At 48.6% G+C, this 61,361-nt stretch overlaps 3 protein-coding genes across 4 annotated transcripts; all 3 read right to left on the reverse strand.

Annotated features, from left to right (window-relative positions):
• Positions 1-7,083: 7,083 nt before the first annotated feature.
• Positions 7,084-14,157, reverse strand: GPR174 (G protein-coupled receptor 174). Of its 2 annotated transcripts, XM_050974364.1 has the most exons (3): positions 13,803-14,157; positions 12,402-12,470; positions 7,084-9,771 (listed from the first exon to the last, which is right to left on the reverse strand). In XM_050974364.1, the coding sequence occupies exon 3, from the start codon at positions 9,407-9,409 to the stop codon at positions 8,429-8,431; it is 981 nt and encodes a 326-aa protein (XP_050830321.1). In that variant the 5' UTR covers positions 9,410-9,771; positions 12,402-12,470; positions 13,803-14,157; the 3' UTR covers positions 7,084-8,428. The 2 variants fall into 2 exon arrangements, with proteins under 2 accessions (XP_050830321.1, XP_009088810.1); XM_009090562.4 differs by lacking the exon at positions 13,803-14,157 and having other exon boundaries at positions 12,402-13,773.
• Positions 14,158-18,608: 4,451 nt separating this feature from the next.
• Positions 18,609-24,133, reverse strand: LOC103816569 (putative P2Y purinoceptor 10). The gene is made up of 2 exons (XM_009090561.4): positions 23,826-24,133; positions 18,609-20,725 (listed from the first exon to the last, which is right to left on the reverse strand). The coding sequence occupies exon 2, from the start codon at positions 20,673-20,675 to the stop codon at positions 19,560-19,562; it is 1,116 nt and encodes a 371-aa protein (XP_009088809.2). The 5' UTR covers positions 20,676-20,725; positions 23,826-24,133; the 3' UTR covers positions 18,609-19,559.
• Positions 24,134-27,769: 3,636 nt separating this feature from the next.
• LOC103816567 (P2Y receptor family member 10) lies at positions 27,770-36,812 on the reverse strand. Its single transcript, XM_018914422.3, has 2 exons — positions 36,313-36,812; positions 27,770-30,771 (listed from the first exon to the last, which is right to left on the reverse strand). Exon 2 carries the CDS (start codon positions 30,767-30,769, stop codon positions 29,747-29,749), a length of 1,023 nt encoding a protein of 340 aa, XP_018769967.1. The 5' UTR covers positions 30,770-30,771; positions 36,313-36,812; the 3' UTR covers positions 27,770-29,746.
• Positions 36,813-61,361: the final 24,549 nt, after the last annotated feature.

The following is a 61,361-nucleotide window of genomic DNA, read 5'->3' on the forward strand; positions in this document are numbered from 1 at the left end:
TGTTAATATCTGAGTAGAACTGTACTACAGACATGGGTGTGGGGACTGAGGGGGTGACGCTGCTGGGATGCAAATGCAAACTCAATTACTGTAAGAGCTTCATTTACATCTGTGTTTACTGCAAAAGCATCCTGTGGGCACGGGACAATCAGCAAGATCTCAGCTTCCTTGGCAGGTTCATTTGCTGACTAAATAAATTAAAAATTAGATGTAAATTTAAAATACCTTTTTTCAACATGAAGATGGCAATGCAGCACTTTGGATATTTCCTCTTCCACCATTACATGTGAGTTCATTTGGAGGTTTTTAATCAGAAAAACACGTGAGAAACAATTATTAGGAACACAGTTGATTTTGGTTCTCAGAGGAGATGCTGCTGCCCTTTGCAGAACCTGCTGCTCTGTGTGACTGCTGAGGTGTGGGTGGTTGTGGTGACAGACTCTTCCATTAGAGTATGTAATGGTCTAAATTAGAACTTCATTCTCCTCCAGGCTTACTGTTCATAAAAATCTATAAAAATTGAACTTCTTTGCATGTATAAATATCTTTGAGATGAAGATCTGGAGAAAAAAAAAATAGGGATAGCGTTGAGACCTTTGAAAGACACCCTGAGGCCTCAGGCTGGTATGAAAAGGAGCTTTAGCACCTCAGACTTGATAAACTGCCTGTCTAAACCAGGCTTTTCTGGCAGTAAGCTCAGCTCTTTGCAGGGCCCACTGCAGAGCAGCTGTGCTCGATGTGGCAGTGAGAAACTGTCACCTCCCACCCCCAGCAGCACTCCACGGTCTGTGCAGGGCTGGGGGACGCAGCCTGCTGGGACTCCAGCAATTCTGGGCTGGCTCCTGTGGCCTTTGTTAGTTCTTGGAAAAGTCTCCAAAATCCAGCTGTGCTCAGCAGAGTCTGGGCTGAGCCATGGCTGAAATCTGAGCCCTGAGCACCCTGGATCTGAAGAGAGCCTGTGTCCCACAATCCCAGGATGTTTGGTTGGAAAGGACCTTAAAACTTATCCCATTCCATCCCCTCCCATGGGCAGGGACTCCTTCCACGATCCCAGGATGCTCCAAGCCCCATCCAGCCTGGCCTTGGACACTTCCAGGGATCCTGGAGCAGCCACAGCTTTTCTGGGCACCCTGTGCCAGGGGAGAATTTCTTCTGTATATCCAAATTTCCGGTCTTTCAGTGTGAACCCAATCCCCCTTGTCCTGTCACTGTACTTCCTGATGAACATTCCCTCTCCAGCTTCCTTGTAGTCCCTTCAAACGCTGGAAGGTCTCTTCTTCCAGAACCTTCTCCAGGCAGATCAGGCCCATCTCTCCCAGCCTGTCTGCACAGGGAGGTGCTGCAGCTTGGCCTCCTCTGGGCTCATTCCAACAGCTCCGTGTCCTTCTGAGGTTGGGGACACAGCACTGGACAGCACCGCAGGCGGGGTCACAGCAGAGCTGTGTAGGACCAGATAAAGGGGGTGCAGCCCCCAAAACCTCCAGTGTGTGGCTGAATCACCCCCCTGGCAGGGCTGAGCTCGAGGTCAGGCTTGGAAGGATTAAAGCTGCTTTGCCTGTCCTAATTCCAGGCCGGGTGGGGGATGGCTCTGCTGCCAGCTGTGGCACAGAGCCCAAATGCCAGCACTGATTGAAGCTTCCAGGCTGCCACCAAAATAATTACAATATGGATAATTACAGTAACATTATTGCATTAACATTATTTCTTCATTATGAGTATATATTTGTGATATTACCTAGGCAATAGGATGGGTGTATTTCCTGTCTTGAGAGTAATTAGAGGCTCTCCACCTCCCACTCCACCTCCCAAGGAAATTATTTCTTAAAGTCTAACTATTCTGTTTACTTGAATGTATTTTCTATCTTTTTGTGCTGTGACAGCCCTGAATTCCACCTTAACAGATGTGAGTGAATTTCCTGTCTGCAGATTCATTCTCACAGTAGATGGTGGTTTGTGTTTTGCAGAAATGTTTGGGCTCTCCTGAGCTGTTCCTTTTTAGGGCTTGATGTTTGGAGCTGTTGTGGGCTAAATCCATGGGTGGACACCTGATTCTGGAACAAGGAACTTCCTTCCCACAAACCTAATCCCTTGTTGGTGTGGAACCCAGTGCTTTTATTCTGGAATGAGAGTGTCAGCATATGGGATTCATCAGGAATGGTTCCATGGATGGAGAAGGTTTAGATGGGATATTGGGAAGAAATCCTTCCCTGTGAGGGTGGGGAGGCCCTGGCACAGAGTTCCCAGAGAAGCTGTGGCTGACCCTGGGAGTGTCCAAAGCCAGGTTGGATGGAGCTTCAAGCATTCTGGGATAGTGGAAGGAGTCCCTGCCCAGGCAGGGGGTGGAATGAGATCACCTTAAAGGTCCCTTCACACCCAAGCCATTCCATGGTCCATGAATAACCCCACGCCTTCCACCTTATGTCCCAAAATCCCTTGGGAAGGAAGGGCTGTGGAGGCTGTTTGGTTCTGTGGGGTGATGATCTCAGTGCTCACTTGGTGATAAGTAATTCACTCCTTTGGATTCTCTGCCCTTGGTGGTTGTAGCTTCTGTCATCTCATGTTCTCAGTCCTTTGCACTAATTAATCCTTAATTTTTTCAAAAATAAGAGTGAGGTAGAAGCCCCACTTCAGACAACACTTCCCTTACCAGTGTGTGTTGTCACCCAGCCTGAAGCTGGAAGCAGTTACAGCTTTGCCTCATGACCAAAAAAAACCCAAGCAGGTGGGAGGATCAGACTTTCACACAGCCGGGGCACTTCCGTGGTGAGCGGGGCTGCTGCTGCTCCTGCCCGTGAGCAGCCCGGGGGCACAGGAAGGGCTCTGTGCTTATCAGATCCTTCTGTGAGCTGCCTTCCCTCCTGCTCCCTCTGCTCTTGTGCTGCTCTGGGGTCACAGGGCACTGCTGCATCCCTGGAGGATGCTCCAAAGCCACGGCTCCTCCTCTTCTCCCATCTCCAAGGGTTTGCCGTGGTGAGGTTGTGCTGGTGGAGGTGGCTGAGCACAGCCTGCCCAGGATTGCTGCCTGCTGGGGCATTTCTCAGGCCCTGTTTTCTCCCTTGACTGAGGGAAAACCAAATTTGTGGCTGTCTGAGGAAAAAGTGAGCTGCAGATTTTCACAGCCTTTAAAATCCCAGAATGGTTTGGGTTGGAAGGAACCTTAAAGCCCATTGAGTTCCAGCCCCCTGCCAGCTCACCTCCCCTAGACCAAAACCACATTGTGTTTCTCCAGTAAAAATCCCATTTGCAGATACATTGGATAACACGTGCATTTATCCTTTTGCAGACCCATATATCCCAATATGTGTTGTTTCTCAGTGGAGCTGATGGTTTCCTTCCACAAAACCCTTTATTCTGCTTTCTCCATATATTTTGATTTTCTAGGGTTTTTTGTGTTTTCATTTATATTTTCTTTGAAAAAGCCAACCAGAACCCTCTTGTGCTTGAAGGCAAGATGTGTTCTCTGCAGAGCTGGGATCTCTGCAGAGCATGGTGATGATTTGAAGCAGATCTCACCAGGGATTTGAGTCCCATTAGAGACTCTGGGCTGGGGCAGACAAGCCCGAAGGAAAAAATTTGGGGTGAAGGAACTCAAGGAGCAGTATGACACCAAAGTGGGCAGTGCTGCTGTTCTTTTTGGGTTTGGGATGGTGCTGCTTTAGGATTTTTAGGCTGTTAAGCAGCAGGAGCAGGTTGGGCTGTGGGCTTTGATGGTTTGTGTTGATTCACTTAATTAAGAAACGTCTCATTCAAACAGAACCTCACAGCTCTCTGAGTTTCAGCTTCTGTTTCACTCAGGTCTCCTGAGAACTTTCTCTGGAGCTGTGCAGAGGTTTGTGTGACTACAGGGAGTTACTCTGCCCTTGAATATCCGGTGTCCAGTGGCTGAGGATTTATCCCAGATAATGGCACTGGTCACAGGACTGGTGATCTGACAGCACATGAGGGAAAGGAGTCAGCCAAAACAAGAGCTTGGGTGGGTTAAATCCTTTAAAATATTTTTCCCCCTTGGGACTTGTGGGAGTGCAAGTGGGGAGGCAAAGCTGGACATAGTGGGTGGTAAAAGCCATGACCTTCCATGAGCTGGGGCCTCACCAAGATATTCCCTTTTCACAGCTCTGTTGGGCCCCTGGGAAAATGGGAGATAAATTGGGTGGTTCAACCTCACAATTCCTTATGACACTCAGTCACGTTGTTGTGTTCATCCTGCCTTTGCTGGTTGCTTGGACTTTTCATTTTTTTCCCTGAATTCAAGGGGAAAAAATGGGAGTGGCAGGAAACTTGAGCAAAATTGTGTAGAAAATTATTATCTTGATGATTGGAGCTCAGTCTCGTGGTGACCGTGGAGGTACCTGACCTCCAAGGAGCTTCATTCTCCCCCTCCCTTTAACCTCCTGGTGGCACCTCTGGGTAGCCCAGGACAAACACTGGCCCTGACAGGGCTGGTGTGACCTAAAGGACAGGAGCAGAGCTGGAAGCAGGAACCAGAACCAGGTCTTCCCTTCAGAGGCAATGCCATTACTACATTTTTTCTCTCTTGTTTTGTTCTCATAGTTCTACCAAACCAAATCATTTTTCTAAATCAGATATTTGGCAACAGCTGTAGATGGTGTGGATCAAATTCTCAGAGTTTATCACCCCAAAGGCTGCAGCTCCTCTGCCCTGACTTAACTGGCAGCATGAACCAGGCACTGCCCTGATGGATCCAGCTTATTTTTTGTCATGATGTTTACCAAAACATCTCTGGCAATATTTTAGCTTCTTATTTTTGTGTTGGATGGGATGAGCTCATATTTGGGCCACTTTCTGGAGGTTGTTTTTAATTATTGAGGTCTGAGGAACAGAGTCCAGCAGTGCCAGGGTGCTCTCTGTGTGTACATTTACACCCTGTTAGCTGGGGCAGAGGCTCATTTTTAACAGCAAAGTGAAAAAGGAAGTAAAAAGTGCAGTAAAATGTGTCAAAGCTGCCTTAACCCCAGCAGGAAAATCTAATGAGTTACAGAGAAATGGGGACTCTGCTCAGGATGTTGAGCAACCATGTGACAAAACAGCAAATAGAACAGTGCTGGTAAAAGGAAAGATGTGTGAGAGGACAAAAATTCTGCTTTGGTAGGAGAAGCTGTAAATCAGCTCTTTCCATGGCAAAAGGGATCTCTGGGGTTCCATGGATGGCTCATGGTGGTGGCAGAGGATGAGGAGGGTGCTGGAAATGTTGGAGGACACAGGACGGGAGCTGTCTGGGGGCTCTGAGCTCTGTGAGATGTCACCTGCCCCGAGGCTGGGGCAGAAATCCTGCAGAAGAGGAGGAGGAGGGGGCAGGAGGGAGGGACACCCAAAGGTGCCATCATGGGATGGCACAAAGCAGCAATGACATGGAGCTAAACCAGGGAATTCACCAGCACCAGAACTCGGGGGTTGTTGGGGGTTCAGGCTGGTGGCCAGGGAGGGGAGGGGGCTCTGATCCCATCAGGGAAGGGAAGGGAAGGGAAGGGAAGGGAAGGGAAGGGAAGGGAAGGGAAGGGAAGGGAAGGGAAGGGAAGGGAAGGGAAGGGAAGGGAAGGGAAGGGCAGGGAAGGGAAGGGAGGGAAGGGCAGGGAAGGGAAGGGAAGGGAAGGGAAGGGAAGGGAAGGGAAGGGAAGGGCAAGGGAAGGGAAGGGAAGGGAAGGGAAGGGAAGGGAAGGGAAGGGAAGGGAAGGGAAGGGAAGGGAAGGGAAGGGAAGGGAAGGGAAGGGAAGGGAAGGGGGCTGTGTTGCTGCTGCTGTGCCAGCTGTCGCATGTGAGGACAGTTCTGAGTATCAGCATACACAGGAAAAGCCCCAAGGCAGCCGCTGGGTCTCTTCTCACGGTGCCGGCGGCAGGGGAGAGGCGGTGCCCGGGGGGATGAGAGGTTGTGCAGCTGCTGCTGGGCAGGGAGCCCGGGGGAGGCGATGGAAACGGGGCAGGGTTGGAGCAGACCCAGAACTCTGCTTCCCCCTGACCCTGCACCCTCAGCCACCTTGTGCCAGGTGTGAGTAAGGCTCCCAAAAATGCTCACTGCTCATCCTGAACAACTCAAGCTCCCCAGGCATCCCTCAAAGCACCCCTGAGGCTGCACTCTTGCACAATGGCTTTCCTTTGGCCCAGCAGGAATTAAAGCTGATTCTGTGCCCAAAAGCCACCTGGCACTTCAGCCCAGAGCCAGCCTGGTGAAGGCATGGGCAGAGCTCAGTGATAACAACCAGAGGAAACCCTTCCTCCAGAATAAAGGGGATATTTTGGGGTTTGGGCATTTTTGTTCTCAGTTACATTCTCGTTCAGATTCCCATTCCAGTGCTGCAGACCAGATTATTCGGATTATTTTAGAGTATTCTGAGTTGGATGGGACTCCTAAGGATCACTGAGTCCAGCTCGTGGATCCTGAGACACTAAAACTACAGGGGCATGGCAAAAATACCCATGGCATGAAAACCCACCCCCTGCTAAGCTAAGGAACACCTTGATTCTGCAGTTGTTGGTGGCAGCATCCCCAGGGGTTGTGAGACCTCAGTGTGGCTCCAGCAGATGCCACCTGGAGCAGAGGTGCCCTGGGGGAGGGCAGGAAGGTGTCCCCTGATTTCATCTCCTGTCACCAACCCTGACCATTGCACAGACTTCCTGTAAAAAGAGATCATTAACACTCATTTGAATAAGTGGCAGGGGGAAGGTGCTGCTGCACCCACAGGATTTTCTGGGTGGAAAACTTCAGCTGCTTGAGGTTTCTGTCACTGAACAATTTCTGAACTTCTGACAGCACTTTATGTAACAACCTTTTCCCCTCAGGGGCTAAAAGTGACTCTGGAGGGGTTGGACAGGGCCACCCTGGTCCCCTCCCATGGTGGCCAGAAGGGATAGGGATGGGCTGGATTCCTGCAGCTGGAGGAATTCCCATTATCCTGGGAAACCTGGCCCTTGACTTTCCTCCCCAGTGCAACAAGAAGAGTAAAATAATTTCAGAGAAGCATCTAAAATGTTCTGCAGGTGCTCAAGAGGCATCAAATCCAGGTGCTGCCACATCTTCATGTGTATTGGTGATGCAGGGGAGAGAAGAGACAGGAATTACATTTAAAAAACATTTTTAGAAATGATTATTTTATTATATACAACAGGAAATATAAAAATAAATATTTTCTTTTGTCACTGTGAATGTGGTTTCCATGAATTATCAGTGCTTGCTCAGCTATCAGGCACTGGCTCAGATTCCTGTAGGGAAGAGTGGTGGAGTTTTCTTTCATTATATGAAAAAGCTTTAGAAAAGAAAACAAACTTATTGTGTTCTGGCAGTCTCTGGGCTTCACATCATTTTCCTACAATGTCTATTTCCCTTGTATAAATTATAAAACAACATTTGCATAAATAAAAAATGATACTGTCACAGAAAAATAACATTTTACAAGAAGGTGCAAATGAAATACCAAAGTCAATCCTGAACTCTTTGGTTTGAATTTAAAGCAAATATTAAAACAACATCCACTTTTGAGCCTTTATTAAAAATCTCTCGTGGCACGTTTGACTTTGATTCCAGGGAGTTCCCATTACAGCAAACTTTGGAAAGGTTTGGATCCTCTGTTTGAATCCTGCTGCTGTTAATGGGGAGTGGATGTGATGGCTGTGGGTCAGTTATCAGTGAAAGGGAAATAATTTGCCCCATTTTTGGTGAAAAGAGGACCTGAAAGGCTTGATGGACACCAGCCTTGAATAAATACCCTCCAAGCACAACCCCTTAGTTCAAAACCCAAGGCATGGCTCTAGCCCTTGTTTTTGCACCCAAAAATGGGAACTGATGGCAGAAAATAGTGTGTGGAAGCTTTCCTGGGTGTGTGATTTGGGGAGATGGCATTTGCTACTCCCCCAAATGAGGCTTCATTAATTATTTAAATGGGAAGTCCTTTGGGGCCACCTTCTGCTGCTTCACTCCATGCTCAGCGTGGCTGGAGAAGGCTCTGGGCACTCTCTGGAGAATCAGTCTCTGCTGAATTGTCTTGTGCTTGAGAAACAGAGGATACTGTGGCATCCAGTGATTTCTAGGATCAAATTCTTTCTGCACAGCAAGACCCCAGAATCTTTGCTGTTTCTTGCTGACCAGGCTGTGGCTGGGTGATGCCATGGGTGACAGAGGGGCATGGGTCACCTCTCCCATGGGTCCATGACCTCCTGCTGCCCAGCTGAGGAATGGAAATGCTCCTCTTTCTATTCAGTGAAAATTTGCACCTGAAGTATTAAATCAAAACATTTTTGGTCAGGTTTGGGTATTTTTAAGTAGGGGGTTGTTTGTTTATTCCAACCCTCACTGAAAGCAGAAGTTTGAGTTGTCGTTCTCAGTGTCCTGAGGGAAAAAATTATGGCAAAGGCCAAAATGTAATGAATATTGGGAGTGCTATTCAATGTAATGAATATTGGGAATACTATTTGTGAATCAGTATTCCGTGGTGTCCTCCCCAAGCACATCCCTGGAGTGCTTCCTGCCGTAGCTGAGGTGCTGGAGCTGGATGCTGTAGTGCAGATCCTGCCTGGACAGGCGTCTCCTGAACTCGTCCGTGGTGAAGTAGTAGATGATGGGATCCACGCAGGAGTTGAGGCTGGCGAGGCACAAAGCCACGGCGTGGAACACCGAGATCTGCACGCAGCCCTCCTGGATCTGCCCCGTTTTCACAAAGAAATCCAGTGGGAAGCTGATGTGGTAAGGTGCAAAGCAAATCAGGAACACCAGGGCACAGGTGAGGATCATCTTTAAAGCCTTCTTCTTCTCACCCAGGTCCCGGGAAGCAGAGTGCCTCTCTTTTAGTGACAAGATTGTCTTCCAGGAGCAGTACAGGATGATGAGCAGGGGGGTCACGAACCCCACCAACTCCCCTATGGTCATCAGCGTGATGGAGGTGGGGAGGTCGAGTTTCTTGATGGGAAGATCCACAAAACAGGTGTTTTTATCTTCCTGGTGCTGCATCCTGAGGAGTGGGAAAGGCAGGCAGCCCACGCAGACCACAACCCAGCCCACGATGCTGATGTAGACATCACAGACACGCCTGCAGTCACTGAATTTGAAGGGGTGCATGAGGAACAGGTACCTCCTCACGCTGATGCACACCAAGAAGTAGATGCTGGCATACATATTGACGTACTTCAGGTAGAAGCAGAGCATGCAGAGACCTCCTCCGAACTCCCACGTGCCCGTCAGGTAGTAAAAAATCCTCAGGGGCAAGGACAGCACTTGTGATAAGTCAGCAATGGCTAAATTGATCATAAATATCACGGCCCTTTTAGTCTCTTTCATGTAGCCATAGAAGACCCACAAGGCCAGGGTGTTCCCGATGAGCCCGGGGATCAGGATCACCGTGTAGGTGACGGCGTAGTAGGGCTTGAGGTCTGTCTCACTGCAGTTGGAGCTGGAGTTGCTCATGGTTGTGCTCCGGCTCCGTGCTCAGCCCCGGCATCATAACGCGTCCATCCCGCCTGTCCTGCAGCCAGGGGGGGCTCAGTATCCGAAGGGAGCAGTCCAGCCCTGGAACCTGCGGGGGAGGCTGCGGTCACCGGCTCATCACGGGGAGTTCTGGCACGGGGGGAGTTAAGTCCAGTGCCCTGCTTATCGGTCAGAGCTCGATGGGGTCACCTGCAGGGCGGGCAGGGGGGATCCATACCAGGAAAAGCATCGTTGTGCCCAGCGGACAATTCCTCACCAGAGCTGTGTGTCTGTCACCTTTTGGGAGGCATTTCAGCCTCTTCTCTCAGCACAAGAGCTCAACAGCTGATATGGCCCCACGGCTGGAAGAAAGAAAGGTGCAGTTGGAGCATTGTTGGGGGACGGGAGGAACAGAGCAAGAGTTATGGAAAAAGCTGGAGCATCTCTCCAGCAGAAACCTGTGTGGCTTTGGTGGTGATCAGCTCTTCTGCTGCCCAGCAAGCACCGTGCCCTGTCCAGTGGAAGTGCAGAAGCACCAAGGAGTAAATAGAAATTGTGTTCATTTACTGCTACAACCTGGAGGTGTTGCTCTTCCTGTGTCCCAGCACGTGGTCAGTGCTGGACCTGCCTCCCTCCCTGGAGATATCCTCACCTCCCAAAAACTCCTGAGGGGAACACTCCCCTGGCTTCCCAGGAAAGCCCTCAGAACATTCCCACCCTCCCCACCTGCAGGTGACAGAAGGAAATCTGCTCCTCGTGTAACCCATGTGCACACAAACCTTTCCCCTAGTGCAGCTGCCACTGCTGTGTCATGGGGTGGAAGTCCCAGGTCAGTGGCTTTCACCAAACCAGGGTCAACATTTAAAAATAGGGTCAAAACCAGGTTTATCTTTTAAAAATAGGACAGAAGCCATCCTTTGCAGAACTACCTGCATTTGAGCCAATCTGACTTCCTCACAGCTGCTTTTTCTAAGTCTGCCCTTACCCATTGTCCACATCTGAGGCTGTTGGTATCACCAGAGCTGGTACTAAGGAGGCTGGAGGTGGATTTTAGTTAAAATTGCAAACCAAACGGGTGATGTTATCTGAATGTGTCAGACACAAAAAACCTCAGCCAGATCTGATAAATCTAGAGGAAATTCGGATCTCTGCCCAAATCATCTCAGATTTGCCCTTGGCTTCCGCGTGAAGAATTATCCTGCAGGTCTAAGTGGGAGAAGTTTGTAGGTACCAACCCAGATGCCAAAAGCACATTTACTTAATTTAAAATGCTTTAATGTCTTTAATTTAATTTTTCAAAATTTTAATTTTAAAGGTAAAATGATGTCTGCTGCAGTCCCTGCTGGTTTTTTTCCAGTGCTTAGGTAAAAAATGTGAACACTTATTTATTGATGGTCAACACTTGCTGGTGTGATGGTACCGAAACTTTGAAGTAGTTTTGGGTGGAAGCAGAAAATCTGCCATAAAAGGAAACATGTCTATTTTTGTATTTTCTCTCACCAAGGAGACTGAGATGTCTTCCTTCCTTCCTTTTAAAGAGGGGCATCTAACTCAAGCAGCGGGGTAAAATGGCTTGTGAAATGATCCTGTTATGGTTCAGAAGTGACAATTCATATTATTTTTATTTTGACATTTTTTCTTATCAATTTAAACTAGCTTGCCTCTCCTCTCCTGTTGGCAGAGGCTCCTGTCACCCACCGAGGAAGACTCAATCCAGCTTCTTTTCTCCTGGCTGCATTCCCAGGTGTGAAAATCCACCTTAACTCCATCTCTGGGCCTTGGGACACACAGAGGGAAGGACAAAGTGCACCCCCAGCCCTTCCACACGTGCACATCTTATTTTTCCTGCTGCCCCTCAGCTCCTGCCCTTCCCCATTCCCATCACACAGCAACTTTCCTGCAACTCCATTCCCTGCCCCCTCCAGCCTGGCCCTGGGGCAGGGAGGCACTTGCAGGACTTTCTGCCTCTCCCTGTGGCACAAGGGGTCCCCAGGGCTCAGCTGAAGGTGGGGAGCAGCGAGGAGGCTCAGCCAGGGCACCCAGAGGCACCCTAAGGGCTGGGGAGGGGGTGTAAAAACTCAGCAATGTGAGAAATGGTGCTTTGGAAATCCCAAGCAGCAACATCACAGAGTTCAGCCCCATGTGTCGTGTAAAAAAACAGCAGGATGCTAAAAAAATCTCCAGAAAGAGGAAATTTGGGGTTGCATGCTCTGTGCTTGCTTCCCCCTCACTGCGAGGGGGTGGGTGAGAGACTCTCCACAGGCACAGCCTCGTTCTCCCCCTGAACAGCTTTTCCCCCTGATTTTTCAATGAGTACACCCCCAAATCAGCCACACTGGGTCACTGGGTGAAGATTTGTGCCTAATGAGTCAGAGCAGCAGGTAAGAGTTGCAGGCAGCCTAAAATCAGCTTGTTAGAGCTGGGTACATCCTGGGTAAAGCATTTTCCATGTGCTGGAGGACAGCTGGATATCCATCTGCTCCGTGAGAACCCCTGCAGGAGTTGTGGGAGCAGCCCCTTACCCTGCTCCCAGCTGGGCTCTGCCCACAGCTGAGCCTCAGCAGAGCTCATCAACCCTCAGCAGTGCTCAGGTTCCTCACCTGAGCCTGCTTAGGAGTGTCCAATCCTCGTTAGCAAATCCTGGGCGTTTAACCCACAGCAGCTCCTAACCCCAGCTGGGTGGGGAGAGGCTTTGGGAACAGCTACTGGCTGGGCTGGGTTTGTGGGTGCTCTCCCTGCTGCTGCCTCATGCCTGGAGCCCTCTCAGAGCTGGGATCTGCCAACTCCTCCTGCTCCTACCCAGAGCCAGGTGATGGATCATCCTGGATGGATCCTCCACCAAGCCCTGCCCTTGCTGCTGGCCCAGGTGAACTGGGGGTGCTCAGTCCCCTCGTGTTCAGGGTGGGGGGGGGTGTGTTTAAGAACACAGAAAACCTGTGACAGGGGTGGCAGGGGCACAGCAGCAGCACCCTGGTGTCCCTGGCTCACTTACCCTCCTGGGGAGCTGGGCTGGGCTGTGCCTGGCACCTCTCTTGTGTTTTCCCTTCTTCTCCTCCACAGCCTAAAATAAAAGCAGAACATGCATGGGGGAAACATCAAATGGAAATTCAGTTTCCTATGAGAGTGAAGGCAGGGTGAGGGTGGCTCTGTCCCCCCAAAGGGGCTCTGTGGGGAGGGGACAGCTGGCCCAGGGTGGCCTGGCTTCTCCCAGTGCCTGCTTTGTTCTCTGGCCTGCCTTGGCAGGAAGCAGAATTTACAAGGTATGAACTGAAAATAGAAATGCTAAAACCAGAAACTGAATGTTGTATGGGATTGGTTTTTTTTTGTTCTTTTAACAAATGGCAGAAGGCCTTCTCTGCCTTGAAGTATTTTCCTGATAGATATTTGGGATTTATCTCTTTCTCCGTCAGAGCAATATTCCCCCTTGGTGTGCTAACTAAATTCCAAGAAGGGAAGGGAAAAAAATAAATGCTCTGGTTTAATGCCATGTGAAATACTCTGATTTTGCCTTTTAATCCTTTGCAAAAGCTCTTGTCCTCCTTTGTTAATATTTATCCTAGTTAAGAAGGGAAAATAACCCGGAGCAGCAGTGCTGTGTGTCAGCCTAATCCCCCACCCTCCTTGTGCCTTCCTGGCGCACTCTGATATCCCTGAGAGATGTTTCCAGCACCAAAGTTGTGAATTATCTCCCCAAACCATCAGCACATGGCCCCCAGGGATGCACAGCCGTGTCCCTGTGCTGTGATAACCCCGTTCTCTTCCTCCCTGGTTCTTGTCGCCAAATAGAAATTGGCCCATGGGAAACCAGTGTGGTACCACTTGTGAGGAGCAGACCACTTGGTAAAACTCATGGGACAAACAGAGAGAGACAAAGCCAAGGAAAGTGTGGGAATTGGGTCAGTTATCCCTGTGCAGGGGGGATGGGGCTCCGTGGCCTCAAGGGCCCCTTACAGACCAGTCCCATCCCAGGTGCTGCTGGATTTGCAGAGGCTGAGAACCACTGGAGTTGGGGTTAATCCTTAAATTCAGCTGCTCACTCAATGACAGCAGAAAACACAGCTTGTAACTCCAAGGCAGGGTGTTTTAGCTTCAGCCATCTCCCTGCTCTCAGATGCTCAGAGCATCCCATGGGCACACACAGGAGATCTTCAATAAATTAAGATTATATCTTCAATAAATGAATATATCTGGGCTTTGCATCTCCTCCCCTCTACCTATTTACTCTGGGACTTACACCAGGTCTGTGGTGAAGGCAGGACCCCCCCTGGCTGTCTCTGGGTTGTCCCATCCCGGCAGAGCCTCACCAAATCTCTGGCACAACAACCAAAAAAGCCCAACTGAACTCCCCCAGCGTGACCCGAAGGCAACCGGGAGAGAGGAATTCCAGCCCTACCTTTGCTGGCCCGGAGGCTGTCCCGGTGTGTCCCCGCGGGGCTGAAGAGGTCCCCACGGCGGGTCCCTCCCTCGCAGTGCAAAGCAAAAGTGCAACTGCCGGGGAGCGGCTGCGCCCTGGGGAGCGGGACGGGCACGGCGGGGCCCCGCTCCGGGGTGTCCCTGCCCTGGGTCCTGCCTGGCATCACCCGCTCTCCTTCCGTGGTTTTCACAGATGTTTGCAAGGGTGCTGATGCTCTCGGGGTGTTTTGGGAGCTGTCGCTGCGAGGTTGGTGTCACCCCAGCAGCTGTTTCTGCTGCCAGGGGTGGGCTCAGGAGCCCTCACTCAGCTCCTGGGGACAGGGACCTGCTGCCAGGGGTGGGCTCAGGAGCCCTAACTCAGCTCCTGGGTAAGGGACCCGCTGGCAGAGCCCCTCTCGGACAGCCGAGGAGCTGAGGCTGAGGGAATGAGGATTCGTCCATTATTTTCCTTCCCGAGCTTTATGGGGAAGGTTCCTTCCCTCTCACCGGGGTGTTTGCACCCCTGTGCTGCAGTCCCTGCTCCCAGGGATTTTGGGGGGATTTAGGGTCCCCCCGAAGCTCATCGTGGGCACATTTGGGCTGCCCAAAACAGCGAGTTCTTCGCGGTCATTATCTCATTCAGGGGATTCCCACAGCTCTCATGGACAAACAGGGTGAGAGCCAAGGGCTCTTCTTTTCCAAACGTGCCACGAAGTGGTGCCACCTACGGCCACATTCCCGGGCCACCGCGGTGCCCGGCCATCGGCAGAGGGCAGAGCTGGCTGCGCTTTGAGTTTGAGATGCAGCACTTCCCTCCTTATCCAGCGGAGGACTCCAGCTCAAGGAACATCAACAAGAATTCTTGTTAAGGGAGCAAGGATTCAGTTGGTTAATTTGAAAAACTGACTTTGCTAACCATTTCCAGAGAAGTTCTGTAGAGATTTACGACTTTTTAATTTGCATTTATTCATTTTTTTTACACATCTTCCCAGCAGAACAGCATACATATATGCATTATATTACACCTGTTCTTTTAAAGCCTCGTTCATTTACTCATGTCACAATTCCAGCTTAGGGTTTGTAGCTCTCTACACTCCTTTTTATGGTGGTTTACAGGACATTAATGGTTTTTACAGCCTCTCAGGGCACAGGGCTTGTCACCCTGTGGTGACAAACACCCTCTCTAAGGCTCTGTGGACCACATCTCCCAAAAATGCAGCTGTGTGACTGTTCCAGCAGCTGATGCTCCTGCTGCTTAAAGCTTCCAACTTTATTCTGAAGCTGCTGATGACTTGATGGGCTTTAATTAACGTGGGAATCAGAGCTTTCAGCACTGAGGGATCTTTTCTGCAGAGTTGTCACTGTGGTGCAGGGCTGGTTTTTGGACTGATGTTTTTGGGCTGACAGCAGTGGGAGTTGGGGTTTAGTGCTGACGGGGGGTTCTGTGGAGCTGGGGTCTCACTGAGCCCTCAGAGGAGGATGCTGCCTCAGCTCACGTCAGTCCTGGGGTGTTTCCCTAATTTCAGCAGGATATGGGATGTGAAACCTTCCCAGCACCTCCCACCAGCTACCTCTGCCATGCTCTCATTCATTTCCTCTCCCTCTCCCCAAAACTGTGTGATGTGACACCCAGGGGTCCCCAGGCTCCCCACCACCATTCCCCTGTGTGATCCTGGTACTCCCTGCCTCCCATGAGGATTGAGGGACTTGGTTTGGATGTGACTTTAATAGACAAGAAAATTGAGGCCAGTCCCAGGAATCTCCAATCCCTTGTGGCTGAGCAGCACCTGGGCTTGGGGATGGGCTCCTTTGCTTTTCCCACTGCAGCAGGTGATGGATTCTCTACTTCACTGCCATTTCTAGTGTCAGCCTGATTATGGAAGCCAGAGCCTGAGCTTGGGGCAGAGAGTGGATGTAGGGAACTGAGGGAGGTTTTGTTCCAAAACCACCTTGCAGGGCACCCCCAAATCCTGTTTTGCTGGTGCCACGCTCTGTGTGCATTGCCACCAGCATCCATCCCATTTCCCATCACTCCAGGAGCATTCCTGGGGTGTGGGGTGGGAATTGAGGGTGCCTTTACCAGCAGGCAAGTGCCAGTCTCTGAGTTCTGCTGTCCACAGGGAAAACCCTGGCTGGACCTTCCAATCCTGCTGTAGTTGAGGCCAACAAAAATCAGAAGGTCTTGGAGCTGGGCATCAAATCACAAAGTAATTATCTTACAGCATAAAGTAAAATTTTAAAATTGTAGTTTTCTCTTGTATGGATGATATATTTTTTTCTTTACTTACATGTGTATCTTATAGCAATTGTAAGTTCTCAGTTTATCTAAGCTTGCGCTTCACAACCTTGCAGGAGCTCCTCAGACAGAACCAGCTGAGGTCTTTCTGATCTGCAATGCCTGTCTTTAATAGAAATAATTCCTGGGAAGGGGTTGTCTGTCTGATCTCCACGTGGCTGGGGCTGTCCCAGGGGGAAGGAGCATGTCTGGAGAGGGGGAGAAGGCGCAGGTCCATGGATGCAGCTCAGCTCCTGGCCTCAGCAGGGCTCACGTGGATCCAGGGATGTAGCTGTGCTGCTCACAGCAGGCTGAGGGCTAAAAACTGCTGGATTTCCCTGCCTTGTGTGCCTGCAGCAGGGAATTCTCTTTAAAAACCAAAAAATCCGTGCAAAAGGAGCAGGGCCGGGCGATGGCGTGGCAGCGTCTGCCGGGAAGGATGTGCTGGCTGTGCTGGGATGAGGCTTTGGCTGCTCCTTGGAATGCTGAGTGCCCTCCCAGTGCTGAGCGCTGCCATGGCATCCACGCAGAATTCCCAAATCCTCTCCCCGTGCCCTGAACAGGACCCTGGAGCATGGGAGGGCTGATGGACACACCTGGGGCTGTCACACGGTGCTGTCCCACCACACCCCAAACTTGGGCTTTGCAGGGTGTTGCTGGCTGAGCACACGAATCAAAAATTGGATTGGGGTCTGATGAAATCATGGCTGTCTGTAAAACAGCTCCCTGGCTTGGAGAACCACTCCCTGGCTTGCCTGGGTTTGAAGCAGCAAAATTCTCTTTGTGTGTTGGAGTTGTGCTCAGGGTTGGAGCTGTTGGTGTTTGTTCCCTTGCCAGGGACAGCACTTCCCCTCTCCAGCACGAGGTGGGTGGGTGGAGAAGCTGCCCCTTGCCAGCAGTGGTGCCAAAAGTCAGGAGAGGCTCGATTGTGAGGGCTCCACAAAGGCTGAGTGGTTTTCCAGAGGCAAAGTCACTTTGGGGCTGGACTGGGAGCATGTGGTCATGGAGGGAGGATAAAGGTATTTTTAGCTAGGAGAAAAGCAGCTCCCCTCCCTCCCTGTGGGGCCCTAAAAAGTGCAGTGCAAGGGACAGCTTGGATACTCCCAAGTACTGCATAATTTTAGGGATAAGTAAGTGTAGGTTTTGATGGGATTTTGGGAAAAAATTATTCCCTGTGAGGGTGGGGAGCCCCTGGCACAGGCTGCTCAGAGCAGCTGTGACTGCCCCTGGATCCCTGCAGGTGTCCAAGGTCAGGCTGGATGGGACTTGGAGCAACCTGGGCTAGTGGAAGGTGTCACTGCCCATGGCAGGGGTGGGATGAGCTTTAAGGTCCCTCCCAACCCAAACCATTCCATGATGGAACCTACAACTAATACAGAAGGAGCCTGGCAGACATTGGAAGAGCAGGAAGCAGCAGTTTGTACTGGAAAAGGATGTTCCTTCAGGGATTGATTTACAGAAAACCCAGCAAAATCGTTGCTACCCAGGGTGTCCCACCCTGCCAGGGACTTTTCTGCTGCTTGAGGTAGGCACAGCCTGAGGGAGGGTTTGCTCTTGAGTCTCCATGTGACATTAGGGAGAGTTTTGGGTTTGCTCTTTCCTGTACTCTGTTTGGAAGGGGCAAGCTGTGTTGCAGAAATGTCAGAAAAGCCATCTGAAAACAAACTGGCAAAGTCCCTGTGGGAACTGGAGCTCTGGGGAAACCTGGAAATGGTGCTGCCAGTAAAGGTGGAGCCACAATCCAAGATTTGCTGTTGCTCAGGGGGGTTTTATAAATGACCTGTCCATTGTCATTCAGGGCCACCTGGATGTCCAGCCCAGCTCCTCAGGGTTGTGCCATTCCCAAAACACCTAGGGAAAGCCACAGTGCTGGTGAAGATCCTGCTGGTGTGGCTTGTCCTGTCTGCGGGAGCTGCCCTGAGCCAGTCCCAGCATCGGTGAGGTTTTATTGGATTTCCTGTTTTGCCTCTACACTCTGCTGGGTTTGGGCCATCTGAAACAGCAATTTCCAGCCCTGAAAGCTCTTTTTTCAACCCCCCCCAAGCAAACAAGGAAAACATGGCCTTTTGTTATGTTTTTTGTGAGGGGAGGAGGAGATTTGGGACAGAATGAGCCCCAGAGCAGCAGCTTTTCTGCCTGCTCCTGGAGTTTTCTGCCTGTCTCTGGCACACTTTAAGAACCAAAGCAAATTCCTCCAGTTTGTCTGGATCTCCCATCTAGTCTCCCCCATTCAGCCTCAGCACCAGTTCTGTGCTTCCCAGAAATGCTGCATGAGGTGGAAATGTGCAGCCAGTCATGGGAAAAGCTGTTTTCTATCAATCCTTCTCTGCCTACGTTTACTTAAAAAATTCCCTGAGGGTTTTTCTGGGAGGAGACCTCAGAACGCCTGCACTGGCCACTCTTCAAAGCTTCTCCGAGCCCCAAACTTGGGTGACACCCCCCCCCAAAATTGTGTCACTGCTCTGAGAGGAGATGTGGAGCATAATGAGAATATTTCCAAGCACTTAAAATAATACTCCTGAAGCTCGAATATACATTGGGATCATTTTATTTCCTCAGAGTTTGAAGCTTTCAGGGTGTATTGAAGTCAGTTTTGTAAATTTTCTCAGTACTCAGTGAAGTTTGGGATGAATTTTGGTGTTCAAAGCAAAACTGAAAGTTTGGATAACATTACGTGCAACCACACACGTCAGCAACATGACAAAGAACACAAGACTCCCAAGAACAACACAAGAGACACCAATGACAAGTCCCTGTTTTTGCAGCTCTCACCAGTTAATGTGCCCTGGGGGGTGTCACAGCTCCCTCTTTGCTTGTGGCACATCTATCATAATTTGTCTTCCAGATATTGATCCCCCACAATCAGCCAAGCACCTGAAGCTCCCAGGAGCCAGGTGGATCCTTCTACTCAGCTCTGGGTGCCTCTTCCAGCAGCGTGAGCTGAGCCCAGTTTGTTGAGCCCTCTTTTATAACACTGATGTGATATAGGTTAATGGTCTCTTTGGTTACAGTCTTGCAGTCCAGATTAAGCTGCATTGGACCCAGGTGATGAATTTTTGTAGTGGAAAAGGTTCAGTTTACGTGGAGATAATGAACTGTCCTGATCCAGAGCCCTGTGTGAGCATGGTGGATGCTCCAGGTGATGGTGGCTGTAGGTACCCAGGATCAGGGCTGAGCCTCTCATTCACAGCTCAGGGTTCAGAAGGGTTCCCAAAAATGCCTGATCTGAAGAAGCACTGAAACGCCTCAAATGAGGCACCTGAACCCACTGCAGTTCAGCCATTGGCATCAACAATGGCTTTTGAGGGGATGGAAGACAACAGTCCCCAGCAGCAACAGCACAACCAGCAAATCTTTTGGCACCACAACATCCTCATGGATCAGGTCCTGCCATCTGTGGCACTCATGGACAATTTCAGATGGATTTGGAAAGCAGAGCAGTCCTCCCTGCAGCTCTGAGAAGCCCCTGCATGGACAGGGCTCTCACGAGATGGACTCCAGCAGCAGCTCATCGGGTGGCACAGTGGGGATGTCCATGCTGTTTATTTGGCCAAAGAACTTGGGAAGAGACCAGAACTTGAGGCGGGGGAGATTCCTCTTCCTGACGCGGATGTCATGAGCGGTGTCGGTGCCGGAGGCGCTGCTGCGGCGGGATGGGAGCCGCGTCCTCAGGGCCACGCAGCCGTGGCGCAGCAGCTGCGCCTGGAACTCGGAGGTCATGAAGTAGTAGAGGACGGGGTCCAGGCAGCAGTTGAGGCTGGCCAGGCACAGGGAGATGGGGTGGAAGCGCAGCGTGCTCCGGTGCAGGGCGCAGTCCTGGATGACGTTCTCGATTACCATCATGAAGAAGGGGAAGTTGATGTGGTAGGGGGTGAAGCAGATGAAGAAGACGGCGGCGCACATGAGGACCATCCTCAGGGCCTTCCGCTTCTCTCCAGCGTCCTGCAGAGCTGTGGGGCCCTCCCGCAGGGAATGCCACATCCTCCATGTGCACCAGGCGATGGTGCTGAAGGGAATGACGAAGCCGAATAGCTCTGCCACCGTCACCAGTGCGATGGCGGCTCCGGGGCTGAGCTGCTTCACACCCAGGTCCGAGAAGCAGCTGTTGATGGAGTTGGACAGGGCTGGGCTCCTGACGATGATGAGGGGCAGGCAGGCAGCCCCCACCAAGAGCCAGACCAGGGCACTGATGGCCACGTCGTAGCGGCGCTTCCAGCCCTTGGCTCGGAAGGGGTGCAGCAGGAACAGGTACCGCTGGATGCTGATGCAGCTGAGGAAGCAGATGCTGGCGTACATGTTGAGGTACTTCAGGTAGAAGCACACCTGGCACAGGAAGCTCCCGAAGGGCCAGGTGTGATTGATGTAGTAGTAGGTGCGCAGGGGCAGTGAGAGGACGTGGGCCAGGTCGGCCACGGCCAGGTTGATCATGAAGATGATGGCTTTGCTCTTCCTGCTGAGGAACCGGCACAGGACCCACAGGGCAGCACTGTTGGCCAGCAGCCCCGGGATGAAGATGAGGGTGTAGGTGGTGGCATAGAGGGTGGACTGGAAGGACATCTGGGGGTCAGAACAGTTCCCGGAGGACACGTTGCTCTCCATCCTGGCTGGGTCTCTTCTCTCATGGGGCAGTCACAGCAGGGGAAGGGGTCCTGGAGTGGGTAAAAAGATGCTGTAAAGCCAAAATCTCCCCTTGGAGTAAGTATGCTTTAGGACAGAAAAGTCAGTTGTGTGCAAGTCAGTGTGCATGGGGAAGGGTGACCCCACTCCCAGGGAGGATTCCAGGCATCCTCTACCCTCTCCCTGCAGAGGTGCTCTGCAGGATCTCGTGAGATGCCTCAATTACAGTGAAAACACTGAGCTCTGTAACATCCATCTCTTGATTGCCAGAGAGCTTCTGCAGCTCCCCAGGTTTTCCAGAACCACTTTTATTTTATCAAGTTTCCCATTTGACACTCTGTCAAATTGGTGCTCTACATCTACAAGCAATTTCAGCTGTACTGTAAATAAATAGGGATTTGAAATGGATTTAGGCACTGTCTTTGCAGATCCATGCAGGGATCTGATGTGAATCGGCAACAAAGGCAATAATTAACATCCCCAGGCTGCTGAGGCCAGGGGAGAACTGCAGACAGATCCATCAGCTCTGGCTCCAGAGTTAAGGCTGGATTTATAAGTTAATAACTGGCCGAACACACGCCAGTTGCTCTGCTGGCCCTGCTAACTCAATTCCGGCACTCCGTGCAGACATCGTGCTGGAGCAGCAGGAATTATCCCTCAGCAGCAGGAATTATCCTTCAGCAACTGCTCAGGACATGCTGGGAGATAAATACAACTCCTTTCTAGTTAAAGTAGAAATTCTTCTCCTCCATTTACCCATCCCAGCTCTCCTAGTGCTGAGGGGATTTATTAGCGGGTCATGGGGAGTTCAGGTGCTCCTGCTGCTCTCTGGAGAGGTGATGGGTTTTGCTGTTCACGAGCAGATCCCATGGGAAAGAATCTGTTCTTTTGGGAAGAGGGGCTTTGGCAGCAGCAGGATACAAACCAAGGGGCTGCAGCATCGTCTGTAACAAACAGTGGCATTTTCCCTTTGGAAATGGAGCCTGTGAACATCCTGCCCTTCCCTCCCTGCCCGGAGCTGGGGCTGGCAGAGCCCTCAGCACCTCCTGTCACTCTCACCCAGCCCCTCATCAGCAGTAATTAATTAAGAAGCAGCCACAGTGCTGTTTTCCAGAGCCCAGTGTTTGTCACAGGGATGGATTTCCAGGAGCAAATCCATCCCAATGCTTCAAGGTACAGGATGAAGTCTCCTCTATCCTGTACCTCCACACTTGGGCAGCTCTTTGGTGGGGTTACCACGTTTTCAGGATCAGGAGGAAATCATAATTTTAGATATTTTTAATTTTTTTATGCAGATAAATATCCAAAATACAGCCTCTTGGCTGGCTGCCCCACCCTCACCTCTGATGTCAGCAGGGTCAGTGCTCCCACCCTGCTTTCCAAACTGAGCCTTTCCCAATCTGCCTTCCTGCTTTTCCTTGTTTTTCCAGTGGAACTGGGGCTGCTGAGTGAGGGCACCTCTCAGTTGCCGACTGTGCCAGAGGTTTGTGATTGCTCCACTGAGTTGGGAAAGGCAGGGCAGAGTGGACATCTGTGCTGAGGGAATACTGGGAAACAGTTCCTTGGTTCCTGCAGGATCCCTGTGCTCCTCACCTGCCCAAAAATCCATCAGGAACCTGAGCCCTTTTCACTCAGTCTGTTTAACCCAGGCAAAGGGGTGGCAGGGCTTGTCTTCACTTCCTCACAGAAAATAGAGAGGGAAAACTGCCAGGGAGTGTGGGGGATGCAGCTGTTCCCAGCTCCAGGCACAGTTGTCCAGTGACAGAGGTGGCACTTGGTGTGGGCTCATGGATGGCGTCACAGAGCCCCCGGTGTCCCTGCCACACAGCTCAACCCAAATCCTACACCTCTTGCATGGGAAGCCTCCCTGCTGCTTTTCTCCACGTTTTTGACTTTTCCTGGGAGCACAGGAGCGCCTGTTCCTGGCAGGAGGGTGGGGTGGCACTCCTGGTACCCAACACAGCTTTGGAGGGCACTGGCAGGAAAGCAGCAGAGATCCCCACCCTGGGCGGGGGTCAGGCCAGGCTTGTTCACTACAACAATTCCTGGGAAGGTGGAGTTGTACATTTTTTTATTGTTTTCCAGTCTTCCCTTTGCCCCATGTCCCTCCAGCTGGGGGTGGAGGGACAGAGATGCTCCTGTGGGCTCTGTCTGGAGTTTGGTTCATTGCCTTTATAAATCTTTTATAAAATGTTCCTGCCGTTCTTTGATTATTTTCCCATTTCGTCCATGCATGGATTTAAACACAGGCAGGAGCAGGGAGTGTTTTTCTTGGCAAGGCTGAGTTTTAATCAGCTGAAATTCCACGAGGGAGCCCAATATCAGTGCCCGAGGAGTCAGAGCACCGACTGTGGATGCAGCCCCGCCATTCATTAAACATCAAATAACTGCAATTAATTAGGAGGCCAAGGCAGATCTCAGAGCACCCGGGGCTGATTTTTGGAGTGTTCCTGGAGGCGAATGTGGCTGGAAACCGCCCGGCTCCTGTGAATCAGCCCGGGCCCCACCCAGCCCCACACCACCGGGGTGTTCCAGCATTTGCTGCTCCCGATCCATTGGCAAACTCGCCCTCATCTTTTCCATGGACTGCTCGGACAACCCAAGCTAAAGCTGAACTCCAGGCATGGCTGGGGAAAGCCCTCCGAGCTGGGGGATGGTGGCAGAGCCGCCTCCCTTCAGCGCTGGGATGCTGGAGGTAAAAGCAGGCTTGGAATTTTTTTTTTTAATTAATAAATCCACTTATGGCTTAAAACGAGGTCTTGGTTTAAGTAGTGGAATTTTCTGGCTCTGGGGTTGTAAACCACAGTTTTGTTTGTTTAATCTAGGCACTAATAGGAAATGCGTAAATAGAGCTGGTCGCTGATGGCAGCCTCTGTCAGTTAAGGACAAAAGTGAGGTTTTTTGGCTAAAACAGCCTCTCCCCATTTCCTTCCCCACACCACAGCCTGCCCCAGGCACGGACTCCCTTCACCCATCCTCGGAGACCAATTTGTGGGCACAGCAGAAGCGGCTGAGGATGTTGCACCAGCTCCTGCCCGATACCATCTCTTGAAGAACTACAAAAAAGTGACAAAGTTGCTAAAACGGCGCCAGTTTCAGTCTCCCGAAGCAAAGAGCAGAAATGACACTCACCTTGCTGTGCTTCCCATGCTCCGGGGGGGTCATAGCCGTGCTAGGGAGCAGGAGCAGCCAGCGTCCTGCTTTTATTTCCCACTGCTTTTCTCAGCAATCCCAGCGCCTCCTCGTTTGACTTCCACATTTCCGAAGTGCTGGAACCCTGCCGGCATCTGCAGCCCGGTCTGGTGGCTGCAGAACAGGAAATCCTGAATTTTCTTTCTCTTCTCCACACCAAACGTGTGCAGTTAATGACGTTAAAGCCGCTGGGAAGGCGATGACGTCGTTTGGTCCCAGTGCCCTGGGACGGAGACCTCGGATTTATGTCCCCGCTGAGCTCACCGGCTGTGGGAGGGGATGGTGCCCTTCCCTCCGGCTGCTCCTGCTCCTCTCCACGGTCACTTTGCCCGGGAAGGGCTGTAAAATACAGGAGCAACCTCCCAATAAGTGCTCGCTGAAGGAAAACCGAGCACTCTGCCAGTGTAAGTTACTGGAAGGGAGTAATTTTCCCTCATTTTCTTGGAAGCTTGGTTAGCCTCAGACTACCGAGGCTGCAGGCTAAAGCTGGAGGGTTTGAACTTTATTCCTGACATAATGTGATGGTTTAAGGTGGAGATTTCCCCAAAATCCTGTTGTTTAAAAAATCCGTAACTTGCATCATTCCCAATATTTTTCTTTAATTTCTTTCATTCCCTTCCTATATATATATATATATATATATATATGCACATACAGAGCTGAGCATGACTTCCTTTCTGCAGGGCTGAAGTGGTGTAACTTCATGGTGTGACTTCTGAGCTGCCTCTTTTCCAGCTGAGCAGTTTTACCTGATATCCAGGCTCACAGCTCACAGCCCAGAACTTGTACAGATAATTTGGCCTTTGGCAAACTTCCTTTCCTGGAGGTAACATAAAAATAGAAGTATTCCTACCCTATTTTTTGTAAATGGTTCTGTAACCTCACAAAATTAATGTGAACAAAATTGTGGAAGAGAAATGAAAGGAGGAAGATCTTATAAACTTGTTACCAGCTCAGGCGCTGGGGTCAGTAGTGCACCAGAACTGTGCCACCCATTCAGCCTCCAGGTCTCCTTGTGCCCAGAAATCACAGAATCTGAGAGTGATTTGGATTGAGGACCTTAAAGACTCTCTGATTCCAACACCCCTGCAATGGGCAGGGACACCTCCCACTATCCCAGGTTGTTCCAAGCCCTGTCCAACCTTGGACACTTCCAGAGATGGGGCAGCCCCAGCTTCTCTGGGCACCCTAAATCCCCATGGTTCTCATCTCAGAGGATTTGGGAGATGCAAGAGCTCTTTGTCATTCCCGGTTTTCTTCCTGTACATCTCTTCCAGAAGCTAGTGCTGATCCTGGGAAGAAGGAGCAGCCCACGTGTGTTTGTGGAGTGTTCAGAGAGCACAGAAGGAAGGCTGGCACTGTGCCCTGTTCCTCTCCAAAGGGCAGAGGTTAATCCCAAAGTGAAGGGGCTGTTTTATCAGGATATCCTGCCTGGGACATCCTATTTCTGTATCTGCAGCAGCATATCCAGCTATCCCTGAGCCCTATTTTTAGGTGTTTGTTTCCAGCTGTGCTGCTGGGGAGGGAGAGATCAGTGGATGTCAGACCCAAGCAAGGGCTTTGTTACCAAGCTGAGCTCTTCCTCTGCTCCTTGGCAGATTTTGGAGAGCTTTTGCAGAGGGTCAGAACATTCTTGGCCATTAAAAACTGTTTGATTGACAAACCTCAGTCCTCATCCTTCAACACACATGGATCAACCTCTCCATTCTTCTTTCAACTTGAGCATGTTTTTGTTTGGCATTTCTGTTTCTCTGGCTCATGCCCAGCGTGCCTTTCACACTTGGCAATGTTCTGCTTTCAAAGGCAGAAGACACAAAGGAACTTTTAAAATAACTTTTTAAATAACTGTGAGACTTTATCTAAGCCCTCCAGATAAAGGTCTCTTCTCCTGCAGCCTGGTATCCTGTGGGCAGGGGGCCAATGATGATGATCAGCATCTCTCAGGCACTCAGCATTGAGAATATCTGACAGGATGCACCTGAAGGATGTATGAAAAGCAGGGGGAGGAGGAGGTTTGTTCACACAAAACAGCTTCACCCTTGTGCAGGGAACTGAGCAGGGCTGGGTGAGTCCCCAGCTCATTGTCCCTCTTGCTGTCACACAGAGTTCTCCGCAGGGACAGCATTTGGGAAGCTCTGATTCATTTTACAGCAAATAATTGTCAATGCCTCCCTAACTTTTTGGGCTAAGCCTTTGTCTAATACACAAACCCAGCATTTTTTGTTAAAACGTACCAGTCATCCCCAAAATCTTTTAAGTGTGATGAAGTGGTTTCACGTTTTTGAGCTGTGGGATTGTTATCCTGCATTTCCAGCATATTTTGTTTTTTCTCTGGGCAGAAAGCTGGTAATTTCATTTAAAGGAAGCAAGAGGTACTGCAAGATTCTGCAGCTCAGAACCTGAAGCTGCAGAAAGGCTTTAAATCTCTCAGGAGTTTTTTCCAAATATGTTTGTTCTCGTGCATTGGAGGGCCCTTTCAAGCAGGATGGGAGGTACAGACATCTGCTCCTGGTTAGGATGGGGTGGCACTGCAGAGAAACACATTTGCTTTTTGCTAAAAGGTGAATGGCACAGGTTCTAGAGGAAATGTGTTTGCCTAGGGTTGTGCTTTGGGGATGGGCCAGTGCAGGTGGCTTGGAGACCTCACCACATCTCCATCCTGAGCTGTTCCCTTCAGAAGATGCTCCAACCTCAGAAGCCCTTCTGATCCATCTTTCACACCCCTGTGGAGCTGTACCAAACCTCTTGATTTGGTTCAATTCTGCCTTTCTGTGGCACATCTGTTAAAACAGCTTTTTTGTGTCTGCCCAAGAAAGAGGAAAAGTATTTTTCTACTTGTGAGTCTCAGCAGCAGGACCAGCACAAGAGATAATCCAGGAGCAACATCATGAAATTGTATTTCCTCTTGTCAAAATAATAAACATGTTTTTTGGTCACAGGAAATGGGGTGAATTACAGGAACCTGGGCCAGGCTTGTTGTGCCTCTGATTGTGTGAAGCAAAGCAGCCCCTGCAGCCCAGGTCCTGGGTCAGATACAGCACCAGCCAGCTGGGAAGGCAGCTGGAATAGTCTCCTCCTCACTGGAATGCCTGTTTTCTTCTCTTGAGATGCACACTGAGGTTTTGGAGGCCTGAACTAAAGGGTTTGTATATCACACATGGGATTTTGGAGGCCAAATGGATCATCTTGGACTTTCAGAAAACTCCAAGTTTTTCCTGATCTCTGCTCTGAGCTGTTGCTCTCTGGGCTGGCCCATCCTAACTGACTTTCCCAGGTGGTTTAAACCCATCTGGCAGCTGAAGCCCACAGAGGTGGTTTAGCTCTACCCCAGCCAAAACCAGGGCACTTTCCTCCACACCAGAAGAGACTTTCAGTCAGAGTTATCTGATCCCTGTACACCACAAAATTGAAAGTGGTGAATGTGGACTTTTCCTCACAGGCTGGGGCTGCAGTATGGAAAAAGAGCATTTTGGGGATCCTAAGGGAGTTCAGAGGGTGAGTGAGGAATGTGGGGAGCTCAGGTGCCTGGGGATGCCATCACAGAGATGGAGAATGTTAACCCTGATGGAGACACCAAATCCTTGCTAAGGTTATGGGCAGGAGAGGCACTGTCACTCCTGGACACTCAGCAGCTGGAGCAGGAATTCCCATGCCTCATCCATCTCCAACTACCTAGGACACTTTCCCATCCTTGAAATACTTCGAAATCTAACAGAAGTGTGGTAGATTCAAAAATTAAATAAATAACCGCCATTCAGAGTGAAAACAAGCAACAAATCAGTTAAAGAATAATAAAAGTTGTGCTCCTTCACTTGAACCCTGATCCCAGGAGGAACTGACCCCATGCAGTGTTCCAGGTACCAGTGATAACTACAAAACTCAGCTGATGTTTGCAAAACAGCCTTTATTTTTCTTTTTTTTTTTTTTTTTTTTGAGCATCAATTCTTAGGAAGTAAAACCCACAGAAGGAGCTACAGAGTTCCCGTAAGTGCCCTCGGCTTGTTTTCACAAGCTGATCAAGGGAGACGGGTATGAAAGTGAAGGGACAGGAAACAGCTCCCAGTCACGTGGAGGCTGAGCAAGGACTATAAAAATCCTCCAAACAAGCACTGAAACTGAACTCTCCTTCTCTGACAACTTTATACAGAGTGTAGCTTATGAGAGACTGCTGAACTGACAACAATTGAATTGTGTGGGGTCAACTCTGCCCGTGAGCATCCACCTCTTTAGAAGGGGACTTTCAGTGTGTAAACATTCATTGTGTCAATGACATCAGAGAGAACATTTCCATCGACTCCAGTGCATCCTACTCAGCCGAAAGTCATCTTCTCACTCCTGGGAGGAGAACTATGACAGCTTATTTTGTTTAATCAGTGCCATTGCCTTTTACAGGGAAATGGTTGTTTAAACCCTGATGCTTGGCTTTCCTCCCCACCCTTTTTTTTTTAACAATTTATTTTGTAAAATAGAGAAGTAGGAAAACACAATATGCAGAAAATATTTGGCTGAGTTAACATTTTAACTCAGTGGAATTGAATGGTTGGAGTTAAAACACGCATAGCAAGTGTTTCTGGTATTTCTTCTGGTTTTGTAGCAACTGTTGCAAGACTGTACAAATTGTTCACATTCTTTTGAAAATATACTGATTTCCAAAGGCAATAAATTGGTGACTGTTCAGCCAAATCTATTCCCAGGTATCATGAGATACCCTTGAAGTTACAGAGTGGGTGGAGTCAGCTGAAGAACTGAAACTAACTTAAAAAAAGGGATAAATTAATCCTTCCTTGTCACTGCTTTGCATAGCTACCTAAAAATGTAAACATTAGGATCACGACAGGACCAGGTGGAAAAAAAATCACAATATTTTATGAACTTCACTTCTGATCTATCAATGAAATCACCTTAGCAAGAACTCTTCTCTTTTTTAAAAGATGCATCAACTAAATAGGTTGAGCCAAGCTTTTTTGGGGCAGATTCATCTCAGGTACCTCTGGATCACACACAGAAGGGAGTGAGAACCTGAGTGGTACCACCAGCACCATCAAACCCACCTGCACTGACCCCAGGACCACCATGGTCCTGCCCCAGGGGTCCAAAGGCAAAAGCCACCTGCCTATGTCCACCTTGCCAGCTTGGAGGGGAAGAAAGTCACCTGGAGCAAAGGAAGGTGACACTCTCTGGATGTTTGAGGAGAATTTGTCTTGCAGAGAGTCTTGCACCAGATGCAGGTGCAAGTTCTGGGATGTGTCAGCAGTTAGGGAGCAAACAGAGCTGGGTGAGGAGGGAAAGGAGGAGCAGAGCAGAGGGTGAGTGCGAAAAGGGGGAGCAGAGGTCACTGGAGTGGGATGCACCAAACCCAGGAGCCCATGGAAACCACCTTCACCTGTCCACAGCCCCCACTGCACAAACCACAATGTCCTTTGGTTGCTACTGGCCAGTTTTAGGTTCTGGTGTGGTTTTCCCAGAGAAGATCCTTCAGCAGATGTCAGTGTATGAATGTGGGAGTGTCTCTGGCTTGATCACAGAGCCTGCAACTGGGAAAATAGAAGAAAAGCCTGGGACTTTTCCACCATTTCCCAGTAAAAGTTTTTTCACTCGCTCCGGTGTATTTTGTACTCTAGTGAGGCCAGGTGAGGTGGCACAGGGAGGGGGACAGTCACATCAATTGGGTCACTCACCAGATTCCAACACACCAGTCTTAGACAAGGTTTTATCTTCTATATACTGAAAAAATTCCACCACCATGAAACTCCCTTGGACAAACCTGCAGGATCTTCCACAACAGAGTTGGTAATGGAGTATCCCAGACCAGTCTCAGATTTCACATGAAATACCTTAATTTCTTCCAAGTGGTTTTCTTGTCATTCCTTCATCGACGAGGCGCTCTCTTTGCTCATGAGCCGGCTCCGGATGGCCATGCTGCTGTGCCTGGAAATCTGTTCCTGGAACTCAGAAGTCATGAAGAAATAGATGATGGGATCCAAGCAGCAGTCAAAGCTAGCGAGGCTCAGGCAGAAGGGCTGGGTGTAGAGCGTGATGGTGCTCAGGAAGCAGTCGGTGATGACATTCTCCTTCACCAACATGTAGAAGAAGAAGTTGATGTGGTAGGGAGCAAAACACACACAGAATACAATGGCACACATGGAAACCATCCTGAGGGCCTTCCTCCTCTCCCCGCTGTTTTCCTCTGGGACATGGAAGCCCCGGATAGAGTTTCTTGTTTTCCATGTGCAGAATAAGATGATGACAAGTGGGCCCACGAAGCCCAGGAGCTCGGCGGCGCCAGTCATCAGCACTGTGCCCACCTTGCTGTCGATTGGCTTCACCTGCAGGTCAGCAAAGCAGCTGGTGGTGTTGGCACCCAGCCCGTGGCTCCTCATGATGGGGAAGGGCACGCAGAGGGCCCCCACAACAAGCCAGACCAGGGCACTGATGGCCACGTCGTAGCGGCGCTTCCAGCCCTTGGCTCGGAAGGGGTGGTACAGGAAGAAGTAGCGCTGGATGCTGATGCAGGTGAGGAAGCAGATGCTGGCATACATGTTGAGGTACTTCAGGTAGAAGCAGAGCAAGCACAGGAAGCTCCCGAAGGGCCAGGTGTGGTTGATGTAGTAGTAGATGCGCAGGGGCAGTGAGAGGACGTGGGCCAGGTCAGCCACGGCCAGGTTGATCATGAAGATGACAGCTTTGCTCTTCCTGCTGAGGAACCGGCACAGGACCCACAGGGCAGCGCTGTTGGCCAGCAGCCCCGGGATGAAGATGAGGGTGTAGGTGGTGGCATAGAGGCTGCTCTTGAAGGTGATGTCCTGACGAGAGCAGCTCTGGTTGCTCTGGGTCATGACTGGGTTGCTGGAAGAAGCTGTGGTGGTGTAGGGTGGGTAGGTCATTCCTGTGGAGACAAAAATGGGATGTGAAGGCAAAGGCACTGCAAGAGTTGTCAGTGCTCACATCTGCATTTCCCATTTGGCTGTTCAGCACAAAGCAGAGGTTTGGGAATGTTGTCTGCATGAAACATCCTGGAATCGTGTTCAGAGCTGCTCTGTCAGAGATCCCACTCTTCCCTCAGGTGTGGGAGACCATTCCTGGTGTGTCAGTCCCAGGAGCACAAGTGAAGCTGTGCCATACTGATCACGGGGCAGCAGGAGGAACTGCCCATCCTTTAGCCATCTCCTCAAGGTCTCCTGTGGTTTGGTCTCTGGGAGTAAGGCAGGAATACATGGATGAAAGGCAATATCCCAGCATATCCCAGCCTCCATCATGGTCATGGCCCATTGGTCACAGTATGGGTGCCAAGCACTGAATCATGGAATGATTTGGGTTGGAAAGGACCTTAAAGCCCATCCAGCGCCACCCCCTGCCATGGACAGGGACAACTTCCACTGTCCCAGACTACTCCAAGCCCCATCCAACATGGCCTTGAGCACTTCCAGGGATATGTTGGGCTGTGTAGGGCATTATGTGGGGGACAGGCCTCCAAGCCCCTCATGGACCCGCTTTCTCTGGCAGTATGGGCACAAACCACATGCAAAAGGGTAGCAGGGAGTGGACTTGGAAAATATGACTGTTGTGAGCACAGCCAGTGCTCCTGAAGTGTTCTGTTAATGTATTTAAGCTGATGGAACACACAGAGACCTGGTCACACCACCAACTTTTTTTTCTCATCACCATGACAGCCTCAGTCTGACTCTTTTTTCCGTCAGATAATTTTACTTTTTAGGTACTGCCAATTTCTGCCTCTCAGCCATCAGCAAGATGCCACGTGTTGAACTGTTGGGCCACATTTCTCTTGTCAGCTTTTGTAACCAGGACCAGTAAATTTGGTAACTCTTCCTCAGCAAGGCAACACAGGCAGGAGTTGGGGCTTATTGGGGGTTTCCTCCCAGGGTTATCATTCTCATTACAGTGATTCCCTCCCATGTTGACTATAACGGTTAAAGTTGAAAATCAGCTTCATATGGCACTGCAGACACTGATTCACTCCTCTGAATCATTTCCTGAAAGGGGCATTTGCCAGAAAAGCTGTCTCTGTAGGCAAAAATTAGTAACTCCTACTCTGTTACTGAAGCTTTTTCCTTCATGTTACCAAAAGTGTTTAGAGCTCTCAGTGACACAGTGCACAAATTGCTGGGTTTTTAGCCTCTCAATCATTGTGGTGCTTACTTTTGGCAGTTCATCCAGATGCTGCTCCAGGCTGCCATGGGAGGGTTGGGATTCAGCCCCCAAAACACCCAGACATGGCAAGGTCCCACATGGGACACGGGCAGTGAGCAGGGCCTTGTAACCCCAAACAGATTCTTGCATTTGTTTCTCAGCTTCTCTCTCACATTCCCACAACCTTCAAAAAGCAAGGTCTGTGTGTTTATCTCCTACAGCAGCCTCAGCTTTAGCAGCTCTAAGTGTTCTGAACATCAGGAAAGTGCTGTCTTTGGGAAGATTTCTGACTCATCCCCTTCCTTCACCAAGATGCCAGATCCCAGCCCTCAGAGCTGCTGGATCCTGAGCCCTCAGAGCTGCTGGATCCCAGCCCTCAGAGCTGCTGGATCCTGAGCCCTCAGAGCTGCTGGATCCCAAGGCCTCAGAGCTGCTGGATCCTGAGCCCTCAGAGCTGCTGGATCCTGAGCCCTCAGAGCTGCTGGATCCTGAGCCCTCAGAGCTGCTGGATCCTGAGCCCTCAGAGCTGCTGGATCCCAAGGCCTCAGAGCTGCTGGATCCCAGCCCTCAAGCTGCTGGATCCTGAGCCCTCAGAGCTGCTGGATCCTGAGCCCTCAGAGCTGCAGGATCCTGAGCCCTCAGAGCTGCTGGATCCCAGCCCTCAGAGCTGCTGGATCCTGAGCCCTCAGAGCTGCTGGATCCCAATGCCTCAGAGCTGCTGGATCCTGAGCCCTCAGAGCTGCTGGATCCCAGCCCTCAGAGCTGCTGGATCCCAGCCCTCAGAGCTGCTTTTGTCCCTCCAGCTCCCTCCCAATCCCCTCACCCTCACAGTTCTGGGACAGGATGCTCTGCTCTGTGTTCCCCATCCTAGGAATATCCCATCACAGCCTTGCTCCTGCCATGAGGCCAAAACAGGCCCATGAGGAGAGAAGAGGCTCGAAGTGCGACAGAAACACAGAAAAAAGATTCATCTGCTCATGGATTTATCTCCCCTGAGAAGCAGCAATGGAGGCCTCCTGCTCTCCATCTGGGAGTTGCCAGGACAGGGAGTGAACAGGGACTGGAGCTGAGCATGGGGCTGTTCCTCCCCTCAGAGTGGGGGATGTGAGTTACATCCCATTTCCTGGGAGAGCTGTGAATTTCTGCTGCTCAGGAGGTTTCATCCCTTTAGAGCAGCTGTCCAGCTGGCCTTGTCTCTGGCAAAAGCACACCCACTGCACCTTCTGTCCCTTCAAGTCACCTCTCCCTTTGCCAAGAAACCGTTTTCCAAGTCCTCATGGGCCTGGTTTTCCTTGGATATCCAAGCTGGAAGGTCTGGCCTGCTGCTCCTCCAGACACAGCTGGTGGGTGACCATTAAAACCACACAGGATTAGGTACAACAGCAAAATGTTATATTTTAAAGACACTTTTATAATTGATTATCTAATTAAATGGTAGGGAATGTGTGCTTGTTCTTTAGTCCAATGAGTGACAGCAGCCAATTTGCTTATCAAGGTTCTTAAATACAGCTAGGTCTTATTTAGTCCCAACCCAGAATATTCTGTGATTCTGTGACTTAGGTCTCATGGAACACTAACTGGGGTGACGGGGTGAAGGTCTGCTGACTCAAACTGGGCTCTGACCAGAGGTTTTAGGGCAAACTGCTGTGTCCAGGATGTGTCCCTGGAACACAAGGGTGATGCTGAGGGCACACACTCCATCCCAGAGCTCAGCTTGGCTTCCTGGGGGGACAAACCCTGCCCAGAGCATGGAGAGCTTCCCCCTCATTCATCACCTTCCTCTGCTAATTGTCCACAAGGTGTCAGAGTTCATCCAAATCTCATTTCTTGGCTTCTTTAAACTATTTTTCTCACCCCCAAGTGTTGTCTAAGTGGCAGCAGTGGGAACTGTCATGAGTCCACCTTGCTATCATTTAGGAGGAACCCAAACTGAAAATATACAGTGCTGCTGAATAACTGATATTAGGGGAAAAAATGTTCCCAGGAGTGAGCCTGGTTGCTGGTATCTTTTCTGATGATCTTTAAAGCTCTTTTCCAACTTAAATAGTTCTATTGTTCAATTTGCAGGTAGAAGAATCCTGAAAATCTGCACTTTGTTTGAGATCACGGAACTGTGGTGAACCTTGGAGGCAGGAGGTTATAAAACCCATCCTGCAGGTGATGTCCCAGCCCCACCACCTCAGCAGATCTAACTCAGAGACTGGGAACAGGAGGTGGATGTCCTGGAGTCAGAAAATCCCTCTCTGCTTTAGAGAACTCAGGGTGACCTGCTGCAGGCTGGCAGTGCACACAATTAATACATTACCACAATTAATATGCGTGGGGTGGTGTCTGCTGGCTCATCAGCAAGGCCTTTCTGAGGATTAAGAATTTCATTACAAAACCATAAAAACATAACAAGATTAAACCATCTTTTTAATCAAAATGCACCCAGACACAGTGCACCACAAAATTACTGCATTTCTGCCTTTCCTCTCACTTGGGCTCAGACTGAGGCTTAATCCCACAGCAACCCCTTCTCTTCCCACTTGTCCACAAAAGCAGACACTTGAGATACCACTGAGGGGCCTAAAATGACATCTTCAAAGTCTTTCACTGCATGGTGGGTGTGCAGCAGAGGCTGCAGAAAACTGAAATCTCCAGTGGATTTTATCAGTGCTCATTGACATCCTGCAGAGAGGTGGCTCCCACTGTAACATTGCTTTCAGAATATGAATTTAAAAAAAAAAAAAAACAGTATCAAATAAACACACTGAGATCCAACCACTATTTTTTTTATATTTTTGTGAGATTCTTTATCCCTGATGCTGTTGCAATAAGGATATAAGAAGTGAGCATGTTATTACTGGAAACTAAGCATAGCATTCCTAGGCAAAAGATGTTCATCTGGATAGGCTGAGAAGCACAGGGACGTCGTTCCAGAGCCCTGGACCTGTCTGAGGTGCCCATCAGAGCCAGGTTAATTGATTTGATTGGGGCACAAACATCTCCACACTCTGTCCTCAGTGCATGGCCATGACATCGAAGTGAAACTCTGTGCTCGGAGTGGAACATTTTACAGTTAAAGGTGCTTTTTTAGGTTCTCTTTCACAGGAAAAGAGCAGGTCTGGGCTGACTGCTGTATTTTTGTTTTGCAGCACTGGTAGAACTCCTTCCTGCAGCTCCAGCAGAGACAGCAACAGCCCCCTCAAGGCACTGGCTCCAGGCTGGGCAAGGGCTGTCCCACGGATGCACTTCCCTCACGGATGGAATTCCCACGGCTGATGGTGCTGGAACTGGGACCAAAGTCCCTGCACTTTTACTTGACACCAAAAATATGCCCTTGAAAAGAACCCCACTGTCCCTGCACAGGTCCTGCCCCAGCCTGCTGAGGAATCCCCTCCTGCAGATCCTGACATCCTGACTCACCTTCTGTGAGATTCCCTCTCGATCCACATGCAGAAATCCTGGATTCAGGGGTCACCCACTCTAAATCCTGTCTGTGACCACCCCGTGAACTGTTTGCTGAGCTCCCAGCAGAGCTGAGCTGCTGGTGCAAGTGAAAGCAAAGCCAGCAGAAAGGCGCCTTTTACAAAGTACAGCTGCAAACCTGCAGACCGTGAAGTCAAGTTTAAAGCCTTCAGCCTATGAAGTTAAATTTAAGACTTTCAGCCCATGAAGTTTAAAACCTTCAGCCCATGAAGTCAAGTTTTAATCCAGACTACAGCCTGAATTAGGAAATAAAGCCACCTCAGGATTCTCATTAGCAGAAGCAAGTCCAAGCAATCCTGCTGTTTTTGTCATCTCGTGTCCCTTGACTATTATCAATTTCCTCCTGTTGCTGCTCACTCACAGGGCCTCAGATGGCACAAAGATGGGCAGCACATGGATTTTATTTTATGGCAATTTAAATCCCTGTTGGAAAAAACAGATTTGCATTTTACCCTTACTGTCAAATATGACTTTAAAATAAAATATATTCCCAGAGGAATCAGGCAAGAGACAGAAATTATCCCCATTAATGACGCTGGAGAACAGTTGGAACACTGCTAATTGCCCACGCCTGACATTTGTTTTTGCAGGCGCAGCAGCCACTGTTTGAACTCCTCCATGTGTTCACCCAGAGCACTGGCACACAAGGGGAGCAGCGGCTGCTGCTGCTGCTGCTGCTGGCCTCCAAGTGCCACAAATCTCCTGGCAAGAGCCACTCCCTAAGGAAAAGCACAAGGAAAGAAAGGGACGTTTCTGCAGGAAGCAGCACGGTTCTAGATCCCAAGGAGAGAGTTTAAAGCAGCCTTACCTTGGCAGGCAGAGCCGTGCTCAGTGCAGCCGAGTGCTCAGGAGGAAGTGAAATGTTCCCTGCACCACTGTTTACACCAGCGAGAGGACCTGGGTGACATCACAAGGTGCCACAAAAGGTGCTGCTTTTGCCAGTGCTCGGCTGTGGCTCCAGCCTTGCTCCCAGCCCTGCCAGCTCAGTCCTGGTCAGCTGTCCCCACAATGACCCCAGAATGGGGTTATGTGCCCTTGTCCCAGGTGTTTTCTGTCCTGTGGTTCTGCCGGGTTGGCTCGGCACCCACTGGGAAGATTCCAAGTGGAGTTGGGTGCAGAGCACCCCTTCCTCCTCTCCAACTCTTCTTCCCCTCCAACTCTTCCTCCTCTCCAACTCTTCCTCCCCTCCAACTCTTCGTCCTCTCCAAGCACAGCTCTGAGCAGACCATGGAAATTCTCCCGAGGTTTCTGCCTGCTCCTGCCTGGCAGCTTAGCCGTGCTGTCCCCTCTTGCCCCTGGGGCTGAGGACCTGCTCCAGCTCAGTCCTCCTGCAGATGAGATCTGACTTCCCAATTGCTTTTTTTAGCACAGTGTGAGCCGTGCCTGACATTTCTCCTGAACTAAATAAGTCCCCAGCTCGGTTTACCCTTGCTGGATCTCCCTGCCAAGGGTGGCACTTCTGACATTGCTTCAAGGAACGGGCACAGATCCAGCCTCACCTTATCTCAGGGGATAAATACATGGCTGGAGATACAGCTTTACCCCCTTGGAGGATCTCACTGTTTGGATTTTCAGAAAGCCACCAGGAATCTGCCCTGCTCTGCCTCTCTGGGATCTGGCTCTCAGCACTCAACTGTCACCTGTTGAACTCTGCTCTGCTGTGGTCTGAGTGTGTGAAATCAAACATCACAGCAGCTCCTACCTGACATGGGGACAACGTGAGTGTTGATGTCTGACAGCTCAGAAACCTCAAAAACCCAAAACTGATGGCTCATTCAGGTAATTCCACATGAGCACTCCCTAAAGTGCAGTGCTGTGCTTTCCAGACAGTCTCGTTTCCATCACTTATCAAAGGAGGTTGGTAGAAGTTGGGAACTTGCCAGGTGTTTATTTTAAAATTATTTATATGGACCTTGTGAAAAGCAATAGTGAGGTTTTGGCCAGTGCTGGAATGTTTATCAGCACATCCTGTTTAGCTGATTTTTTTTTCTTCAGCAATGGAAACATATTTATTGGAATTTATCCAATCACAAAATTGTCTTTCAAAAAAATCACTGTACTCGGCAGCCTGGCAAGCTGAGAATTTGGGAACAGCAGTTCCCTGACTGACCCCACCAGCATCTGTGGAAAACAAACATTCAGAGAATCACAGAATCATGGCATGGTTTGGAAGGGAAAGGGGTTTAAAGCTCATCTTGTTCTGCCCCCTGCCAGGGGGGCAGGGACAGCTTCCACTATCCCAGGGTGCTCCAAGCCCCATCCAGCCTGGCCTTGGGCACTTTCAGAGATCCAGGGACAGCCACAGCTTCGCTGGGCACCCTGGGCCAGGGCCTCCCCACCATCATTATCAGCTCTTGTGCAGATGATTTTCTCTGCATGAATCTCCATCTAGGACAGGCTTGACTGATCTGAGCAAAAGCCACAATCCTTGTAAAAAAAGGAGAGGGAAAAGATGCAGCTGCTGTTCCTGCCTTTTCCCATGGCCATAAATTGCTCTGGTTTGGGGCTGGTTGTTACATGAGAGTTTTAGGACCATGTAGGAAATTTAAAAGTGCAACTCATTGAACCTGCAGAATATACTGTTGAATTCTTCTTCCTTAAGTAAGTACAGTTGCAGAGGATCTGAACCCTGTTTACTGGTGTGGTTTATCAGTTATCCTGCAGACAAGGGCTCAGGAAGTGGCTTTTTCTGCTGATAAACCAGAACTGCCTGGAGATTTTGCAGACAGTTATGCTGGGTCCGATGGAATTTCCCTACAGAGCTCTTTGCTCTCATTCTGAGGGTAAAACTTTGGTTTGTGCAGCACAAGGTTCTTCCTCCTCTTGGTTATGGCTTCCTAGAAATATTCATTGCCATAATTACCTGGATTAAAGGAGAGTTTGGATCCTGCAAGGCCACCTGGACTTTGGTGCCAACATCATGTGACAGATAATTGAGCGATATCATGGTTTTAACCCCAAAAAATAGCTCCAGCTTTGTCTGTCTGCTGTTCAGAAGCTGGGTTTGATATGCAACAATCCCAAATAGAAAGAAGTTTCCATGCCTTTTCCATGCTTCTGTTTCCTTTCCAAGCTTTTTCCCCAAATCCAAAATTAAGTGGCTGTTCTGTGGCTTTTTTGTGGTTTAGTCCATAGAACTGTAACTGTTTTTTTAGAGGTTTTCCACATCTATAAGGGGAGAAATCAAATAAGGGAAAAACCCTCCCATAAAACAAATTACAGCCCTTCAGTGGGAACAAGAGGAAAAGCAGCTGCATTTCTAAATTATTATTGAGATAGGTATGTAATTTATGAAAATGTAGTATTTCATATATAGAAAATATTAATATAGTACATAGTATTAATAATATAGCCATATTCATAATAGTCCATATTTATTTAAATTTTTCTAAAATCACAGAAACCCAGGATATTTGGATGGGAAGTGACCTCAAAGTCCATTCAGCTCCACCCCTATCATAGGCAGGGACACCTTCCATTATCCCAAGCTGCTCCAAGCCCCATCCAACCTGGTCTTGGACACTTCCAAGGATGGGCCATCCAATAAATAATAATAATATTGGATGGAGCAGCCAATAAATGACATCAAGATTTAGATTTCATGTCAATTTTTTTTTTTTTTTTGCTGTCAAGTCAAGCCTTTGAAGTGTGGAAAAGTAGATATTCAACAAAAGATCACACCAAGAAATTTATCTAAGTTTGGTCAATAGTTGTACTCTGATGAGGATAAAACAAAAATTGTATCCTGATTCAGTGATTCTTCCTATGGAGAATATAAGGGATTATTTAAAGGAGAGTGAAATGTATATGTGAAGGTTAAATTACATAATGATGTTGTTTTCTCTAATATATCAGATAACAGAAAAAGGAACAGAGAATAACAAACACTTCAGAATTCTTCCCTTTTATTTCTGGTTTTGGGCCTCAAGCTGATATTAGTTTTTCTTCTTGCAACAAAAAGGATCAGGAGGCACATAGAAAAAAGTCAGAACGGGCTGTTCTGTGAGAAATAACTTCTAATTACCTGCATTTTCTGGCCCCTAAAACATCATTGCTCATTAGTGCCTCTCTCTCTCTGCTGTTACAGAGCTTCAATTGCACCACGTCCTTAACAATTTCCTCTGCCCCCAGTACAGACACACACGTTCCTCCTGTCCAAAAGAGAGGCTGATTCTGTTCCAAAGAAATGGATTTTTAATTCAAACCAGCTCTTTTCCTAACAGAGCTGCCCAGTAGCTGTGTCTCAGCCCATCCCTGCGTCCCACGACAGCCGTTCCCTCCCGTGGGCGCTTGGAACAGGAGATAAGGAACGAGCTGAAAGCACACACCAAGGGTTTCTACAGGAACAAAAATATTCCCCCCGGACAGCAGAAAGAGAAAGATCTTGGAATTCTGGTGGCCAAACCCTTGGAAGCTCGCCCTGGATTTTATTCAGAGCAGCTTGAATCCCTGGAGCTGGAGGAGAGTCTGAGGAGTTTTCCAATGGGAGATCCAGGGTTGGCCAGTGCTGGCCGCAAGGATTTGCCTGTCAAAACCATTGCTCTTTGTCAGAGTCATTTACTTCCTAATTCTGGATCTTTAGCAGAAACTAAAAAGGAGAAAATGTGTCTTCCCCTCTAATCAACCAGAGCCTCTGAGAAGTATTTTCCATGCAGCTGACGCTAAAAATAATAATTGGTTTTCTTTGCTGAAAACTTCTCCTTCATCTCTTGCAGCTCAGAATCCCTTGACAGGCAGATTCCAGCAGCCTTTTTGGAGGGGATAAATGAAAATTTCAAGGGACAGGGACCTGGGGAGGAAAATGAACTCTTAGTTTTGCTTCTGGTGGTTTTAATTTCTTTGCCCAGTTTAATTTCTTTGCAAAAGTTCTGTTCCCAAGGGGGCCTTTGTAGTGGTGAGCTCCCCTGGAGCAGCTGCCACACGCTGGCACATGAAATTCCTTTTCCTTACGTGCACAGGGAATTGAGTGTATTGTTTGTGTTCCTTTTGGAGTTTTATGCTAAAGCCATTGCTCTCGTTTTCCTGGGAGAGAATCATCAGCACAACCTGGTGAGGTAAAGTTAAATGTAAAGGTTATAATTTGTTAATTCAGAACTTCCAGCAAAAAGAACTACTGGTGTTGGAACATCAGCCTCAGGGAACCAACTCAGCCTGGAAGTATCTCCTGGAACTCTGTCACCTTTCACTCACATGTGACTCACCCCTCTGTAGAGACAGGACATGTCTGAGAGTCACAGTGTGAGCTTAGACACATCCCAAACCATCCTGGGATTCCATGATCCAAAAGACAGTGTCCCAAATATTGTCTGTGATGCTGGTGCAGCCTCCCCATGAAGGCTGCAAAGAGAAGGGTGAGAATTTTCATAAGAACTGGAAGACAAACTCAATGAACTCCATGGGGAATTCCCAAGACCAGAAAACCCCCTCCCAACAAATATGATCAACCCCAGTCATGTTCTTCATCACATTTTCTTCATGAGGCTCTGCTTCCTCTTTCAATTCATCTGGAAACAGCACCAAAGACTCCAGCAAAGAGAGAATTTGATTGCATTTAAAATTAGGAGACTTTTAGATGAGATACTGGGGAGATATCCTTTCCTGTGAGGGTGGGGAGGCCCTGGCCCAGGGTGCCCGAGAAGCTGTGGCTGCCCCATCCCTGGAGGTGTCCAAGGCCTGGTTGGACTCCTTCCTGTCAGGTTATTCATGGAATCACAGGACTGTTTGGGCTGGAGGAGACCTTAAATCTCATCTCACTCCAATCCCATGCCATGAGCAGGGACACTTTCCAGGTGTCCACCTAGACTAGGTTGCTCAAATCCCTGTCCAACCTGGATTTGGAAGAAGTCGGGTGCTCTGTAGGACATGTGTGGGGTGTGTTACAAATTTGAACACAGGCTTAGGCCTGAGCCTAAGATATAAATCTGGTCAGAGAAAAAAATTAATTCTGCACCATCAACAACTGACAGCAAGAAATCAACAGCAGCAGTTGTGTCTCAGGTCTGCTCTGGGTGCTCCTGGCTGGGGAAGAACTCCAAGGAAAATGATTCCTGGGAGAAAACAGCCTCATGAGACATTTTATCATTTCAATAAGATTAGAAAGACTGGCAGACTGTACATTTGTGATGTACAAATCACAACAGCTACAGCCCAGATTTCACTGTCTGATTGGAATAATGAAAAGCCACGAGATGGTTTTGCTCCATCACTGCTTCCCAAGATTCAAACGAGCAGGACAAGGTCCTGGGAGCTGGTTTGATTTCCCTGCCCAACAGCAGAGATGCAGTGATGCATGCAGATGTTGATGGAACAGCTTGATTTTAGCTCTTCCTGAAAAACATTAGCTCAGCATCATCTACTTGGGGGTTTTTGGCTTATAAAGCTCTTTTGTCAGCTCTTAGTCCTGCTCCAAGAGCCTGGAAGTGCCTGGATTCTGCTGAAGCTAAGCGCCACCAGTGGCAAACCAACTTTTTGCCCTCCAGAGCTACAACTGAAGATCTTCAGTTCAGCAAGTTCTCAGCAACAGCAAAGGAGAGCTGGGGAGGAGCTGTGCCACCCTACAAGGTGGATTTGTCTCCTGGAGCTGGTGGGAGGAGCAGAGCAGCAGCCAGCAGCTCCTGGAGCCCTCTTCCCATTTTGGAGCACACTGTCATTTGTTCACATCCCACAAGGATGCAAACCCAGATGAGTGTTGGAAAGGATGAGTAAGTCTTTACTCTAACAGAGTTCCTTTGGATAGAGGAGTCAAGATTTCCTTGGCAGCCAAAATTCATTGGCTCTGTTGGATTCTGCTTCTTGTTTTGACGGTTTCTCCAGTAGCTCTGTGTTTAGGTTCAGTCCTTGTTTCTATTTTCTCTTTCAAATCTGTCTTTGACTCCTCAGTTTTCTCTGACACCTGGGGAGGAAATCATGTCTAAGTTGTGCACAATGCAGCACAATCATGTCTAAGTTGTGTTTGCAGCATCCCAGTCTTGCAGAAAGAATCCTTCACATTCTGGGATCAAACAACAGTTAAGCTACACCCTGTTTCTCCAATATTTTTCCTTAATGTTTTGCTTTTTAATTTCATTTTCTATCCGTAATGTGGATTGACCAGTTCCTTGGATAGTATTTCTGAACAGTGGGTATCAGTTGCTATAAGAGATTTACTCTAAATGGATGTTTCTAACCGTGTTTTCCCAGATTCAGGAGTTGGGACAAAAAGTATTTGTTGCCTTTGAGCAAAATTGATTTTCCCCCATATTCCAGCTTTACTCAGAGAAGGAAAGCACAACTTCCAGATCCACTCCCATTGAACCAGTACCACAACTTTACTGGAGCAAAATCCAAACCTTAACTGGCAAAATCCCCCCTTTTTAGGGAAATTTCCTGCAGACACATCCCACAAACAATTTGCAGTCTAGCTGAGATATCTCTTCAAGGCACCAGATCCCAGGAGTCCTCACTCCCTGGAAAAAACAAATATTTCACCAACTTTCAATGGGTTTTCATTGGATTGTAACTCTCAAATCTTTTAAATGATAATCTCTGAGAATCCATTTTGGAAATTGGGAAGAGGCATTTGGGATTGGGATAACTCCTCCACCTTGAAGATCTTTTGAGAAAATGGAGCACAGGGGAGGCTCCACACAGAGAACATCCCAATGAGAAGTGAGAGAGAAAAACCATTCAGAATTGACTTCTTAAATCAACTAATTTTAGACTAAAAGCAAAGTTCCTTCTTTCCCTTCCTCCCTGAAATTAGTGGAAAAATCCACAACAGTCCTATGATTCCCTCATAAATCAGGCCATAGGTAATCTCAGTTATCACTGGGCTCTGACTGGGAAATTATAAAAATCTGTGAATTAGAACTGGACTTTTCCCTTTCTCATTTCAGGCTGAGTTATTGGGGTTTGGGTTTTTTGTTTGGGTCTGGTTTGGTTTTTTTGCTCAGTGAGTTTACATAAAACTTTGGGGTTGAGTTTTTTCCTGTCTTGTCTTCATAAGCAGAACCCACGTGTTTCCCAGACTCGTCAGTTTCCTCTTCCACCTGGATATCAGCTCCATCTCTGCTTTTCCCAGGGTGTCTCATCATTTTTTGTCTGGATAAAAAACCTTTGTAGCCACTACTTAACCAAGCACCTTGTCTGGAAGAGCTGCAGCTCATAAATTCATCGTGCAATCATTTTATTCTGAGAATTCTTGTACAGGTGGAGGAGAAAAAAAAGGAAACTGTTGGTTTGTGGTCAAGACATTAGTGAAATTGTGTAACAGTGTCAAGATGCAAAGAGCAGCTCTGCAAATTCCTTTTTCTTCCTTTCTTTCTAGCTGGAAGGAGAACCGAAGTCTGGAAGAAGCACTAGGCAGTCGCTTGATCAGGGATTTTGAATTAGTCTCATTAGCATGCATTAATTAGATTTCTGCAGAGCCAGAGACAGCAGACTTCAGGAAAACGATATCCTGCCTTTTGTCAGCAGCCTCACAGATGCCCCGGAGGAAGGGGAGCTGTGCCTTCCCCGGGGACAGCAGCTCTGGGGCAGGAGGGACATTCCAGAGGCAGCACCAGAGGCTGAGCAGCTGCACCAGCTGGGGATGCTCAGGCAGCCCAGAAATGCAGAAGTGCTGGAAGATGCTGTCATGGGAGAGGTGTAGGAAAGGGATAATCCTGCCCTGAGCAAAGCTGGGCTGGCAGGTGGCAGCAGGGACAAGGTGTCACCACTGGCCCCTGAGCAGTAACAGACACAGGGTCAGGTGCAAGTGAAGTCAGGTGGAAGCTGCAGGCAGGAAATGCCCATTATTTGCTGGCAAGTTGGTTTTTCTCTTGCCAAAACCACTCTTAAGAATCCCAAGTCCTTTGTTCAGCTTCAGCCTGAGTGTCTGGGAGTATCCTTGCCAAGGGAAAGGTCACCAGGAAAGACAGCAAAGGATTTCCCACAAAGGTCTCCAAAGACAGCTTGGAGGGGAAAATACTTTTTTCTAAACAAGAGAGTAAACTTGGGCAAAAGGCTGCTGAGACTGGCACAGGAGCCTGCCTGAATTCCCTGGGGTTTCCTATTCCTTCAGGAAATACTCCCTTTGGAGTGGCAAGCTGGGGATTCTCTCCCTTTATATAAATTTGGCCGTTCCTCCCCACTGCTCATCCTGACTGGAGTGTGACTGCCTTGGCCAGAACCCAAATCAGCCCTGGTGTGTTGGGTAATCCCATGAGACACAAATCCCACATCCCATGGGATCCCATGGGATCCAAATCCCTGGGCTGCAGCTGCTGCAGAACTTTTTGAACCTCAGAATGTTCAGCACTGAGCAGGGGCTGCAGAAGCACACAGAGCAGGAGGTGTGGGGACGTTTCTGCAGCTTCGTGGGCATTTCTGCAGCTCACGAAGCTCTTCTGGTTTCGTGCAGCTGTGGCTAAACTGTCATTAGCTCCTCAGGTCTGTGGGCCACTGAGCTGTGACAGAAGTGTTTGTGCATTAGATAAAGACTCTGATTATTTATCTGAGCACCTCGTGGCCTTTCATGAGCTCAGCCTGCCTGGAAAGGCTGTGGGGAGAGCTCTGTTTCACAGATGGGACCAAGAAACAGCAAGGGCTAAGATATTTCTTAATTCTTCTTCTAATTTCTCATGTAGGGCTTGGTCCCTTTGTCCCCTGTCACTGTTGGTTTGGCTCTGTCCTGATGAGAGCCCTCCCTGAGGCCACAGGCCAGACTACAGCCCCCAGAACATCCTCACAGATTTTAGGGTCTTTTAACCTTCCTAAGGACCACAGCAGTCCCAAACCCCTCCCTCTGGAACAGCAGCAGGTTCTCAACCTGTTCTCTGTTCCATCCAGAGAGGGAAACAGAGATGGATCCTGAGAGCTCTCCCAAACTTCAGTCCCTGGCCCCATCCCAGACACCTCCTGCCCTGGGCTTGGAGGAGCTCAGCTGGGACCTGCTGGAGGGCAAGGAGCAGTCCTGGACCCACAGGACACATTCCCAGCCTGGAATCAACACTCAGGGTGGTGATAAAGAGAGGAAAGAGGCCTTGACTGTGCAGATGGGGCAGGGATTAGCAGGAAAAGGAAGGAGGATTTTAGGGGACTGCTGAAAGAAAATTTGTGTGGAAGAGACTCGGTGACTTCTTGTGGAAAAATCTGGAAGCTGTAGAACTCCCCAGACCCCACTCTCCCAGCAACTGTTCCTTATAAACCTTTGCAACCTCAGCAGCCCTTAATGGCCCTGAGCAGCCTCACCTGGGGCTCCCCACAGCTGCTCAGGCTCCATTTAAGCTCAGCCTGGAGCGCTTGGTCCCCTCCTTGTCTTGGGCACACTCAGCTCTGCCCCTGCCTCCAGCACAGACCTTTCAGCAGGTAATTTCCCTCTGGGATGAGCCCTTGGATGCACATTTTAATTTTTTTCCAGGCTGGGTTTTGATCCTGGCTCTTGGGGGAAGTTTTGGAGTCTTGTTGTGGCCTTGTCTCCAATCCTGGCTCTGTTTCCTTTAATTCTGGAATTCCTGGGCTGGGCTTGTCCTGGCTGGGATTTCTGAGGGGCTGAGCTGCCCCTCCAGGAGGGTTTTAGGGAGGGCTAAGGGTGTTCCCTGTTCTGGGGTTATCCCTGGATCCCAGGTTCCTGCTCTTTTGGGATCAGCCACCCTCCTGCTCAGCCTGAGGGTGCCTGGAGCTGCTGCCTCCCAAAGAAAGTGCTTGGAGCAAATAATGGGTTCCAAGGCTGGTGTTAGAGGGGGAAATTTTAGGATTTGGAGTGGATACAGGGCTTGACAAGGTGTTGGTGCTTCCCACGTGTTCCCAGGGAAAAGGAAAATATCTTAAGATTTCAGCTCCTCAATTTCCCTTTCCATGAGCTGCCAAAATCCTTTTAGGCTCTAACCTGGAACATTTGGCATGAAAATCAAAGCAGGGCTCCTTCTCCTTCAATCCAAGGCCTATTTTTTTTTTTTTTAAGCATGAAACCCCCAATAATGGGGTAATGTGGCTCTCCCTTCTTCCCTGCCACCCATTTCTTGCTTCCCTGGAGTTCACCCCAAATTCAGACAATTGTATTTCCAGAGTAAATAATTTCTCTAACAATGATTTTTAGCTTCTTGGGCTGACTTGCTGTTTTAAGTTTATTTTTCAGCTCCAAGCTCTGCCTAAATAGAGTCTCCCTTGCTGAAAATGTGCCTTCAGAGCAGGAAGGAACTTGACTTTGTGAAGATTTATGGCCCTTTTAATCTCATTATGGGACTATTTGTAACAATCAGCTTCAGTTCCACTTGAGATAGTAAAATTTCTGTAAGCTCTTATTTGCCTCAGGCTGGAAGGTATCAGCTACTGAAAAGCAATGAAATGAAGGAATTTATCCACATAAAACATTGCAAATGTGCTGTTAGAAGCTGGATCCTGTCTTAAGTTTTTAATGCAGAAGCCTAAGGATGTGGAGTTGGGAATAAAATGGAGGTGGAGAAGAAATAGAAAATGTTAATTGTTAAAAACACCAAAACCAACAAAATAATCACAAAACCCCCTCTGCTTGAATTAGTTTTAAATGACCTTTTAATGTTTTCTAGCTGAAATGAAAACAAGATGAAAAGGTGTAGGGAAGGAGAAGTTGTTACTGAGAGGATTTGAGAGGAGGAAAAGATGTTTTATTGAAACAAGGAACATGATGAAATTTTGATACAAAGCACTTTCACCACTTTGGGTCTGACACTTTTCTATCTAAGCTGAATTTATTTTAGCAGCAAATACAAACCTAGGAGGGTTTAAAGAAAGACCTCCCTCATCAAATGCTTCATTTTTCCCTTTTTCCTTCTTCTCTGCAGCTGCTGGTTTATCTTTAATTAAAAATAGATTTAGAGGGGTGCTGATAATGGGATCCTTTCCAACCCAGGAGAGTCCGTGACACAATTCATTTCCGAGAATTTATCTGGGACATCCAATGTCATTATCAATGCTTTCAATTTAGAATTAAATAACTTTCCAAATGGTGTGAAAGTGGTGAGGAGACAGAGTCTTGTTCTGTAAATCTCTAGGGAGAAATAACTTTGCTTGGGCTGACAGTTTAACAGGTGGTTTTGATGTGTTGGTTTGGGCTTTTTTTTTTGTCATTTTAACCACTTCTTCAAAGCTGTGTCTGCTTTGAAGGTCAGTGTCCATAGGAAATGGGATGATTTTCAGGCTGTGTCTGCTAGGGATGCTCCTGATTTACTGTGGAATTAAGAAGATGGCAAAAGTTCAGCTTTTTCATGCCCATAAACTGTTTATAATTGTTTGAAAAATCTGTTACAATGACCAAGGGAACTTGGGTTCCCTTTGAGGGCAGGGACAGTCTGGATAAGGGCATTCATGAGGGGGATCACTAAAATCAGCACCTGTATTTTTAGGGTCTCACCCTAATGCCCAGAATTTCTGCCTCTGGGATTGTGGCTCTGCTGTCTCAGTGCCAAGGGGTGACTCTGAATTGCAGCTTTGAAGCAATTTGATATCAGTGAGCAATTTCTCAGGGGAGGGGGGGGATGGAAAATGGGCCCAGCTGGGGCTTGTTCCACACCTGAGCCTCATCCTCAGCTCAGAACCAGATGGGGACAGCAGGGGAAGAGGAGTTTGTGTGATGAGTGGTTTAATAATTGGATTTAAGGTAGCTCTGGGTGGTTTTTTGTACTCTGACCATGTTCCTGTGGATTCTCTCAGTGCCATTTGAGGGGAGGGTTTGCTGCACATCCTGAGAAAGCACAGCAGTGTTGGTGGGGAGAAATTTTCTTTCTGTAAGGATATTTTAGAGCTTATTTGGACAAACAGAGCTGCCTGGAGCAATAAACCCACAGCAAACCCTGGTGCCAGGGAGTAGCTGATGATACAGGATGAGCTGAAGGAGTTGCACAGCAGAGCTGTTACTTGGAGCTGCTTAAAAGTTCTTTTCTTGCCTGGAATGTTTTCCTCTGGCTTTGAGATGGCAGCAGGTGCCTCAGCACTGCTTGTGCCAGGTCTCTGTGGGAATAATGGAAAACAAACTTCAGCAGGCTGAAAGTGTTGGGTGTGTCCAGCCTGAAGGACAGGAGCTCCAGGGAGATCTCAGAACTCCTTCCAGTGCCTGAAAGAGCTCCAAGAGAGCTGGAGAGGGACTGGGGACAAAGGATGGAGGGACAGGACAAGGGGGAATGGCTCTAAGCTGAAGAAGGGCAGGGTTAGATGGGATATTGGGAAGGAATTCCTTCCTGTGAGGGAGACAAGGCCCTGGCACAGGGTACCCAGAGCAGCTGTGGCTGCCCCTGGATCCCTGGAAGTGTCCCAGACCAGGCTGGATGGGGCTTGGAGCAACCTGGGACAGTGGAAGGTGTCCCTGCCCATGGCATGGGAGGAGTTTTGAGGTCCCTTCATCCCAAACCATTCCAGGATTCTCTAATTCCAATCCTTTCCTTTGCAGTAGCTTGGAAGAGATAAAGGAAAGATTTTTTCCCCTGTGCCTAAATTTCTCCCTTTCCCTTAGAAAAATGCAACCCATCCCTTATTGTCCACCTTTAATTAATTTGTGCCCTTATCCCTGACACTGCTGAGCTTCCTCCTGGGGCTGTGCCTGTTTGAATCCCAGTGGGATTTGGGCAGGATGGAACTTCCCCTGGCAGATAACTCAGATCTGGCTCTGCCTGACACTGCCTGCAGCTCAGGGCACTGCAGTGGCAAAAACCATTCCTGGCACGGGAATAACAAACCTTTCATCCAAGGAATCTGTCAGTGTGGAATAAAGAAGATGTCCCAGGGGAACAGGACCCTCAGAGCAGCTGGAGAGGCAGAAATGTGAATAAATGGCAGAGGATTTGCAGCATCTCAGGCTGCCTTGGATAAGCAGCTTTTGCATGAGCTGGTTTTGAAGAGGCCTCATGAATTATTTTTCCTTATCTACCCTCTACTTCCAGAGCTCATGTGGATGCTTTTCCTGCAAAATACCCTCAGGTTTTTTTTTTTTTTCTGTCCGGGGATGAGTTTACGGAAGGCAGCTCTTTCTGCTGCGTTTTCCGGGTTCCTGTGAGCGCCAAGGAGATTTTCTGTGTTCCACGGCTGCCCTCTGGTGCTCTCTAAACCCAGGGCAGCTCCCTGGGTGTCACTCAGCACATTTTCATAGGCATTTCATAGCCTGCAGCCACCGAGGGCTTGTTTCATGTTGCTTCTCTCGTGCCATTACTGCATTTGAAAGTATAATTTAGGACTTTAATGGACAGCCCCTAATGAAGACACCATTTTGTTATAACAGATTTTTTTCTTACTAAAATGTGGTTTCTTAAAACCACATTTGTGCTCTTCACTAAATGCCTCACAGTTTCTGCACCCCTTTCCTTCTGATTTAACATTTCCTTTTCATTTCTGTCATGTTTTTATATATATAACACTTTTGTGATGCACTGTATTTCACACAGGAAAAAACCCCACAAGAAGTGGCCTTTTTCTTTAATTATGCAGCAATTAAAACTCTGTTCCCTTGAGTGGGATGATGCTTTTGGTCCAGAAAGCCAAGCAATCAAATTAATGAATTTGGGAGCACCTTGGATTTGTCCTTTCAAGGTGACTGAAAGAAGAGGCAAAAAACCTGTGAAATTCAAGGCTTAAAAGTGAGATTTTTGTCTCTGAGTGCACATATTCACCTAATTGTGAATAAATAATATTTTTCAGGAGAAGAGTGGGAAAAGCAACTCTGTTAAGAGCATATTTCTGCTTTTCTAAGACCCAGAGAAGAACTGATGCTGTGGGTGCAATTATTTATCACTGAAGAAAGCTCTCCTTGTGCTCAGAACCCAAATCATGACATGGGTAGAATTGAGGAGCATCCTTTAGCACCTTCAGGGGTCAGACTTTTACCAAAAAATGCCTTAAAAAGTGAAAGGTCAGCGGGGATTTGAGAGCTGTCCTTTGGGAAAGGGAGAAGGGATTTGTGCCTGCCTTGGGGAGAGTCCTGAAAACCCGAGGATTTTGAAATCCAAGTCTCAGCACAGCACTTTCCACCCTGAAAAGGTTAATTAATGAACCCAAGTCCTAATGACAGTGAGGGCAGAGCTCCCACTCCCTCCCAGCCTGTGGAGTTTATTGTCACAGAATTCCTGCAGCAGGAGCAGGACAGGGGACAAGGCACTTGTGCCTGCTGGGAATTGAGGCAAACAAAGCCCCAGTGCTCCCACAGAGCCCTGGCCACCTTCCAGGCCCCTGGTGGGAAAAAATACCGATTGAAACTCGCCAAAACCTCCTTTCTGGCATTGCTAAAAGGGGTCTCAAACAGCCCTGGTTTCTAAGGTTTAATGTTAATGTCTTGTTTCAGTCTGTAATCTGTGAATTAAGTGTGCTGCACCTTGGAGAACAGGAGTTTGGTTTGCAGCAAAGCACAAAACATATCCCTGAAAATTCCCTGCTTTTCCAAGGCTAGGACTGGTGCCCCCCTCACCTGCAGACTGCAAGAGGGAGGGGGGAAATCAGAATCTCTAAGTAATGGAATTATGACTTGTCACCTCCTGAAGCTTTGGTGAGCAGAAAGCAGGAGAAAATCCTTGGAGAGGGGGACTGGCAGGAGCTGGGGTGAGGGAGCAGCCCCTTCTCCCTGGGAACACCTCCCTGGATGCTGCTGGGCCTCAGAGAGCTGCAGGGAGATGAGGGTGGGAGTGGGGTGTCAGTGACAGACAATGATGGCTGAGTGAGAGCTCTCTGATGGATCCAGGAGATCCAGATGGATCCCCAGGAGTTTGGAGCTGGGACAGCTCTGGGGCTGCACAACAACCAGGCCCAGGAAGTCTCCAGGAGAAAGATTATGCAGAAAATGGGATCTGGGGATGCTGCCTGGGCCCTGAGTGATTCCAGAGCAGCTCAGAGTAAATCAGCAGCTGCCTTCCCCAGCAATCTGCTCTGTGCAGTCTGGGCTCTCAATCAGTCTAATGAGGAGAGGTGTTGTAAACTCGTAGTAGCAGCAGTTCAGCAGTGTCCTGCTCAGCAGAGCTGTGCCAGGCTCTCACTGCCTCATGCCTGGCAATTATTCAGGGACTGTGTCTGTGACAAGCAGTGCTTGGAGGTTTCTGCCTGCCCCCTTAGCCCCACAGCCCCCCAAAAGCAGCTGCACTTTGCTGGGCTTTTGGCACAGGGGCTGGTGTGGTTTTGATGCTGCCCTGTTACCCCAGCACAGTCATTTCTGCAGCAGGGAGCAGGATGGGCTGCTGGGGTGTGGGTGATTTTTGGGCTGAGAAATGTCTGTGTGGGAGGTGATGATATCACTGACTCTGGACCTGCAGCCTCTGCCCTTTGCAGTTTCAGCCTGTGATAGATGGGCTGACTATGCCAAAGTGACTCATGCTGGTTTAACTTATTTTGCATTTTATGCTTTGTTTAGGGTTTTTCTTCCCTATCTGTCCTACATCACCTTCCTCTTCTGCCCTGTTAGATTTGTTTTCAAGCCAGCTCTGTTCTTCCCTCTAGTTCTTAGAGGTTTCCTTTTGATTATCTCTTTATTTTTACCCTTCGTGTCTTTCCCCCAGTTGTCTGCACATCCTCTTTTCATCTCTCTCCATTATTCCTTGCATCCTCCATTCCCTTGGGATCACAGAAGGACTTTGAACTGTCTCCTCTATTTTTTAATTAGTCAAAGCCTTCAGCCCATCTTAGCTGATCCCACCCTCTGATTTTCCCCCAGGGTATCACATTTAACTGGTAAAACCATGCTCAGGATAGGTTTAGGAGATGTTTGGGGACCAGCAGGTGCCAGACCATATCCAGGTGGATTTCTAGAGGGAGGTGGATGCTGGAAAGGCAGAACCAGGGCTGCTCATACCTTTAAAAGTGTCCCAAGGCTCCCTAAGCAGGATCTGTCTGGAGTGGGTGACATCCCTGTGCCCCCAGGGCACAAGCACAGGTTCCTGATGAACTGTTCCTTCCCAGGGTCCCAGGAAGTGTTGGAATGTCCCTGCAGCCTGAGCCTGGCTGATCAGCCCTGCAGTGCAAGGAGCATCATCTGCCCAAAGATCCCTGCTCACATCCCACTCCCTGTGTGCCCTTGGAGCCCAGGTAAGGAGCCAGAGCCCCTGGCTGAGCATGCAGAGCTCCCTTCTGGCTGTGCCACCTTGCAGTTGCTCATGGGAGCTGGAAGAAAAGATGGTTCCTGTTCCAGAGTCCTGAGATGGGAGAATTTGCATTTCTGTTTGTTGTGGTGTCTCCTGAGCCACCCCAGGGACATCAGAGAAATGGCTGAAGGCTCTGCTGGGGCCACAGCTGTCCTGTGGCACAGCTCTGAGGCCACTGCTGGGCTGTGTTCAAACCAATTGAATTTGGGCAGCCGTGTGGGCTGTTTTTCTCCTTTTCCTGTGTATTTCTTTTCTCCTTTTCTGTGTATTTCTAAACAATCAGTACAAATTCCAGTCTTCCAATTAACAGAAAAAAATCTTGATTTTTTTTTTTTTAAAGGGAAATCAGGTTTTTGTCAGCAATCTGCCCTGGCCTTTCCTCTGTCCATCAGTGTGACTACAAACAATAACTGCTTTAACATCAGGGACTACAGCAGCAAAGATTAATTAAAAGTATTTCTACAAGATTCCCTTGAAAAGAAATCCTCATTTGCTCTCTTGCCCTGCATCTTCACCAGAAAGATTCCCATTTCCATTTCTCCTCTTGCATTAGGAAGCACAAGTGTTAAGTGATGTGTGGATCTGCAGGCAGTGGGAGCAGACCAAGAATTTGCAGCTCCTAAAAGGAAGGATTTTCACATTGGATTTTCACCTTTGAAGGGTTTTTACTTTTTGCCCAAGCTTAAAAAGAAGTTGTTCTTGGGTGTTTGGCAGCAGCTTTGCTGTAGAAGTCAGTAATCAGGTATTTAAATAATGCCCTTTCCCCTTTGCCAGCTTTTCCTGCTTAAAAAGAGTTGCCATGGGAATTCCAACTTGCCATAGGATTAGAGTTTGACTATGAATCAAGAAACAAAGGGAACTGGATGAAAAGTCTTTTTTATCTGAATACACATCTTCAGCAGTGATCACTTGTAATCGAAATTCCTGCCTGATTTCCTGCTGGAGACACCAGGCTGGCTGCAGGACAAGCAGAGCTCACAGAAGTGATTTCTGGTCACTATGGAGCTGGGAATAAACAGCCTTTTTCTTAGGATGACCTCCAAAACACCGCTGGGGCTTGCTGGCTAACACACAGCTCAACCCCTGAATTATTTGCATCCCTTTGTTTCAATTCATCCTGGGTTTCCTTAGTTAAAATGTTGATTTTCATGTGGGGATGGAGCTTCCTTCCTTTTTCAGGAGCAGAAATCTGCACTTGCCACCCTGAGGAATTAAGTGGCAGCCTCTGAGCCCACTTGTTTTTAGCCAAAATGGAATGTTGGGATGCTGAGCTCCAGTGTTACAAAAATACCTGGGCAGGTGGAGGTTTGGGAAGAACAAAATGATGAAAAAACAGTGAAATAACTGAGAAGGGAGGATTTTTTTTTCCCTGGTGTGAGACTGCAGCTGGGCTCTGCTGCTCCATGCAGAGCAAGATGTGACCTTGAGCTGCCCAATCTTCCTGGATGTGATAAACCCCCCTTAGTGGGCTTAGAGGGTGTTACAAAGCTGAGCCACAGCTTTCACCAGCTCCAGGAGGTGCCTGCAGGCTTCTCCCAGAGCCCAAAAAATGAGCTGAATTCTTCTTGGGAATGCATCCTTTAAAATGGGACAGGCTCAGTCATCCAGTGCGTGTCACTGATCCAGACAGACACCAGGCTCTGGCTCTGGGCTTTATCCAGAGCTTATTGCAAAAAGGAAAAAAGAGAGGGAAAAAAAAAAAGGAGTAAAAATATGCTTGATATGTTTTCCTAAGAGAGCGCTGTGGAATAGGATCTTTCACTTCAAACCCTGCAAGGAAAGGAAGTAAATTTGATCTCTGCTCCTTGCCTAGAGCCCTTAGGTTGCTTTCTGGAGCAGTCAAGTGAGACAAAGCCAGGAAAAATAGATCCTGTTGAAGCCATTGGTCTCCCCCTGCTCCAGCTGCAAGTGCCTGTTCAGCCTCAGCAGAGGAGATTTTCCTGCTGGAGCTGTGAAACTGAGCTGGTTTTATGGGGAAGTGCTTTAAATCTCCCATGTTATCCATTTTCCCCCTGAAATACTGAGCAGAAGAGCAAAGGGAAAGAGCAGCTCAGGAGAGGTGTGAGACTTTTCCTGCTGCTGGAAAAGTCCCTGTTTGCTCTGAGCCTGCGTGGTGCTGACTGGGATTTCCTGTTTGGGGCAGGAGAGAGCTCTGGGGTGATCTCTGGCACCAGATAAAGGTTCTGTTCTCATCTCTAAGGGTGAGGCAGCAGGACTCAGGAGAGTGCACAGGCTGCTGCTTCCCTGGTGGGAAGCATTAGGCACATCCCCATGGAGCAGAGGATGTGCTCCCCTTACAGGATCCCAGGATGGCTGGGGATTAATGGGGTCTTAAAGCCCACCCTGTTCCATGGGCAGGGGCACTTTCCACAGCCCAGGCTGCTCCAAGGCCTGTCCAACCTGGGAGCACCCAGGGAGCACCTTTGGCTGGGACTGGGGTTTAGCAGCTCTCAGTTCCCAAACAACTCAGTCAGAGTGGAAACTCTTGGATTCTCCCTAAATACAGACAGAGATGTGAAGATTGCACAGAGCTCCCACACACGAGATGAGATCCTGAGCTCAAGGGTAATTCCAGCTCTTGCCCACTCCACACACCACAGGTTTCTCTGCCTTATCAGGATTTTTTCCATCTCTCTGCAATATAGATCCACTTGTAGCACTCCCCTTGTACCAGGGTGTCCTTTTTGAGCCGTGTGTCCTTTCCTGTGAGTATTCCCATGGCTGGCTGTCCTGCAGTACATTTTCTGGGGCCAGGCTCCATGGGATCCCTGCCAACTCTAATCTGCAGCTCAAGTGACTTGGCACCCAATTCCCACAAAGCCCCTTGGCATCCTACACCTCCAAACACATCCCAGATACCCAGATTTATCTTTCCTTGATTAGCACTCGTCTGCTGGGGAGTTTCTGCAGATGTTTCTTTATTTAAACTGTGCTGGATGAAGGGAAGGAAGGAGAGAGAGAGAGAGAGACCCCTGAGGAGGAAGGAGAGGTTTCACAGCACCCGTTACTCTGCAGCAACTCCAATGCCAGGAATACATGTCCATTGCTCATAATTCTTTTTGTCTCATTTGTTCTTCCCTCCTACTCCTCCCTCCAAAAAAAACCCCAAACAGGAATTCCCTGCTTCCTCCCTTCCTAATTAAATCTCCCTGCCTATAACCAAGGAGGTCTATCGGTGTGGTCAAACGATGGTTGGATCAGCTCAGCAGGAAATTTGGTAGGAAAATGCAGCTTCAGCAGCTTAGCAGGGTTTATTTTTAGGGGTTGAACTCCAGGATGCAAAGTGCCAGACTCCCATTGTTGTCAGATGGCTCCTGTCCCACCAGGCTGGGTCAAACCTGTGACTCACAGCAGAGGGGGAATGGCTTTGCAAACCTCCTGGGATTTTTTTTTCCCTCCTCCAGTCTCAGATGTTGATGATAAAACCTCCAGTTTAAGACAATAAAACTTGTTTGCAGAACAAGTTCCCAGCTTTTTCTGATTAAAAAAAAAAAAAAAAAAAAAAGTCCTGTTTGTAATCAAAACCCCATTGCAGTGTTTGAAAAGCACCTGAGGTTTTGGGGCTGGGGGCTCCTGCAGATGTTGGAGCTGCTCTGCTTGAGGCTGGCCAGGTGTGAGCCAAGCCCTGAATGGAAACAACAGGGCTGTGTGAGCTCAGCCCTGTTCCCTGGCCAGAAATGCTGGATTTATTAAACCTGGAGCTGTGCTGAGGCAGGATCAGGTTCAGGTGTGAGCTGCCAGGCACCTGGCCAGCTTGGCAAGGGGAGGTGACCCCTGTGGAAGATTCAGGTCCATGGGTTATTTGGGGAAATTTATGATCTAATTCTGACACACAGCCTCCCTCTTCTCCCTCAGCCTAAATCCTTCCAAATCCTGGAAATGTTTAGGTTGGAAAAGACACCTGAGATGGAGTCCAACCATTAACCCAGCACGAGCATAAAGCATGGTCCCAAATCCTCACCCTCCTTCATAGGACAAGCTGCTCCTCCTAGAATCCCATGAATTAATTCCTGGAAATGCTCATGGAGCTATCCTGGACTCCTTCCTGCTCCCCTTTCTGCCCTTGTGGCTCTTCCAGCACTCTGTGGGACACAAGCTGGGATGCAGCAAGGATGTAATTCCAGGCCATCATGCATAGGGATGGGAAAACCATACAGCATTTCTGGGGAAGTTTTGGGAACAGACAAATGCAGGTAGGATTTAAAATCCCTAAACACCCAAAGTGCTCTGCAGTTTTAACATCAGTCCCAGTCTGGCAATTCAAGGACTTCTCAGGAATTCAGGCCCTTATTCTCACTGCTGGACAGGGGTTATCCTGATTATTTTTTCCCTCTTTGCCTTGTGACTGATTCCCTCAATCTGCCCTGCTATGTCTACCAGGAACCCAGAGAAAACTGTCCCTCCTCAGCTGCTGGCTCCCAGCAACTAAAGGATGTTTTTAGCAGTATTTTTAATTTCTTTCTTTCTCTATTAGTGGAAAGACTCTGCTGTTGTGAGAGCTGGAGTGCAAACCCAAACAGGTTCTGCTGATGAAACAAAAATGGGAGTAAGGGGTGAAATCATGTGGGAATCACACTTTAATTCTGATTTAAACCACAGGTCTCCAAGGATGAGGTGGCTTTGAAGAGCTGGTGGTGCCAGCCAGGCAGTTTCAATGTTCAGGAGTTGTATTTAAGATTTCATGTGGAAATAAAAGTCCACCTTCAGCACCCCCCTGGTGTTTGTCCTGGAGAGGGGCTCTGTGGGGCTGCAAAGTTGGTTTTAGAAGTTCCCCTCGTCCTCCCTCCATGGGCACCTTCTCTGTGCCAGCACAGGGGTGGATGGGATAAAGCTGTTCCCAGCAGCCTGGTTAAAAGATCCAGGGGAAAAAAAAACCTAATTTTGGAAGAAGTGGTGGAAATGAGAATTCTGTTTAATTTTAATTTATTTTGCAGGGATCTGGGGGACAATGTGCCCTCCCAAGCAGGTTTTGTGCAGCTCAAGGCAATATGGAGAGGAGAAAATGAGGCAGCCTCCCAAATCAATGTCATTGTCCTTCCCCCCTCAAAAAAGAGAGGGACAAATGTCCTATGAGCCCAGGATTTAGAAAGTATCAATGAAGGAGTTGTGTTTAAAGGGGGAATTGTAGGGAGATACAGTGTGGGTAAATGAAGGTGGTATAGAAGGTAATCTTATCCCCCCAATGAGTTGCAGCTGGACCAATTACTAAAGATTAGAAGCAGGCCTGATCTTAACAGGCCACACTGTAGCCAATAAAGACAAGTGGTATAAAGGAGTGGATTGGTGGGATCAGGAGTCAGATGGCTGCTGCAAGAACCAGGACCAGTCAGTGCTTAGAGGAGCTGCCTCTGAGAAACATCAAGGAGGTATGGAGCTCTGGTGATATGAAATCCTTGTGCTATAATGGTGTTAGAACTTGTGCTAAGACAACGGGATTGGAGGATAAATATTTGGGAAGGAGTGGGTGTGTCAGGACAGTGTTTTACTGGTGTCTCCCCATCCTCAATGCTGCCTGTGATCCCTTGCTGCTCTGCCAATTTGGAGTGATGAGGTAATAGATGGAAAAAGATGGGAATATGAACTGCCAAAAAGTCACTTTCCCTTGGATCAGGATGGTTCCATCATCCATGTCATCTCTCACAAGTGACAATGGGGTTGGAAAATGCCAAATTATTCTCCTGAGTAACCCTGAGGGAGGGAGCTTTTCAAATGAAATCATTTGCAATGCAAAATCTGGAGGTGAGTGCAGGAATTTCAGTGGGATCCTTTGGGCCCCTGTCTGTGGCCTCCAGCTGTCCCTGTGCCAGGGGGAAAACAGCAGCCCTAAGCCAGGGAGAAAATTCCTCCTCCAGGTAGTCCAGGATGTGATTGTTGGACTTGGGACTGAAATTTGTCCTTTAATAAACCCAAACCTTTTTCCTGCCCAAACCTGAAAATGAGGCAAGGTCTCAAATCCCTTCCTGGGCTGTCAGTTAGTTCCAGGCCAGGTTTAATCCCGATTTTAAGAGGACTTTTTGTCCGTGTACTGGAAATTTGGGTTCTGATGGCTCTGTGGTTGTGTGAGCAAATCTCAGCTCCACTGTGACCTCGAGCTCAGAGTGGTGCTGATCATGTTATAAATAACAAAATATTCCCTGGAGCTGCACAATCAACACCTGGCCCTGCTGGGTTATGGCCTGGGTTTATCCCAGGTCTTATTTTGGGGGGGGTTTCTTTAGTCCAGGCTTTCAGTGTGTAATGGGCAGTTAGAGAGCAGCCAGAATTTATCATGTTAATAATGCCACAGTGCCACTACTCAAACAGGTTAATTTTTTCTTTGTGTGACCTATGTAAAACTTGTAAATTATTTCCCAAGACTCTTCATCTGTGCAGCAGGAGATGTGAGACACCTCTTTCACAGCACTTTCCTCAGCTCCCTAATGCAGCTAATATTGATTTAGGACATAAAATAACACCTCCCCTGGGCATCAGCTGCTAATTCAGTGTCATCCGTGAGGTTCTCAGACTCCCTGAGTAAGTATTCAACCCTCCCTGATGCTGAGAGGGCTTTTATTCCATGGCACTTGCAGGCATAACACACAAGGCCAGCTTTGGAAGCAGCACAGCCCTTCCAGTGATCAAAAGATATTTTTAAGGTTAATTTTATTCTGCTAGCAGTGAGTCATCCTGTGCAGGAAAGATGAGAACTTGGGGAAATATAAATTAAAATAGGTGCAGTGCAACTGCTTTGTTTTTTTTCTTTGTGTTGTGGTCTTAGAAGTGATCTAGGGAATTAGTTCCAAGAAAGTATTGCATGACTGCAGAGGTGATTTGGGTTAATGATGGAAGAAATGCGGGGATTTGTACAAACCAAGAAAAAGGAAAGACCAGTTTCCCTGCTGAGGGTTTCCAGGAAAATCTCCATGTGTGCTGGATGTAGCCAGGATTTGAGAGGGCTACAGAGAAATTGAAATTTAAATATTATTCCAGCTAACACCGCGTATTTATGTAAGTCAGGGTAAATGAGAACACTCACACGTTCTGTTTTTGCAGAAAAAAACTTTCCTTTTTCATTATCCACAGAGATACAGAAAAGAGCAAACAGTGCAAAACATGGGCGTTGGTCACTTCTATACAATATTTACATTGCTCAAATCCCTCAGGCAGGGAAAAGCCAGCCCAGGGTTTTCTTAGGAACTGGACAGTTTTCTTGGAAAACATATGCCAAGTAATCCCAAAAAGAAACCACCCCACTCCTTGCTTGTCTCAGTGGTTTAGGGGTGTGAAGGTTCTGGTGTTTTGCATGGAAATTAAATTTAAGAATTAAAATCAAGAACAGCCAGCAGTGTTAAATGTTAATTTTAAGTGATGTTACAGTGTTAGTTTGAAGTGATGTTTTCCAGAGGAAAAAAACAGGAACAGCTCTGTGTTTTTGCTGTGAAATGTGAACGTTTTATAGGGCTTAAAGTCACTGCCATAAATCATGGAATGGTTTGGGCTGGGATTTGCCTTAAAGACCATGGGCAGGGACACCTCCGACTATTCCAGGTTGCTCCAAGCCCCATCCAGCCTGGCCTTGGACACTTCAGGGATTTCACATTGGGCAGAATGAGCCTTTAAACACACCCAGGTGCTGACAGAACAAACAGGAAAGGGAGAATATTCCTGTGGCTGGAATCTGTACCCAGAGAAAAGAAGCTTTGACCACTCTTGTGAGAAGCAAAGATGTTTTGGGTGCATCTTCCTCACTTGCTTGAACCTCCCACAAACCTGATTTTCTGCAAGTGGCATCTCCATGGCACAGAATTTCAGGGAGATGCAGGAGATGTGTACAAATGTCACAAAAGGATGAGAGGGAATGGTCCCAGGTTGTGCCAGGGGAGGCTTAGACTGGATATCTGGAAAAGTTCTTGCACAGAAAGGGTTGTCAAGCATTGAAACAGCAAAGTGGTGGAGTGTCCATCCCTGTTCAGAACATGTCTGGATGTGGCACTTGGGGACATGGGTTTGTGGGGAATGTGGTAGGGCTGGGTTGATGGTTGGACTTGATCGTCTTGGAGGTCTTTCAACCTTAACTCCATTATTCCAGGGGTGATTTATGGTCCTTGGAGTGTCAGAGGGCACACACACAGCTCAGGTCCAGCCTGGGCTCTGGGGTCAGCCTGGGGGCAGCACTCAGAAATAAAAATTACAGCTTTCCTGGAATTACAGCCAAAACAAGGCTTGGGCTGCTAATCCATGGAGAACAACTCTGCCTCTTTCTTCAATTAATGCTGAGCACCAAAACCTGCTTAGTGAAGTGAGGGCTGCTTTGTTCTTGTCCCAAGAGCTCTGTGGAGCTTTGGGGTGCTGAGGGCTCCCTGTGGCCAGCAGGTCACACCAAAGGACACTTTCACAGGACAATTTCCTGCCTGTGGACACCAAACATCCCACTGGGAATGGCATGGAATGACATTGGGGAGTTCTGCAGGGCCACAGCTCCAGAGAAGGCTGTCAGAGGTGCTGGGTCTCTCTGGCACAGGAAAATTCCTTCTGGGTCATCCATGTATTTTTGCTGGGTCAGGAGTAGAGCCTCCCTCCCTCAGCCACAGAGAACTTCAGAGAGAACCACGAATAAAACTTCCCAGGGTTAGTTTTAGAGGGATTTCAAGGCTGGATCCATGCGGGGAGCAGGGATAGGAGGAGCAGAGCCTGGCTGGCTAGTGTGCACATGCAGCACAGGAGCTTTCCCTCCCTCTGGCTCATCCAAGAGCTAATCCATGACTTTTATACACAACTTGTGCTGCCTCTTTGACCTTGTGGTTCACAGATGTAGCTCTGTGTAATTTGCACT

The sequence above is a fragment of the Serinus canaria genome, chromosome 4A (genome assembly GCF_022539315.1).
Source record: "Serinus canaria isolate serCan28SL12 chromosome 4A, serCan2020, whole genome shotgun sequence".
Lineage (NCBI taxonomy): Eukaryota > Metazoa > Chordata > Aves > Passeriformes > Fringillidae > Serinus > Serinus canaria.

Coding starts and splice junctions, on each gene's coding strand:
- LOC103816567 (XM_018914422.3), bottom strand. CDS start 30,769: ATGACCTACCCACCCTACACCACCACAGCTTCTTCCAGCAACCCAGTC.
- GPR174 (XM_050974364.1), bottom strand. CDS start 9,409: ATGAGCAACTCCAGCTCCAACTGCAGTGAGACAGACCTCAAGCCCTAC.
- LOC103816569 (XM_009090561.4), bottom strand. CDS start 20,675: ATGGAGAGCAACGTGTCCTCCGGGAACTGTTCTGACCCCCAGATGTCC.